The 72,089-nt window shown below is 43.2% G+C and overlaps 1 protein-coding gene across 1 annotated transcript; it reads right to left on the bottom strand.

Moving 5' to 3' along the window:
* Window positions 1-25,357: 25,357 nt before the first annotated feature.
* LETM2 (leucine zipper and EF-hand containing transmembrane protein 2) lies at window positions 25,358-68,894 on the bottom strand. Its single transcript, XM_077469944.1, is given in 13 exon segments — window positions 25,358-28,329; window positions 31,464-31,517; window positions 34,519-34,605; window positions 36,705-36,821; window positions 42,869-42,936; window positions 42,939-42,987; window positions 45,444-45,647; window positions 45,733-45,873; window positions 47,963-48,106; window positions 49,960-49,998; window positions 50,000-50,345; window positions 53,759-53,825; window positions 68,737-68,894. Coding segments are annotated over 12 exon segments (1,320 nt in total). The 5' UTR covers window positions 53,803-53,825; window positions 68,737-68,894; the 3' UTR covers window positions 25,358-28,302.
* Between the last annotated feature and the right edge of the window lie 3,195 nt (window positions 68,895-72,089).

Here is a 72,089-nt window from a genome sequence, read left to right as displayed (position 1 = left end):
AAAACCGAGCTCCCCTGACCCTGTCCTGGTGCCGTAGTCGCACAGGTACTCATCGATGGCCCTCTGCTGCGTGTGCAGCTGCTGCAGCATGGCCAACGTTGAGTTCCACCTGGTGGGTATGTCACATATAAGGCGGTTCTTGGGCAGGTTCAACTCCTTTTGGAGCTCAGCCAGCCAAGCACAGGCATTAAATGATCAGCGGAAATGAACACAGACTTTCCTGGCCTGCTTCAGGACATCCTGTAAGCCCGGGTACCTGCCCAAGAACCGCTGCACCACCAGGTTAAGGACGTGAGCTACACAGGGCACATGGGTCAGTTGTCCCTGTCGGAGGGCGGAGAGGAGGTTGGTGCTGGGGTGGCGTCAACCACCTGTCGGCCTGCCCCTGCAGAGCTGACAAAACATCCGCCCCAGTGTGGCTCCTGTCCCCCAAACAAACCAGCGCAAGCGCGGCATGGCATCATTTTGCCTGCGTACTTGCGTAGCCCCTGGAACGCCTACGGAGCACCGCTGGTTCTGAGGACAGAGCACTGGAAGAGGCCATGGAGGAAGAAGAAGAGGAGGAGGTGGAGGAGAGAGGTGTGTCACAACCAATAGTAGCATTTTGGAGGCGTGGTGGCGGAACAACCTCCAACACTACTGCACCTTGTCCTGCATCCTTCCCAGCTGTCAGAAGAGTGACCCAATGGGCCGTGAAAGACAGGTAAACTCCCTGTCCATGCCTGCTGGACCATGAGTCAGCGGTAATATGCACCTTACCGCTGACCGCCCTGTCCAGCGAGGCAAGGACATTGCCTTCCACATGCCGGTAGAGAGCCGGAATCGCCTTCCGTGAGGCGTTTGGGGACCTGCCACTGAGGAACCGCACATTGTACAAACTCACGGAAGGGGGCCGAGTCTACCAACTGAAAAGGCAGCAGTTGAAGTGCTAGCAATTTAGCCAAGCTAGCATTCAACCGCTGGGCATGTGGATGGCTGGGAGTGAACTTCTTTCGCCCGTCCAGCAGCTGGGGCAGGGACATTTGCCGATATAATCGGACGTGGGTGTACTGCTAGCAGAGTGCCCGGAAGCACTTGGCTGTGACACACCTAATTCTACACCTTCATTCCTCTCAGAGCAGGTTTCAGAGAGGACTGAAGGTCTAGTGGGGTTGGAGATGCCAGCTGATGAGGAGCAAGGAGAGGTCCGCTTTGTTCTTTGGTGTGGGTCTTTGAGGTACGCTTGCCAACGAGCTGCATGGCAGGTCAACATATGTCTGGTCAAGCATGTGGTGCCCAAGCGGCTGATGTTTTGGCCATGCGAGATACGCTTGAGACATATGTTGCAAATAGCAGCGGTGCGATCTGATGCACTCGTCTCAAAAAAAGGCCCACACCAAAGAACTTTTAGAATAACGCACAGAGGTAGCGCTCTGCACAGGCGGAGCTCTGCGGTGTGATTCAGTTGGTATGCTGCCCCTAAGCTGGCCCCCGGAGGGCATCCTGTCTCGTTGGACATGTGCCTCCTCCTCCTCCCTCCTACCAGGCACCCACGTGGAGTCAGTGCCCTCATCATCCCCTCCCTCTTTATCGCTGTAGCAAACCTGGCAATATGTTGCAGCTTGTGGAACATGACTGCCAGATTGCTGTCCTTCTTGGGCATCCCCTCTCTCTGCATTCACGCTACTGCCTTCCTCTAGCTGAGTGTCATCAGAGGCTACAAAACACTGGGCATCCTCCTGGAGCATGTACCCAACACTGTGCTCAAAGAGTTCAGGAGACTCCTCAGGAGGACGTGGTGGGTCTAGGGAAGGAGTCACTGATGATGACATTGAGAGGAGGGAAGACGATGCGTTGGCAGCTGCTTTGCTAGTACCCTGAGACTGGGTGAGAGAGGATGAGGAGGATGAAGAGGGCTTGGTCATCCACTCTACCAAGTCATTGGCATGTTGCGATTCAACATGTCCAGCTGCCGAAAAGAAGGACAAGCGTGTCCCATGGCCACGTGCTGATGACAATGCACCGCAGCGTGTACTACACAGCCTGAGCTATGATTGGCCACAGGCATCCTGCCTGTGGCCAATCATGGCTCTCCTCGCTGCTGGTGCTGTGATTGGCCAAGCATGCGGGGTCACAGTGCATGCTTGGCCAATCATGAGCCAGCAATGCACTGCGATTACGCAGTGCATTGTGGGCCGTGAGCGCCACACAAATTTGGCGCGAACGGCCCATAACGTTCGGAATTCGCCGAACAGGCGAACAGCCGATGTTCGAGTCGAACGTATGTTCGACTCGAACACGAAGCTCATCCCTTCTGCTGAACATAGAGAGTATGTCTGCTAAAGAATAATCCGATATGACCAATGGTTTTGACTCCAGGTCACATCTTCCTTCCCATTATACTCTATGGGCATTCCACGCTATTATTTATCTGTCATTCCATAGAAAACAGCTGTAATTCCAAATAATCTCCATCTTAAATCTGATACTCTACTTGAGGAACAGCTGTGGTAAAGTATAAATGGCCATGTCTCTCAGATTTGCCTGCAAACGAGTTTATATTTTACTTCATATTATACTCTAGGGGCATTCCACTCTGTCATATGTTTTTCATTCCATAGAAAACAATAATAATCCCACTTAATATCTAATTTGGACATCACCAATGAACATAGAGAGTATGTTTGCTAAAGATTGATCTGATATGACCAATGGTTCTGACTCCAGGTCACATCTTGCTTCCCATTATACCCTATGGGCATTCCTTTCTATTATTTATCTCTTATTCCATAGAAAACAGCTGTAATCCCACATAATCCCAATCTTACAATCTGCTACTCTACTTGAGGAAAAGCTGTGGGAAAGGGGAAATTGCTATGTCTGTCAATTTGCCTGCAAATGAGTTTATATTTTACTTCCCATTATACTCTATGGGCATTCCACTCTGTGATATGTATGTCATTCCATAGAAACCAATAATAATCCCACTTAAATGTGAATTTTGGACATCACCACTGGACGTAGAGAGTATGTCTGCTAAAGAATGATCTGATATGACCAATGGTTTTGACGCTAGGTCACATCTTCCTTCCTATTATACTCTATGGGCATTCCATTCTGTCATATGTTTGTCATTCCATAGAAAACAATAATAATCCCGTTTAATGTCAAATTTGGACATCACTGCTGAACATAGAGAGTATGTCTGCTAAAGAATGATCTGATCTGACCAATGGTTCTGACTCCAGGTGGCATCTTGCTTCCCATTATACTCTGTGATATGTATGTCATTCCACAGAAAACAATAATAATCCCATCTAATCTCAATATTAAACATGGCCACTGATATTTAAAAGTAGGTTAGCAAAAAATACATTTGATATGTCTCAAGACTCTCTCACTAATTGATATTTTTTTTCTCTTATTCTCTATGGGCATTCCACTTTGTTCCATTTTTCTCTATGGGCATTCCATCTCCCTGTTAAAGTCTATGGGCATTCCATTCTGTCATTCCTTTTAGTATGTCCCCAAACATATACTGGCCTCCACTGTGCAGATCATTTTGCACACTGTGGTCACGAATATCCTCTTCTGGGGACCCCCCTGGTGGCTCTCACGGCTTCTCCACGCATCAGATAACCCCCTAGGCCAGTGATGGAGAACCTTGGCACTCCACATGTTTTGGAACTACATTTCCCATGATGCTCATGCACTCTGCAGTGTAGGTGAGCATCATGGGAAATGTAGTTCCAAAACATCTGGGGTACCAAGGGTCGCCATCACTGCTCTAGGAGAAGTGCTCTCCCAGGGGTGGGGGGGGTTAACTTGCAGGCGCACTCCCGAGTCCAGCATTTGCGTCCATAGACACGAATGCTGGACTCAGATTTGATTGACAGCAGGGGGAGCCAATGGCTGTGCTGCTATCAATCTATCCAATCAAGAGCCGGGACCCTGTGCAGAGAGGGACAGCGCATCCCTGTCGAACAGGTGAAGGGGCTTAGGGAAGTAAAACTGGGGGGCCGGTGACTGCTAGGTGTTTTTTCACCTTAATGCATAGGATGCATTAAAGGTGAAAAAACATGAGGGTTTACAACCCCTTTAAGTTGGTAGGAGGAGGGGGGTCTCCTGTTGAGTGAGGGGTCCATTGTTGCTGAGCCATCTACTGTACTGTTACTGGTAGGGTTTATTGTTGCTGGGAGACCTATAGTTGCTGGTGGGGCTCCTATGTTGCTAGGTGGCCAATTATTGCTGTGAGGAATCTACTGTTGAGGGAGAGGTCTGTTGATGCTGGGAGGGATCTACTGTATTGTTATATTGGGGATCTATTGTTTCTGGGGGGAATGTATTCTTGGGGTTTTTGCTATAGGAGATCTATTGCTGCCGGTGGGGATCTTATGTTGATGGGAGAGATCTACCTTTGAGGGAAGGTTCCGTTGATGCTGGCTGATGGGAGGGATCTACTGAATTGGTATACTGAGGGTTAATTGTTGCTGGGGGAATGTCTTTTTTTTTTGCTACAGGAGATCTATTGTTGCTGGTGGGGGGGGGGGTTGTTGGTGGGGGGGGGGGAATTGTTGCTGGGAGGGATCTACTATTGAGGGAAGGGTCTATTGATGCTGGCTGCTGGGAGATGTATTGTATTGTTATATTGGGGATCTATTGTTGGGGATAGTTTTGTTATATGGTATCTATTGTTCTGAGGGGGGGTGATTTGCTACAAGGGATCCATTGTTGTGGGGGGTGTGGTTTGCTACAAGGGATCGATTGTTACTGGCTGCACAGGAACATGCTCAGAGGTGGGTAGGGGGTGGAGACAAGGGGTGACTCGGAGTGGGGGGGGGGGTACATGCACCTATTATCAAAAAAAAAAAAAAAAAACTCAGTATAAAATGTATAGTGTGATCGAGCCCTTTAGATGTACAATGAGGGCCCATCCACACTATGTGCAGTTACTTGCGTTTTTCCGCATGGATAAAATGCAGGTACCTGCAATGACACATAGAAAACAATAGTTATGTTTGCTGTGACTCGCAAAGCCAAGCTATTTTGTGCAACGTGTTTGCATAATATTGCATAGAAATGCATGAAAACACACCTCCCATCCACAATAATAGGCCAGGGGAAACGAGCCTTTAAAAAAAAAGAAAAAAAAAAAAAAAGAAAAAAGGAGAACATATGAAGGAAAATGCACAAACGCTAAAACGCTATGGATGGCAGACGTGTTGTAGTGTGAATGGGCCCTAAATCCACCATACCTCCCATAGACGGGGAGGAGGTGATGCAACACCTCCTCACTACTGTTGTGACCCCATTTTTGCCGCCAAATGCACTTCTTTCGTGTGCACAGCAAGCGGTTGCGAGGCAGTTACTGCACTTTCCCCATTTGCTTGAATGGGTCATGTTCAGCAGCAACCAGTTGGGGGAGCTTCATGCCCCCAGCATTTAAAACACCCATTTTAAATAGTACTGCAACTGACCATCAATGTATGAAGAAGGTTAAGGGACTACCAATGAAAGGGGTTTATATTAATACTGATGCTGGGGGTTATTATTGTAGAAACTGCCACCAATGCTGGAGGTTATTTTTGCAGAAACCTGGCATCAATGTTGAGGGTTATTATTGTGGAAAATGAAAAGTTCTGGGGGATATTATTGCTTAAAAAGAAGTATGGCCAAAGATTTTTTAGCCATAATTCTTCTATGGATCACAGGAGTGCAGTGCATTCTGGACTCCTGTAACCCAGACATCATTCAGTCCAAGGTAGGGAAAGATCCTGATTTTACAGTTGGGATTCGCCTAGAAGCCGACAGCTGGCTCAGCCTCTCAGCTGTGCCGCTGAGAGGCTGAGCCAGTCGCTCCCTCCTCTCCAGCCCAGCACTCTAGTCAGCACTGGAGGGAGAGAACAGAGAGACGCTGACAGTCATGGCTCTCTGCTTAGAGCAGAGAGGAGAACTGTGTGATCGGTGATTGCTCAGTTCTCGGTGCATTGGCAACAGGTGCAGCATTGGATTGATGTTGCTTCCACCTAGGTGAGTATAAGGGTTTTTTTTTTTTTTTAATATCACATTAGGAGCTGCAACTAACGATTAATTTGTCTGTCGACTAATCTATCGATTATTTTTTCGATTAGTCAACGACTATCCGATTATTTTTTTTATTTTTATTTTTTAATGAATCTAGTGTTTTTTTTTTTGATTAGCTAATTAATCCTTTGGATAACCTTGAGAGTATTGTATTGCAGTGTATTGGCGGGCAGTGTATTGGCGGGCAGTGTATTGTACTGCATTGGCTGGCAGAGTATTGTATGGCAGAGTATAGTATTGCAGAGTATTGCATTGGCTGGCAGAGTCTAGTATTGCAGAGTATTGCATTGGCTGGCAGAGTCTAGTATTGCAGAGTATTGGCGGGCAGAGTATTGCATTGGCTGGCAGAGTATTGGCAGGGTATGGAGGGATGGCTGCTTCCATCCGACCACTGCACAGATCAGTACAGAGAGGGGAGAGAGAAACCAACGTCATGTCATGATGCCAGTTTGTTTACAAGTGATCGCTCCATCGGAGCGATCACTTGTTAAACGCCTGGGTGTAGAAAGATGGCCGCTAGGACCGAGCCTCTTTTTCAGATTCAGCGTTTACATGTTTAAAACATTTTTTGCTAGAAAATGACTTTGAACCCCCAAACATTATATATTGTTTTTTTCTAACACCCTAAAGAATAAAATGGCGGTCATTGCAATACTTTTTTTCACACCGTATTTGCGCATAGGTCTTCCAAGAGCACTTTTATATTTATTTATTTTTAGAAAAAATTCACTCTTTTGAATAAAAAAATAAAAAAACACAGCAGTAAAATTAGTCCAATTTTTTTTTATATTGAGAAAGATAATGTTACGCCGAGTAAATTGATACCCAACATGTCATGCTTCAAAATTGCGCCCGTTCGTGGAATGGCGTCAAACTTTTCCCCTCAAAAATCTCCATAAGCGACATTTAAAAAATTCTACAGGTTGCATGTTTTGCGTTACGGAGGAGGTCTAGGGCTAGAATTCTTGTTCTCGCTCTACCGATTGTGGCGATACCTCACATACGTCGTTTGACTACCGTTTTCATATGCGGGCGCTACTCACATATGCGTTCACTTCTGCGCGCGACATTGTCGGGACGGGGTGTTTTTATAAAATAAATTATTATTTTTTTCTTATTTTATTTATATTTACACTGTTTAACCACCTCAATGCAGTGCACTTACACCCCCTTCCTGACCAGACCAATTTTCAGCTTTCAGCGCTCTTACAGTCAGTCATGCAACACTGTACCCATATGAAACTTGCGTCCTTTTTTACACACAATAGAGCTTTCTTTTAGTGGTATTTAATCACTAGTGGGTTTATTTTTTGTACTATAAATTAAAAAAAAAACTTAAATTTTGTGAAAAAAAAATGCCTTTTTCTTTGTTTCCGTCGTAAAATTTTGCCAATTAGTAATTTTTCTTCAGAAATTTTGGCCAAAATTTATACTGCTACATATCTTTGGTAAAAATAACCCACATTAGTGTATATTAATATTTGGTCTTTGTGAAAGTTAAGCTGGCCATACACCTATAGATTATCTAATATAGATTATTTTGTATGGTTAGATGGAAAAAGTGAAAGATTTCTCCATGTTCGCTAAACTGAGGATGGAGGAATCTCCCACTTTTTCCATCTAATCATAGAAAATCTGCAGATAATCTATAGGTGTATGGCCAGCTTTAGAGTCTACAAATGGTGCCAATCACTGAAAATTTATCACATATGATCAGGCCTTCAGTACATCAGGTGTATCTCATTTCTTGAGACACTAACAAGTCAGGAAAGTACAAACCCCTTTTAGAAAGTAGACATTCCAAGGTATTAAGTAGCATGGTGAGTTTTTTTTTCTGCTACTCTTCCCGAGTATGGCGATACCACATGTGAGACTTTTACACAGCCTGGCCACATACAGAGCACCAACATTGAAGTAGTACCTTCAGTCGTTCTACGAGCAAAAATGACATCTCATTTCACAGCCACCTATTACACTTTTGAAGGCCCTGGAGTACCAGGACAATGGAATTGCCCACAAAATGACCCCATTTTGGAAAGCAAACACCCCAACGTATAATCCTGTGTATAATCCTATAAGGCATAATGAATCTTTTGAACTGTTCATTTTTTCCAGAAGTTTTTGGAAAATGTGAAAAAAATATGAAATTATTATTATTTTTTTTGTTTTACACAAAGCTGTCAATTTATAAGATATTTCTAACACATAGCATGTATATAGCAAAAATTACACCCCAAAACACATTCTGCTACTCCTCCCGAGTATGGCGATACCACATGTGTAGGACTTTTACACAGCCTGGTCACATAGAGAGGTCGAACATTGAAGTAGTACCTTCAGGCGTTCTAGGAGCATAAATTACACCTCTCATTTCATTCCTACCTATGACACTTTTGAAGGTCCTGGAGCACCAGGACAATGGAATTACCCACAAAATGACGCCATTTTGGAAAGCAAACACCCCAACGTATATTCTATGAGGCATGGACTGCAAATAGGTACTCGAGTACTCTGATGGGCTGCAGATAGGTACTCCGATGGCCTGGTGACAGGTACTATGATGGGTGGTGACAGGTCCTCTTTATTGGGGGGGGGGGGGGGGCAATCAGTGCGATTGGTGTGTACACTGTAAGCGGTAACGCTACGTTACCGCAATCTCCTCCTCAAACACGATCGGGTGTTACCGCAGTTTGTTTACATTTAGTGATCGGCTGTGAAACGATGGGTAAACAGCGGGCCAATGGCTGCTTACCAGCGTCGGTGCAGTTTTCGGTGCAGTGTTCCTGGGAACACGCCGCCACTGACGTGCACGCGCAGCGCGATCGCATGTGCCATGCACAGTGGGGGTGTAACCATCTGTGATCGGCCGTGACTTCATCACGGCTGATCACATGGTAAATAGCCATACCTAATGGCTGTTCACCCCCCCCCCCCCCTCGGCGGTGAGCGGTGTCCCCGTGACACGCCGCCACCGAAGGAATAGGGATGCACGTGCACATTCCCTGTTTAAACGGGAGGACGTCATGACGCCCTCCTGCCGCAAGAAATGCGCCGCCTGGCCGTCATTTGACGGCTGGCAGTCAGGAACTAGTTAAAAAAAAAATGCAATTACTTTTATTCCTATTACAAGGAATGTAAACATCGTAATAGAAAAAGGCATGACCGGTCCTCTTAAATATGAGATCTGGGGTCAAAAATTCCTCAGATCTCATATTTGGACTTAAATGCAATAAAAAAAAAAAAAAAGTAATTTGAACAAATGACATTGAAAAAAAAATGTGCCTTTAAGAGGTATGGGCGGAAGGGACCTTTTGATGTCGCTTCCACCCTGCTAAGGTATAGAGACAGATGGGGGCCATCTTAGCCTCACTCGTCTCCATACCCAGGACATGACAGGTCCCGATCGCCTCCGCTGCTACAGACGGCTCCAGTAAGCGCCGGAGAGTGGTGGGAGGGGGGGGGCACCTCTCCCGCCGCCGATAACTGATCTTGCGGTGAACCCACCGCAGAGACCACCATTATCGTACACACGACCGGTGCCTGAAGAGATAGATACCTCAGTTGTGGCAGCAGCTGCCGTTACCGAGATATCCCTCTTCAAAAAATGGACATACATCGTCATGCACCGGTCGTAAAGTGGTTAAGTTGGCATCAATGCTGGGGGTTATTATTGTGCAAACTGGTACCAGTCATGGGAGCTATTGTAATCACTGCCACCATTTCTGGGGGCTATTGTGTAAACTGGGTTAAATGCTGGGGATTAGCATTGTGTAAACATGAACCATTGCTGGGAGTTATTATTGCAGGAAACTGGAACAATGCTGAGGTTTATTATTGTGGAAACTGACACCAGTTCTGGGGGTTAAAATTGCATAAGGTGGCACCAACACTGGGGGTTATTATTGTGTAAACTTGAAGTATTGCTGGGGTTATTGTCGAAACTGAAACCAATGCTAGGTAGTTGTTGTTGCACGAAACTGGCATCAATGCTGGAGAGGTTATTGCGTAAGCTGGCACCAATGCTGCATATTATTGTTGTGGAAACTGACACCAGTCCTGAGGGTTATTATTGTATAATGTGGCACTAATGCTGGGGGTTATTATTGCATAAAGGTGGCACCAATGCTTGGGGTTATATTTGTGGAAACTACCACCAATGCTGAGGGTTGTTACAGAAACTGGTACCAGTGCTGGGAGCGATTATTGAGTAAACATGGCCATATGCTGGGGGGTATTATTTTGTAAAACTTGAACCATTGCCAGGGTTATTATTGTCGAAACTGAAACCAATTCTGGGGGTTATTATTGCAGGAAACTGTCATCAATGCTGGGGGTTATTATTGCATAAAGGTGGCACCAATGCTTGGGGTTATATTTGTGGAAACTACCACCAATGCTGAGGGTTGTTACAGAAACTGGTACCAGTGCTGGGAGCGATTATTGAGTAAACATGGCCATATGCTGGGGGGTATTATTTTGTAAAACTTGAACCATTGCCAGGGTTATTATTGTCGAAACTGAAACCAATTCTGGGGGTTATTATTGCAGGAAACTGTCATCAATGCTGGGGGTTATTATTGCATAAGCTGGTACCAATGCCGCACGGTCCTTTGTGAATGGCCCTGTTTCCTGGGACACACATGTCCCAGAAGACATCGGGGCCGCTCGCCGGGGAGGAGAAATTTAAGAAACAGCACCGCGGAATAGGAAGAGGCAGATTAGGAAGACTGCCTAGGAACAGGGGTTTCTGGTGAGTACATTTTTTTTTTTTTTGTAAGAATATTCTATTTTTTTTTTTTTTTTAGGGTGGCTCTTCACTTTAAGCGTATAGACTAGTACAATTTTTCTGCATTGCCAATATTGTAATATACTCGCTTATACTCACGTGAACGAGTAAACGCCCAAGTAAATTACTGCATTCAAATGAAAAAATGTTCTAATTTTTATTTTACGCTCCGTACTCAAACACTGTATTACTGATCTTTACTAAGCTGTGTGCAAAGTCATATAAACAATGCCTCACATTTCAGATCCAAACTCTGCATTTTTTTTTACTCCCATGTGTAAGAGGCCTAAGAGTATTATGCACTCACACATATACCACAAATTTTCCTTTTAAACCTGTGTTAGCACTGGAAATATTAAGCTAGCGGCTAAAGGAGGTTGCTTGCAGTATAAAAGTTGTCAGGGTGTCATCTTTCAGATAGAATGGTATTTTTATTCATTTTTTTTTTTTTTCTCTTGCACACATTTATTCTGCCTCTCCCGAACAGAGGTCCAGAGGAGGTCACTGACTGCAGCATCACAGAAACAAGCAAGTTTTGTAACTGTATCATACTGTAGATTGCTTGTTTTTGTTTTTTTAGGACTTGTTCACACCAGAAAACCAAGCTTATCACAAAGCTGTTGGTGTACCCTGAAGTTAAACAAGGCTGATGCACCAATCCTGCCGTATCACATAGTTTACTGTTTTGTTTTGTATGTTGTTACAACTTTGGTCACAAGTGATATTTCCTTAAATTCTATTGATGCAGCAACATTGCAATGCGATAGTTTGCGTCACAACCCACTGCACAAAAAATAAAAAAAATAGCACGCACAGCTAAAATGCTTGAAAACCAGTATCGGTAGTAGGAATCACCTAGATTGATACAAAGCAAGGCTGTGTGCAAGAATGGCAGCTCCAGATCCTCTGGCCGGCATCACATTTTTTGCCCTGGGCAGTGGATAACCTTGTCCCATCATTGGATAGCCTACTCACAACCCAACAGCCCTACACTTGTAGCAGATCATGGAGCTAGTTAATACTCAGGAATGGGGATTTCTCCCTAAGACAACAAACTATTGCATTACTGCAATGACATGTGAGTGAGTAGCCCATAAACCTCTGACAAAGCGCGTAGGGGCGGGGCTTGTTGGATGACATCACAACACTCGAGCTAGTGTGGAAAAGTGGTGAAATACACAGAGAATCACTAAAAGTAAATAAGGGGATTATATTTCTCTATGTTATACTGGGTAGACAGTGGATGTAAAAAGTCTACACACCCCTGTTAAAAGAAGTCCAGCCTGAACTTATTTTCGCTAGGCTTCTCCTAAGGGTCACAGGAATGCAATTCGTTTTGCACTCCTGTGACTGATTTTCAGCAAATAGCTGTCTGAAGTCTGCTCTCTGCTGACGTCACAGGAATCACTCCAGGCACCGAGTCATCACGACAATGAAGTCTGGACCCGTCAAGGCTGGGCTCAGCCCTTCCTTTTCTGAGCTGGCCGCTCAGCTGGTGGCTGACTGCCAGATCACAACTCTCTCTACAGTTACTCAGCTGTTGATGATCCTGCTTGTCAGTCCTACCTACTTAAAGAGGGATTCCACCAAAAAAAAAATATTAAAAGCCAGCAGCTATAAATACTACAGCTGCTGACTTTTAATAAATGGACACTCACCTGTCCCGGGTTCCAGCGATGCCGGCAGCCGAGGCCGATCGATCACTCGGCTCTCGGCTGCTGTTGCCACCATTCTAGGTGAGGGAATCAGGAAGTGAAGCGAATCGGCTTCACTTCCCGGTTCCCTACTGCGCATGCGCGAGCCGCGCCGCGCAATAGGAAATCTCCGCGCTGTCACTGGGACCCGTGTGTGTCCCAGCAGACAGCGCGGCAGGGCAGGAATGGCGTAGACTCCCACGGGAGTCTATGCCCGGAAGTGGGTGAAAATACCTGTCTTTGACAGGTATCGCCACCCCCCTCCCCCCTGAAAGGTGCCAATTGTGACACCGGAGGGGGGGAGGGATCCGATCAGCGGAGGTTCCACTTTAGGGTGGAATCCCGCTTTAAGCTGTCCAGTCCAGAGTAGCTCTGCCTTCGCGTTGGTCAACATCACAAGAAACCATCTCATGTGTTCCTGTTTTAAAGGCTGGCTTTGCTGACATCCCTTATGGTTCCAGATCCTGCTTGCTGTTCCTCCTACATTGATCCCTGACTTCTGGCTTGACTGACTATCCATTCCGGTTACTGAACTTTGGCTATGTTTAGACTACGTTTGTTCTTTTTACTTTCATTATTAAACAAGTGTGATTTATCTGTACTTCTGTCTCGGTCTGATTTCATGGTTTCTGACAGGACTACCAGGTGTCTGGACTTATGCCTGTGTCAGCTTCTCAGCGAGCTGCTGAGAGACTGACATCCAATCCTGCTCCAGTGAGTGTGGACGAGCAGAGTTGAGAGCTGCTAATTGACAGTCAGCAGCTCTCTGCTCAGGGAGCTGTGAGAACCAAGCCATGGCCAATGTTTGATGGCTCGGTTCTCGGTGTAGAGGCGCTGGGGGACAGATGCAGCATCGGTCCCATGCTGCATCCACCTGTAAATGTGGTTACATAAGTGTGCACACTCTCATAACTGGGGATGTAGCGGTGTTCAGAATTAGGCAATCCCATTCCAACTAATGTTGAATAGGAGCCAGTACACACCCGCCATCATTTAGCGTGCCTCTGATTAACCCCAAATAAAGTTCAGCTGTTCTAGTATGTCTTTTCTGACATTTGCCTAGTCACATCCTACAGCAAAAGCCATGGTCTGCAGAGAGCTTCCAAGGGGATCTCATTGTTAGAAGGTATCAGTCAGGAGAAGGGTACAAAAGAATTTCCAAGGCATTAGATATACCATGGAACACAGTCATCAGGTGGAGAAAATATGGCACAACAGTGACATTGTCCAGAAAGAGTGCAACACCACTCAGACTGTGGATAAAGATTTCCTTGTGGGTGCTGGCCCTGCCTCACCACCGTCAATAGGAATTGTATTCTGTAGAATAGTTACTTTATTGTCAAGGTGCCAAAGCATGAGTTACCTGTGTTTCCTGTGTGAAACCGGTCTACCAATGTTCCTGTAACGTCCTGTCTACGTCCTTTGGCACCTTGACAATAAAGTAACTATTCTACAGGAGTTCTTGCTTACATGGTGTGCAATAGTGTCGTCTTTTTCTTCAACAGTGACATTACCAAGAACTGGTCGTCCCTCCAAAATTGATTCAAAGACGAGAAGAAAATTGACCAGGAATGCTGCCAGTAGGCCTACAGCAACATTAATGGAGCTGCAGGAATATCTGGCAAATACTGGCTGTGTGGTACATGCGAGAATCTCCTGTATTCTTCAAATGTCTGGGCTATATGGTAGAGTGGCAAGATGGAAGTCTTTTCTTATGAAGAAAAATACCCAAGCCTGGCTAAATTTTGCAAAAACACATCTGAAATCTCCCAAAAACGTGTTGTGGTCTGAAGAAACCAAAGTTTAACTTTTTGTCAAGAATTCCAAAAGATATGTATGGCACAAAAACACCGCACAATACACACAGTGAAGCATGGTGGTGGCAGCATCATGCTTTGGGGCTTTTTTTTTTTCCAGTTGGAACAGGGGCCTTAGTCAAGGTAGAGGGGATTATGAACAGTTCCAAATACCAGTCAAAATTGGCACAAAACCTTAAGGCTTCTGCTAGAAAGCTGAACATGAAGAAGAACTTCATCTTTCAGCACGACAAGGACCCAAAGCATACATCCAAATCAACAAAGGAATGGCTTCACCTGCGGTATCACAGCGATCTGAGTTGCTGTGTGTCAGTCTGACACCACATCTCCTATCCTGGTATGTGATCAGGGCCGCTGATAGGCCAGTACAACTGGCCCTGTTGTACCGGGCCCGGCCAGCAGGGGGGCCCGGGCAACCTGAACAGAGACCTAATTAATGTAAAAAACCAACTGAACACTAACTACCCCCCCCCCCCCCGGCATTCTTTTTACTTTTTTTTTTTTAATGCTGATAGCTCAATAGGCAGGGGGAGGGACTGTTTTTTTTATTTTGGACGCGGAAGAATGTCCTCTCCGCGCCCGCTCCTCATGCTGGCTCAAGTTCCGGCCAGCGCGTTATCTATATTGCCTTCCTTGGCGCGGAGTGATTCCTCCCCCTCTGCTCTGTTCTTCACTCAGCCAGAGAAAAAGTAGAGAGACGAGCGGCGGTGGCGGAAGAAAAAAAAGAAGCAGCTTGATCTGGCATCTGACTGAAATAGTTTGTGGACACTCGAACTCCAGTCCAGACAGCAACCAGATCAAGGAGGAAGTGACTCCTGGGGCCCGGCTAACACAGAACACAGGTGTGTGCTTGCTTGGGGGGGGGGGGGGGTGGATTCAAGATCTACTACTACTGCAGCAGCATCTGTACATTATGCCATTGGTGGCATTGTCTGCAGGTAGCACATGCGTTATGGGCAATAACGCATGTGGCATAGGTGGCACTGTCTACAGCACAATATGGCATTGGCGTCATGGGTGGCGCAGTCTCTGCAGGCAGCACAGTGCCACCCATGCCCCCCAATGCCATAATGTGCTGCAGACAGTGCTACCCATGACGCTAATGCCATAACACATGTGCTGCCTGCAGAGACAGTGCCACCCATGCCATTATGCCATTGGCAGAATGGGTGGCACTGTCTACAGCACAATATGGCATTGGCGACATGAGTGGCACTGTCTGCTGCACATTATGGTATTGGCGGCATGGGTGGCACTGTCTGCAGGTAGCATGTGCTGCCTGCAGAGTCCGTGCCACCCATGCCGCCAATGCCGTAATGTGCTGCAGACAGTGCCACCCATGCCGCCAATGCCATATTGTGCTGTAGACAGTGCCACCCATGCCGCAAATGCCGTAATATGCTGCAGACAGTGCCACCCATGCCGCCAATGCCATATTGTGCTGCAGACAGTGCCCCCCATGCTGCCAATGGCACCATGCCATTGGCAGCATTGGTGGCACTGTCTGCAGCACAATATGGCATCTGGGGAAGGGCCAAGGGTGGGGCTAAAGGAGGGGCCAAGGGTGGAGCAAAAGGGGGGCCCCGTCAGGTAGGCTGTACGGGTCCCCATGATTTCTATCAGCGGCCTTGTATGTGATCCATCACGACTGATCATCGCATGAACCAGGAAGTGGTGGTAAATGTCTTTTTTTTGGTTCAAGCTGACAGGGAGAGCTGATCAAGGGCTCTCCCTTTCAGAAAGGGGGGGGGGTGTGGCTGCGCTGATAATTAAGGCATTTATTATCAGTACAGCCCCCATATCAGAGGTGGCCATCAGCTGCCAGCCTGTCCCCCATGAGGAATTCCAGTGCCCTATCAGTAATGCCCGTTGTTGCCCTTCAGATGCCACTCAGTAATGCCTGTCAGTAGCTCCTCATCAGTGCTGCCTATCCAGTGCCACCTATTGGTGTCCATCAGTTTTTTTTTCCTCAAAAATGTTGGTCTTTTTACTTTGTTTAGCAAAAAATAAAAACTCTAGTGGTGATCAAATACCACCAAAATAAATCTATTTGTGGGAAGAAAATGATAAAAAATGTAGTTTGGGTACAGTGTAGCATGACCGCGCAATTGTCATTCAAAGTGCGACAGCGCTGAAAGATGAAAATTGTCCTGGGTAGGAAGGGGTGAAAGTGCCCAGTATTGAAGTGGTTAAGTGGAGAGTGTTTATCAGTATTACTGTATCCAGACGTATTGTGTGCATCAAAATTTGGTGTATTTATATTATAAAGGAAGCAGTTAAGTCTTCAATTAACATGGTTTCAGTCATGTGAATCCACGTATCTACAGCAGGTGGGCTGGTTTGTTTCCATTTCCATATTGCTGATATCGCAATGTTTAAGCAATGTTTCAACAAACAGTTCTTGTGGTTCCTTTTTTGTGAAGCTATTGAGATATAAAAAGATATGTGGCAGGCTGTAAGATCTATACATTTCAGCAGGACATTTTGTTCTACATTTTTCATTTTTAGAGTATTCCTTCAGTTTTTTTTTCTTTTTTAATGGTGTTTAAATTAGCATTTTCCAAAAATACAGTTTAGAACAATTCCTTGCATCTCATGGAACAGTTGTATGTAATTTTTTTTTCCCTTGGGGTAGGGGGCAGCAACAGGCACCTAGAAAAAAAAAAGATTTAGGCACTGATAGCCTAACAGGGAGATAGGCTTAAAGCTTGAGTCTATGCATGGTGTACTCGGGAACAAATGGCACAGCCTTTCTATAAAGTGTGTGTGTGTGTGTGTATCCCCACCTTGTAAAACAACCCAATCAGAAATTGAAATGAAGGCAAAAAATGTGTGTTTTTTTTTTTTTTTTTAAATCTAACAAAAAAAAATCTAACACCTTAGATTTACCGGTAATGGTATTTCTAGGAGTCTTTCAGGACAGCACCTCCACTCACTTCCCAGGAAACACTGCAGTCATTCTTTTAAAGCCTGGACACTTCCACCATGGCCTCAGCTGTTACCGAGTACCTCCAGCCATGCTGAAATTATAGAAGCAGAACATAGCAACTACAACACATTAACATGTATAAACAAGGGAGGGTCATCTGCACTGTCTTAAAACACTCCTAGAAATACTGTTGCTGGTAAGTCTAAGGTTTTCTCACCTCGTCTTTCAGAACAGCGCCTGGATAAACTAGTACTTTTAGGGTGGGACCACCACCTGCAGGACCTTCCTGCCAAACAATTGCTCTGCTGCAGAGAGCAGGTCCATCCCATTAGTGACGAGTGGTGAAGCCCCAGCTCGTTCTGCCCAGGACGTTGCTACAGCCCGAGTTGAATGGGCCCCTTCCCCTGCAAGAGGTTATTCTGCAGCCCTATAAGCTTTGTGGATAGCCATCTGAACTCCCCTACTAATTGTTTTTTTAGAAGCTCAGTAACCCTTACGAGACCGAGAAAATAGAACAAATCGAGAATTGGACTTTCTAAACTCCTTTGTTAACTCCAGATAGCGTAAAACGCATCTCTTTACGTCCAGACTATGACAATCTCTCTTTAAGGAATGTTAGAAATGGTCAGAACGTTGGGAGAATTATCTTTTGAGATCTGTGAAAAACTAAAGCAACCTTCGGCAAAAACCCCGGATCTGTCCTCAGAACTACCCAATCTGGGAAAACTGTCAAGAAAGGCTCAATGAGGGATAATGCCTGAAGTTCACTGACCCTTCTAGCCGAAGTGACTGCTATCAGCAGTGTTAATGACCAAAATTTAATTGTGGCTTCTTGTGGTTCGAAAGGTCTTCTAGTCAGACCCTGCAAAACAACTGATAAATCCCATTTAATGGAACCGGCCTAGCCCTAGCTAGTGCCTTGAAAAACCTGATGGTCCAAGGGTCTAGCGATAACCTCTCCAGAAAAACTGATAGTGCAGCTACCTAAACTTTTAAAAAGGTGCTGGCTGCCAAACTCGTCTCTATTCCGTCATGGAGACATTCCAGAAAGGAAAAAGGTTCTGCTGTGGAGAGTAATTTTTTAAACCCACCAGGAATTGAAGCATTTCCCATTTTTAAAATAAATGCAGGGTACAAATTTATCTATTGGACAAATCCTTATTCCTCCGGATTTTCTCCACAGTAACCAAACTGCCAGATTGAGATGACCTACGTTGGGATGCAGAAGGGGATCCCGAGTCAGCAGGTCCCTTTGGACCCGAAAGCAGCCAATGGGACTCTACTGCTAACTTTGGGGACTGAAAACAAAAGGTCTCTTGGGCCAATACAGGGTTACTAGAATTAGGGTCAGCTTTTCTCCTTGTAGCTTCGTGCGTACTAAAGGGATCATTTGCGCAGGCGGAAAAGCGTAACAAGAGGAAGGTCTAGTGCATCCAGACCCGCTGATTGGTCTGCCTGTTCAGAGAAAAGTAGACTGGTACTTTTGCATTTGTTTGTGATGCAAAAAGGTCTACCTGAGGAGCTCCCCATCTGTCTTCTGCTTAAAAAGTCCACTATCTGGTTTCGGTTGCCCTTCAGATGCACTGCTGTTAAGGATGTAAAGTTGTCCTCTGCAAAAGTCAGAGTCTGTAGGGCCAAGTTGAGAAGACATCTGCTTCTTGTGCCCCCATCTTGAGATGTAGGCCACTGCTGTGGCATTGTCCAACAACACCTGTATATGTTGGCCCCCGATTATCTGTCTGAAGGTCCACTGCCCCAGGAAAATGGCCCTTAGTTCCCTCCAGTTGGAGGACCTCTGGGTTCCTCTACTGACCAGGTCCCTTGGGCCACCTGGCTTTCGAGATGCGCACCCCACCCCCAGGAGCTCGCATGTGTTAAGATTTTTGCTGCGGGAAAGGTCCAGAACAAACCCTTGCTCAAATTAGTTTGCCTCCTCCACCACCATAACCTTTTTACTGGAGATGGGATCCTGATCTGCTTCTTCAAAGACTCTCTGTAGGCCCAATTCTGTAGAATCTCCCGTTGGAGGTCTCTTGCATGGAGGCGGGCCCACTGAGCAGCTGGGATGGAGGCTGCGAGAAGCCCCACCGTGGACATGGTTGCCTGAACTGTAACAGATAGATCTGTCTGTACTTTTACTGCGGCCTGCACCTTTATCTTTTCCTGTACCGAGTCGATGAAAATGATAACCTGAGAAGGAATTGGGTTTGATTGTTCAGAATCCAGCCCAAATTTTCTAAATGGCTCTGCACCCTTTTCAAATCCCTGCATAATAGGTCTTTTGAGCTGGCAAACAAAAGGAGGTCATCCAGATATGTTACTACTGAGACTCCCTCCAACCTGAGCAGTGCCAATGCTTCTGCCATGAACTTTGTGAAAATCCTTGGGAAAGAGGAGAGACCGAACGAGAGAGCCCTGAACTGAAAGTGTGACACCACTCCCTCTGCTCTAATTGCCAGACACAGATATCTGTGACATTTGTGTTATGGGAACATGCAAGTACATGTCCCTGAGATCTATGGAGGCTAGAAAGCCTATACGTTTTCTCACCGAATTGTGTCCATACGAAAAATGAAATTATTTGTATTGAATGGACCGGTTTTAGATCTTTAACTTCAGTATTAACCTGAACTTTCCCGACGGCTTCTTTACTAGAAAAACATGTGAATAACACCTAGTCCTTCCTCTTCCGGGGGCACTGGGATGATTACATTCTGTTGAAGGAATTCCTGCAAGAGTGATGTCATAGCCAAAAGACTTTTCTTGATCTCTGGGGAGCTCTGTCACATAAAATTGAGACTGCAGACTTTCTGAGAACTCCAGTGTGTAGCCCTCTGAGATTACATTGAGAACAAACTCACTGGATGTCACCCCCTCCCACTGCGGGGGAAAAAGGACTGGAGTCTTCCTCACACAGTTGGGAGAATGTCACTGGGTCTTTGCGGGTTGGCTGAGGGGGGACGAAACACCCAAGACCCCTCTGGGACCGCCGAGGTCTCTTCTGTCCCGTTTCCTTTGAGTCCAGTGTCTGGTAAAAAGGACGAAGATTCTTTTTAGGTTGTGGTGCAACTTTCTTTTTGGCCGGAAATGCTTTTTTCTTATCTGCTGTTCTGTCCAGAACAGTGTAAAGATCGGGGCCAAATACCAAACCCCCCCCCCGAAGGGTAGGCTAAACAGCTTTGTTTTAAAAGGCTAAATTGCCTGACCAGGTCTTTATCCACAAAGCTCTTCTAGCTGAATTAATGCCAAAGATCTTGCGGACATCTTCACTGACCTCAGCCGAGGCATCCGCCATGTAACCTACTGCCTTTTGTAGGACTGGTAGAGTATCCAGCAAATCTTTGTGAGAGGTTCCTGCCTCCAATATGGCCCTTTAGTTGTTCCAAATTCCTGGCTATCACTGTAGATGCCCTATGCCGGTTTGAGATTGGCTAGTGTAGAATTCCCAGCCTTTAACAAAGAATCAGCTCTCTTGTCAATCGTGTCCTTCCTGTCCTGAAAGACGGGGTGAGAAAATTATATATAAAAGTGATCACATCTCTGTTGTCAGCTGCATAAGAGGCTTAGATGCAGTACACAGATTTTTCCAGTGAATGGCTGTGCAGGGGGCCATGCCAGCACAACTCTAATCATTAGAGAACAGACAGGCTGTTCTCCCAGCAGACAGAAACTGACCACACTGGGATTGATGTGCTCTCATACCTAGTGTGGTCAGTTTGAAATAGAAAAGCAGGGGCGCTGGCAGGATTACCAGGTATTTCAAAGGAAAAATACAAAGAAAATAATACAGAGAACAGGATACGTTTTAAAACACAAGTACATGGCACAATAGACATATCAGGAATATGAAATGTTGGAGTAAATTTCTTTAAAATGTTTTTTGGCTACAGTAAGGTTATAACCCCTGTCAGTTGTTTGTTGCCATATGTCCCATTGCAGAGATTTCTCTTCACTTCCTTTCCCATAGGCAAACGGGACGCAAGAGGAAATCGCTGCATAGTGAGCGAATCCAGGGTGTCACCAGAACTGGTGACCCCATTGGTAGAGTAAAAAGGCTTATTTTTTTTGCCCACTTTCAATGGCAATTGTAAACTGGACAAACGGGGAGGGTGAAAACTCCCAAAAGGGGGCACAAAAAGCAATAAATACTGACAGGTGTTCAAAGCTCTCTCCACTCTATCCCAAAATAAAATTAAAAAAATAAAAATAAACATTTTGCCTTTAGTGACACTTCAATTACTGTGCCACAAGCAAGAATCTAACGGGTCAGGAATGTATAATGCACAGGTCAATAGGCAGAATACAAAAACAACTTACCTCCCTTCCAAAGCAAGGAGTTGGGAGACACCCACCACTGTAGATAGCTTGAAAGGTTTCCTCCCTGGAACGCAAGAGTCCCAATCCTGAAACTTTATTGCCTAGTTTTGTGCTGCATTGAGGCTCAGATAAGAGCAGAAAGTAGAAAGCTACAGACTGGTACTTGGCTGACTTCTGTTATAATACACTACTGTCAACAGCCTGGCAGATTGGATTTACAGTATTTTATATACTTTTATAATCACTTAAATCAAATAAAATCATTCATGACTCATGACTCCTTCCTTTGCCCCAGCATCTCTAAGAAGTTCAGAGCATCGAGTAGTGGGAAGGACAGACGGTCATGTGACCACAGTCACAGGGGTCACATGATCGAAAGTTGGCCCGCTATCTACTGATCTATAGCCCGGATCTAGAGCTGTAGCTCATTTTCTCAGCATATAAACGGCCACCCAGTGATGCATTTGGGGGTTAAAGACCACCGTTTTGGTGCTGCGCACGTGTTAGGCAGTTGTAAAAACGGTTAAAGTGGTTGTAAACCCTTACAAACCACTTTGACCTACAGGTAAGCCTAGATTAAGGCTTACCTGTAGGTCCAAGAAATATCTCCCAAACCTATACGGTTTAGGAGATATTTGCCCGAAGACGGGCACCGCTATCTACGGCGCATGCGCCGTAGAAAGCGGCGCGCAGGCGCACTGAGCGGGGCATCATCGATGACGGCAATGCCGCGAGTCTCGGCTCCCGTGCGCATGCGCGGGAGTGATGTCATCGCTGGTCCGGCGAATCACAGCGCCGGAGCAGCGAGACCCACGGAGACCCACCAAGAAGATGGACGCTCAGAACTACAGGGGACAGCGGTGACTTCGCTGGCTCCTGTGTCAGGTAAGTGACACATAATGGACTACTATGCGATGCATAGTAGTCCATTATGCTTTGCCTTTACAGGGAATGAAAGAGGAAGTAAACTCATCAGGGTTTACTTCCTCTTTAATGTTATGTCAAAAAACATTTTCTATATTGTAACCATTTTAAGACAAGGCTTTTTTCTGACACTGTAATTTTTGCTAGAAAGTTACATTTTATAATAAATAAATTATATATATATATATATATATATATATATATATATATATATATATATATATATATATATATATATATATATATATATATATATATATATAATTTATATATTATATCAGAGACCCTAAAGCATAAAATGGCAATTGTTGCAATATTTTATGTTACACTGTATCGGCACACCGGTCTTTCGAACGCATTATTTTTTTTGGGAAAAAAAAAAGTTAGCCCAATTTTTTTTTGTATAGTGTGAAAGATGATGTAATGCGAGTAAATAGATGCCCAACATGTCATGCTTTAAATTTGCACACGCTCGTGAAATATCGACAATCTACGGTACTTAAAAATCTCCATAGGTGACCATTTAAAAAGTTACAGAGGAGATCTAGTACTAGAATTAATCGCTCTCGTTTTTGCAGCGATACCTCACAGGTGTGGTTAGAACACCATTTACATATGCAGGCATAACCTAGCTATGCGTTCGCTTCTGCGTGTGAGCTCAGAGGGATGGGGCTGGTTAAATAAAAAAGCTTTACTTTTTACACTGTCCCTTTCATTTTTGTTTCTTTTTTGATCACTTTTATTCCTATTACATGGAGTGTAAACGTCCCTTGTAATAAAAATAGGCATGACAGGTCCTCTTAAAAAAAAAAAAAAAAAAAAACCTGTCTGTCTGAGGACTAGAAATGATATCGGAAGTTGCTCCGGTCTTCCAAAGGTATAGAGCCGAGTGGGGGTTATATTACCATCAAAACAAAAATAGGTTGGATAGTGGGACTTTAGAGGTGCCAAATCCTCCTCATGGAATACTGACAAAGTGATCTAAAATGTAATGAAATTTATAAAAGTCTATCTAAAAAATCTACAACACAAATAGACATATCAGCAAAGATATCCCCAAATAGCAATAATATGTGTAAGTATTCAGTGCATCTCCTGTCAAGATGGGCCAAGATCTCTATATAGTGCCACAGATGCAGCCATGGACATCCACGACATGTACCAATGCCAATAAAGGAAAAAGCTCTGCACCCATAACGCCGCTGGCATTGACGGGATGCGCCAATTACGTACACATATTATTGCTGTTTGGGGATTTTTTTGCCGCTATGTCTATTTGTGTTGTAGACTTTTTTAAATAAATTTCATTAAATTTTACATAAGTTTGTCAGTATTATTCCATGAGAAGGATTTGGCACCTCTAAAGTCCCACTATCCAACCTAATTTTGTTCTATCCATTTTGGGATGTGGTGCCAATCAGATATAATTTATTTATATATTCTTATAGCCACACCGGATCGGTTCCAGTCTTACCGACAGCTCCAGTAAGCTCGGAAACCAATGGTAAGCGGCAGAATGGGACACCTCTCCTGCCGCCAATAAAAGTGATCCCGTGGTGAATCTGCTGGGATCACTTTTAATCTTAAGCCAACCACCTAATGAAAAAAAAAAAAAAATAAATACTGGGATTATGGCAGCTAGCTGTTGCCATAACCCTGGTATTTACCATCAAAGTAATGACATACATTTACAGTTAGGCGGTCAGCAATAATGCCGTGTTCAAAGTAATGCCAGGTAATCCTGCCATGAAGGTCCTTGTTCAGAAACTTCCTTTGATAAGTTGAGAATGCTCTAGCCAATTGTGCTTGCTTGTTGTCGACCTATCACACAGGCTTTCGGTGGAGACTATACTATAAGAAGTATGACAAAGCTATATGTCACCAATTGCACTAATATATGAGGTGTAAAACATAAAATATTACAGGACAAAATGTACAAAGACCAATGGTAATTGCTGCTTAAAAACCAGATAGAGACTGGTAAAATATAAAAATCAAAACAAAAAATGTGTTAAAAGAAAAAAAAAAAAACCTTTGTGAAATCATGAAAGTGGAACTAAAACCCATCAGTTTAACGGTTTCAAAAAAAACAATTATATTCCGAGCATGCCAGAAATGCTAACTGTCAAATTGGTTGTGCTCTTAACCAAACTGTCAAACGACCTGTGTCATAAATAATCACAGGTGCAGCACCATGGCAGTTGAACAACAAAGAGGCCAAGATGTCAACTTCTGTGGCTGAAAAGGACAGGAGGGTTTAGTTCCACTTTAACATCACAGTGAGCAAATAGTGAAATTAATATAAGATGTAAAAAGATGGATATGTAACAATTCAAACTTCCATAGGAAGATGGCATATGTATTTACCAAAGTGACCCTGCGTATAAATATGCCATCCTCTTATGGATGTTTGAAGGGTCAAATCAGAGTATCCATTTTTTACATCTAATTTAAAGCCAACTCCAGGAAAATTGAAAGACCAGGGCAATGCCCCCAAACTTTACCTACCTTAAACCTTTGCTGCAGCGCTCTTGTCCTCCACCCAAAGCTCCAGTCTGTGAGCACAGCCTCTGCGTCATTATGTGCAATACAGGAATATTAATCCTGTATTGTTCGTGGAGGAGGCTGAAGTGCAATTGGAGGTGACCGCCATTTACTGAAAGGGTCTACAGGCAAAAAAAAATAAAAAAATTTCCCCCTCTGCTTTCTAAATTTTATAAAATGCATACACACACACACACACACAAAAAAACAAAAAAAAAAAACAAACAAACAAACAAACACACACACACACACACACACACACACACACACACACACACCACAGTCAAGAAAGGCTATGAGATTTATTGCTGAAATAGTGGTAACAACCAGCGTTTTACCGTAATAGCTTCAAAAGGTAAAAACGTATTGTGTTCTTACAAAATGTGCACATCCATTTCTATGCGCACGCAGTATTTAAAAATAAAATAATGACACTTAAATATGGTTTTATATATAGAGATTTTTTCGGTTTGACATTACAGACTGCAAGAATATATTGATTGTATGTACAAGAATATATAGCAAGTCAGAGCATTAAATGTACAGTGTTTAGTATTCATATATACATATTTACATACCGTATAAGTTAAAGAAAAAAATGGAGTTTACTTACATATAAAGTTTTGATTTGTGTTTTTTGCCTTTTTGCTTTGTAAACCTATAGGGAACTTTATTTTAGGCAAAAATAAATGGACTACAAACCAGGAAGGGACCTATTTTAGGCATCAAATGAGTATTCAAGATAAAGCCCAGTTCATCCAAACCTGAAAAAAATTGACGCCCTCCTCAAGAATAAAAACAAAAATGTGAAATATAGTAAATTGAGCTTGAATTTTTTTTTTTTTTTTTTTTAAGCAGAGCTTGAGAAAAGGAAAATGCTCCTTTGTAGTGGGGCTGCCCCCGGCACTGGAAGTGTTAAGGACTTTAGGTCTAGGGGGCCTCAAAAAGCGGGTATACTTGTCTTAGCCTCCATTCCTACAGGCTCCCTCAAAGCTTTAAGACCTGTACCTACAGCCTCTTCTCCCACCCAGTCTTCTGACGTCATCAAGTCCAATGCAGAGCTCATAGCCCTACAGGAACAGTCCACCGCCGGAGCACAGGGGAATATAGAAGAATGCCAGCTGCTGGGGGGAGGGGAGAATTGGGCAAGTAAAGCTTCTTTTTGGATTTCCCTCAACTTAAAACAAGAATTTAACCCTTGCAGTTTGGGGACAGCCCCACTGCAAGGGAGTATTTTTTCCTTTTCCCAGAGAGGAGCGTTAAGACACAGTATAGGCAGCCCAGATCCTACATTCTCAATGTAGACCCATGGGTATTTAAAACTAAACCCCATGCCAAAATGAAAATACACAGATGGATTATATTATATATATGCAATTTGAATAGATATCTGTGCATGAAGCTGCATAGATGTCTTCCAAGTCGCACTGACATATGGCTTTGAAATTTGTGCAATTTCAGATGAAGTCACATGATTTCAAAGCTACAGTCAAAATGAACAAGGGCTAAAAGAGCTGCGTTAGCTGCCAGGGAATTGGCATTTCTGCCAATTTAAATCTCAAGTTTAACCAACATTCCTACCAGTACAGCCAGGAGAATGAAGAGAGTATAGTGGTGTCATCCTGCCTACCCTCTGCCTGCTGACTAAACAGTAAGGGAGCAGCAGGAGACTAACAAGGTCATCACTCTGCTCAGTCCTTCTCCTATGATCAGGTTTCTTGATAGCACATCTGCCTGCAGAACACCTAAGGCTACATTAGCACCGGCTGTTTGCCCCGATGTAAATGACAGCGACAGGAATCTGCTGATTCCGGTTGCTGTTTTACCAACCTTAAAGCAGCTAACTGCGGCCACTGAGCCCCGCACACTTTAACGATAGATTGCCGCAGCTATCCGTGGCTGCCCACACAACTAGTGATTACCTGCAGCGATCGCTGATGAATGCATACAAAGTGTAGGAGTGATCACCACAGGCAATAGCTGGCTGTGTGAACAGCCACAGTAAGCTGCAGCTGCGAGCGACCTGTCATAGAAGTGTACAGGGCTCAGCAGGCACAGCCAGCTGCTCAAAACAGCATCAGGAGTCAGCAGATTCCTGCCCCTGTCATTCGCTCCGGGGCTAAACGCTGGTGCATATGTAGCCAAATTAGGTACCAGTTTTGCCCCCAATCCCCACTGCTGTGCAGTGGGTTGTAAAAGGCTGACAGATTCATGTACCTACAACAGTTGCATTTAAAAAAACATTTGATTAAAGAGGAACTTCAACCTCCCAAAACGATCCCATTAGCACCACCTTTCCCACCCCAAGCTGTGTTGCCACGTCTGTTTGCATGCGGTTTTATTATTAGAGGATAGTAATGCCTCCAAGGATACCAACATCATATATCCCTGGAGATGAATTTTTCTACATTCATACAACACTATGCAAACATTGATCAGCCCAAAGTTCGGCTTTAAATAACCGGAATGTGTTCCTAAGGCCCCTTTCACACAAGCGGACAGTATGTCCGTATTTCATCCATCCGTTTGCGGATGAAATACGGACATACATGCATTCCTATGGGATAGCGGGTGTCTGCGGATGAACGCACCTGCTATTGTCCGCCTCCGCAATTGTCCGATTCTGCAGACGGAGGAAAATCCTATTTTTCTATCCGTCTGCAGAGCGGATCGGATGAACACGGACAGACAGTCCGTGTACATCCAATCCCCCATAGAGGAGAGCAGAGAGCTGACAGGGCGATCCCCGCGGAGCAAGCGGATCATCACGGGGCGGATCATTACTGATCCGTCCCGTGTGAAAGGGGCCTAAAGCTGCAACCTCATTGATAAACGATTTGTTCATTTGGCTCACAAAATAGCCCCCTGTGCAGTGTAATAGCAGCTGCTGCTTTTTTTTTTTTTGTTACATACATTATAAAAAAAATAAACTGGGCTGCAAGATTAGGGATTACACTGTGCTTTTGATACACGGCAGTCTCGTTTCCTCTGTATCCCTAAAAATAGAGGTAATTATCAGAGACTTAAAATGTTCACATATATTACTCAGCACTCCAATGCAGAAAAGACGTTCTGAACATATTGCACTCTTTAAATATTCTCTGACTGGAAGCCGATTGGTCAGAAGGACATTTTCTGAAGACCTGCAGTAAACTGTCCATGTTCTGACTTGATTGCTGGATCTGTAAGGTGAAACACTTGCATAGAGCAGCGAGCTTTCTGGCCAGATTACACTCCATTGGCACTGGCTTTTGCCTAAAACGTGAAGAAATGTGAAAACAGGATTAAATTAAAACAGGAATGGGGGAAAATAAATAAAAAATTTTAGGCTTAGATGTACTTCCCAAAAATTTTTGCCTTCAGAAGGTTAGAGGTTAGGTTCCCTTTAAAGATTTATATAGCTTGTCTGCAATACTAAAGTTGTGCTGTTTTTACCCACTTAAGGACCAGGCCTATTTTTGTGATGTTTACAAGCTAAAATCATTTTTTTTGCTGGAAATTACTTTTGTTTTTTTCAAACACCATAGAGAATAAAATGGTGGTCGTTGCAATACTTTCTCACAACGTATTTACACAGGGGTCTTGCAAAACGCAATTCTTTTGGGGGGGGGGGGGGGGGACACACTTTTTTGAATTAAATAAGAACGCAGTAAAGTTGGCCCAATTTTTTTCTATATTGTGAAAGATGAGGTTATGTAAATTGATACCAAACATGTCATGCTTCAAAATTGCACCCGTTTGTGGAATGGCGACAAACTTTGGCACTTAAAAGTCTCCATAGGCAACGTTTAAAAATGTCTACAGGTTACCACCAGTTTTGAGTTAGAGGACATCTAGTGCTAGAATTATTGCTCTCTAACGACCACAGAAACACCTCACGTGTGGTTTGAACACCGCTTTCATATGCGGATGTGACTTATGTATGCGTGCTCGGAGGGACAGGACGCTTTACATTTTTATTTATTTTACTTCTTATTTTTGCACTGTGCTTCAAAAAAAAAAAAAAATTGCCCCTTTAAGGCTGTTGGGCAGAAGGGACGTTTGATGTCGCTGTCGTCATGAAATGGCTTGGAGTTCAGTGGGGGCCATCATTCCCTCACTTGACTTCCTGCCCATCAGGGGATAGGAACGTATAGTCTACGCTGCTACCGACGGATCCGGTAAGTGGCAGAGAAGACCAGGACGCAGCATGGAGGAGGGTGGGCACCTCTTCCACCACCGATAAATGTGATCTCGTAGAGAATCCATCACAGAGACCACTTTTTATTCTAAAAACGGACCGCTTGCCGTTCAAAAAAAAAATACAGAGGTTATGGCAGCTAACATCAAAGCATCAACGTATATCAACGGCGGTTGGTTTGGAGGGGTTAAAGTGTCCAAACTGAGCTTTGGATATAGTGATAAGGGGTTAAAGGCACCCCCCCCCCCCCAGGCTTTCATTGCTAAATTAAAGAAGTAGCAAACACTGGTTAATTTAGCAATTTATTAAAAGCAGAGATGTTAGCAGCATATACAGTTAGGTCCATATATATTTGGACACAGGCACAATTTGCATACTTTTGGCTCTGTATGCCACCAGAATAACGTTAAAACGAAAAAACAATCCAAATGAATTTGAAGTGGTGCAGCTTTAATTCAAGGGGTTGAATATAAATATCACGTACAAGTTTTATGAACCACAACCAGTCGCCGTCCCCCATTTTCAGGGGCCCAATTAACTAGACAAGTTAATATATTAATAAAATGTTAATTTTTAAATATCTTGTTGAGAATCCTTTACTGGCAATGACTGCCCAAAGTCTGGAACCCATGAACATTACCAAAGACTGAATTTCCTCCTTTCTGATGATTTGCCAGGCTCTAACAACTGCAATCTTCAGTTCTTCTTCGTTTGTGGGTTTTTCAGCCTTTAGTTTTGCCTTCAGCCAGTGAAATGCATGTTCAATTAGGTTGAGATCAGGTGACTGACTCGGCCATTGCAGAATATTCCACTTCTTTTCCTTCCTTCCTGGGTTGCTTTTGTAGTGAGTTTTGGATCATTGTCCATCTGTACTGTGAAGCGCTGTCCAATCAACTTTGCTGTATTGGGCTGAATCTGGGCTGACAGTATCTCTCTAAACATTGCAGATTTCAACTGGCTGCTTCTGTCTTATCAATAAACACCAATGACCAAGTGCCACTGGAAGCCATGCATGCCCATGCCATCACACTGCCTCCACCACGTTTTACAGATGATGGTGTGTGCTCTGGATCATGAGCGGTTCCAAGCCTTCTCCACACTTTTCTTCCCATCATTCTGGTACAGATAATTCTTAGGTTCATCTGTCCAAAGAATGCTTTACCAGAACTGGTCTGGCTTTTTTAGATGTTTTTTGGCAAAGTTTAATCTGGCTTTTCTATTCTTCAGGCTAATGAATGGTTTTCAACTTGTGGTGAAGCCTCTGTATTTGCTCTTCTGAAGTCTTCTCTTGATTGTAAACTTTGACAATGATACTCCCACCTCCTGAAGAGTGTCCTTCACTTTTCACATTTTCTTCACCATATAGGAGCAGAGATATGCAATTAGCGGACCTCCAGCTGTTGCAAAACTACAAGTCCCATCACGCCTGTGTGCGTCATGCTTGTGGCTGTCAGGGTCTTGCTATGCCTCATGGGACTTGTAGTTCTGCAACAGCTGGAGGTCCTTTAATTGCATAACCCTGATATAGGAGGATCCTGCGATCATCCGCCACTGTTGTCTTCCGTGGAAGTCCAGGCCTTTTTATGTTGCGAAGCTCAGCAGTGCGTTCTTCTTTCCTCAGAATGTACCAAACTGTTTATTTGGCGACTCCTTATGTTGATGCTCTCTCCCAGATGGATTTGTTCCAGACCTTTTACCTGCTTAATTGATGAAGAAATAACAAAAAGGAGTAGCCCACACCTGGCCATAAAACAGCTTTTGATTAAACTGTCCAATTACTTTTGGTCCCTTGAAAAAAGGGGGGGGGGGGGTGGATATTCTTAAGAGCTGTAATTCCTAAACCCTTCCTTTGATTTAGATGTACATACCTTTTAAATTAAACCTGAGAATGTGCCCTTTCATCCCATATCCATTATAGAACTATAGTGTGAATATGTTTTGGTAAATACCGGAATAAACTAAAATCATGCCTGTGACCAAATACATATGGATCTAACTGTATATGCAAACCTATAGCGGAAGCCACACTGCCTTGCCCTCAGAGAATTTGTGTCGTATTTTTGCTTTGGCAAACAATCAGCGTGGCAGCCACTCAACTAGCATTTTCAGAAGGATGGGCGAGAACTACAAGTCTGCATTTTCCTCTCATCAGAAGAGTACTTTAGCAAATCAAGCTATAATAAGCACGGATTACATTTTAAATACTTACACTTTCCTTTGTTGGTACTGCAGGATCATGCTCAACAGAGGCAATATCTTCCTTCTGCGTCAACATTACAAATCAAAAAGAAAAACATAATATAGGATCAATGTTGTGTAATCACCCACACACTTCAGATAGGTTTGGTTGCATCATAGTCAAAAAGGGGCCTAATGGATCCGTAACCCTTATTTTTCTGAGAAGATAGACATCCTAATATTCCATTCCCCGATCCATACCAACAACCTGACTGGAGGAATCTTTACTGCTGGCTGTTGTATTCAGGCAGCTATGGCATCCAAGGCTGCCCAAATATAGTGGCATTATCAAACAATGACCGAATATGATATAATGGGGTCACTATTCAGAAAACAGTTTTCCAAACAACTCATTCCATTTTTTAATTTACTTTTGTCAAGCGGGGTGGTGTTTGCAGGGACACCCACAGCATGAATTTTGGAAAGTTCAGCAGGAGTCAGTCAAAATGCAAGCTGGAGGGACCTTACAACTAAAAAAAATATAAAAATAAATGAACATGTGCTCCTTCCGTTATAGAGTCAGTCAAGTACAAACAAAAAATTAAAAAATGTGGCTGATCCCTGCAATAGAAAATATATTCTACTTCGCTCTCCAGTAGCCTGTGTGACCTATTTCCCCTCCAGTGCTGCAGCCTCCTTCAGACTCTTCAGCATTCATGACCATTTCAGGATTGTGCCAAATGTTTGTGTCCCCTGCTGCCCACTGTGTTTCATTATCCAATCACTACAGGACACCGCAGTCATGCAGGGTTCGGAGGATGGAACCACGGTGCATGATGGGGAACACAGGAATCCAACACTTATATGCTGAAGAGGCTGCAGTACTGGAATGATGCGGGTAGCTGAAGGGGGGAGTAGAATACATTGTCTATTGTTGGAATTTCCATTACATTTTTATTGGGTTGCTTTAACATTCCATTACTATTTTATGGCTGTCATCCATTTTTTTGTTGCAGATAAAATGGGGAGGGATTAGGACCACTGCTCCAGTCTCTGCTGAGGAGATTTTCCATTACTTCTTTTCTCAATGACAATTGTCTCCAAGGTCTGAGACGGACTGTGAGGATAAAACTTTTTACCGAAAGTAAATCTTCCAATAGGGGCGGCTGGTAAAAACTGCCAAAGTCGGGATGTCCCCAGACCTTTAAGAGATTTCCTATTAAAAAAGCTTTGGCTGGTGTTCCAGTGTCTAATCAATAAAGGACCTCCACTGAGCAAACCTAAGTCTTCACTTACATGTCAAGATCACCCAAGGCTTTTCAGTTAGGCCTCATGGACACTGCTGCTGGTAAACAGACGTTTAGGAGCAGTTGGGCATTTTTTTCAACTGCTCCTGAACTCTCTTCTATGTTATCTTATCAGTACATGTACACAGGGTTGTTTACAGTTATTTCTAGGCAGTTGAGTTTAAAGGCTTTTTTTGGAACGCAAAAAAATGGGTTCAGAATCTAAGATTAGGGGCATTTCAAGCGCCAAAAAGTGGTAACTCGCATTTAGCTGTGTTTCGTTTACAGGAGTTTTTCATTTTTGGCTATTTTGGGGGAAAAAAAAAAAAAAAAACGCTTCTAAATGCAAACGTGGCAAAACGCTGCATGTAAACACGGCAAAATGGACATTTTAAAGCGGTAGTAAACCCGCAATTTTTTATTTTTTTTAAACCTGCAAAGCAAAAGGCATAATGAGCTAGTATGCACCGCATACTAGCTCATTATGAAATACTTACCTTAGAACGAGGCCCCGACATCTCGCCCGATCCATGATCGCCGAATGCTCCCCCGACATCTCGCCCGATCCATGATCGCCGACATGCTCCCTCGGCGTCTCTTCCGGGTATCGCGGCTCCGGCCACTCACAGCGCCGGAGCCGCGATATCGTCACTCCCGCGCATGCGCGCGGGAGATTTAAATCCGGCCGGACGAGCGCTGCCGGATTTTCACGGAGAGAACCCCCTTGTGTGCATGCGCCGCTGCAGTCAGCGGCGCATACCGAGGGGAATATCTCCTAAACCGTACAGGTTTAGGAGATATTTTTTTTACCTACAGGTAAGCCTTATTATAGGCTTTCCTGTAGGTAAAAGTTAAAAAAGTGGGTATACAACCACTTTAAAACATGGCTTACTATCTGTCAAAGTTAAAATCATTCAGGAGAGGTTGTATAAACATCCCTTGTACATGAAGCTTTACATCCATCACACTGGCCAAACCTGATCTATATGGCAGACCAGCAGGATGACATTTCAAAAAGTTGTGCAGACTCAACGGATGCATAGGCTGCCGCTTTTCATTACAACACAGACTGATCAAATGCTGCTAATGAAAACAGGACCTTCAACTTAGTCAGTTTGATAAAAGTGCTAGAATGATCTTCATCAATCTCCAGAACTGAAAAGGGAAGGAATCCTCAAAAGAAAGTTTACTGAAATCCTTGCAAAGTATAGTTAACATTCATGACTTCTTGGGTTATGCTGCTGCCTCCAGGTTAATGGACACTAGCAAAAAAAAAAAAAAAAAATGCAAAAATACCCACCCTGAGATCTTTGTGTCCTAAACAGGAGGGGTAGAAAGAGCCTTATAAAACCACTGGGGCAACCTCTGCATACCTGCTCCATTTTGGTTAAGACAGACAATGTAAAGCATACAATTTCTTACTGACCTTTGGGTGATATAGAGGCCTAGGAATTGATGTTTTGACCAATTATCTACAGACACGACAGAGGACTTAATATGGTCATATGGTTTTGTTGATGAGAAAAAAATAGTGCCCCCAAAACAGATTACAAGCTTTAAACACGTGTGGTGGAGAGGATTTCCATTAGTTGGTGGATGACACTTTCTCTGCGGTGATATTTATCACATATTTTGACTTTTTTGATTTGGACTTTATTTACACTGATTTTTTATTATTTTTGAGTATTGCGGATGTTTTTTTGCACATTATATTTTAAGCTTGTAATGATGAGATGGGATGAGAATTCCCTTAAAAATTTCACATGGTAAACCCAGTATGTCAGAAAAAGAGTTTATTACCTGAATGCCTTGTAATGCTGGAGCTGGGTCAGTTAGCATTTCTGTAGCGTCTGTAGGCTGTGTTTGGGTTAATGTTGTCTTTGGTACCTATAAAGTATATTAAAGTGTATTAATGGTCATATATTCATTCCCACACTTAACTTCAGTTATTTCAGCCTACTCCAATTAATCTGATCAACTTTGAAGAATACCACACATTCACTACCTTGAATTGTGACACATATTAAAGTATAGCCTGTAAATAAAATGCCTTGAAAAAGTATTCCCACCCCTTGAAATTTTCCACATTATGTCATATTTTATTGGGATTTTATGTGATAGACCAACACAAAGATAATTGTGAAGTGGAAGGAAAATGATAAATGGTTTTCAATTTTTATTTTTACAAATAAATATCTGAAAAGTATGGCCTGCATTTGTTTTCAGACCCCTTTACTTTGAAATCCCTAATATCTAGTGGAACCAAATTAGTAAATGGAGTCCACCTGTGTGTAATTTAATCTCAGTATAAAATACAGCTGTCCTGTGAAGCCCTCAGAAATTAATTTGTTAGAGAACTTTAGTGAACAGCATCATGAAGGCCAAGGAACACACCAGACAGGTCAGGGATAAAGTTGTGAAGAAGTTTAAAGCCAGGGTTAGAGTCTAAAAAAAAAAAAAAATAATCCCAAGTGTTACACAACTCACAGAGCACTGTTCATGCCATCATCCGAAAAAAGGAAATAGTATGGCACAACTGCAAACCTACCAAGATGTGGCCGTCCACCTAAACCGACAGACCGGGCAAGGAGAGCATTACATACATTTACATTTTTGGTTATAACATGACAAAAATGTGGAAAATTTCAAGGGGTAGGAAAGGAATACTTTTTCAAGGCACTGTATGTACTACTCATATCATGCATTTCACAGATCCTGCCTTCTGAACTACAGAAAGCAGTCAGTACAGGAAACACTCCACATGATGTCTTCTTGTGTGCAACAAGCTTTGATGAGGATTAAAGTCCTTAAAAATCAAAAGAAAACCAAAGTTATGAACAGAGGAAATACTGCAATACATGCAGGGAATCCAGGAGGTGGTCGAAAGAGTTGGCCAGCAGACAGGCAGAACTCACAAATGAAAGGAAATGTTTTACAGAAATTAAAATTGGATTGTCAAAAATAACTATATGTTTGTAAAGCTATTACAATGCTGATGTTAAAAAAAAAAAAAAAAGTGCTGACATCAGAAATTACGATATACATAGTCTAAAGTTTAGACTATGTATATCGTAATTTCTGATGTCAGCACTTTAGACTCTAAAGGATAAACAGGTTTGGGCTTCTGGGATGCATAAATACAGTAATTTTATTTTTCACTATACTCCCCCCTCTGTGAGCTCCCTTGTTGGCATCTTTGCCCAGCCTTCTTCTGGGTATAGCATCTTTGGCCAGTCGAGGATGGCATAGCTCCCATGCATGCACACTGGAATTTATTCTTTCTGGCACCAAGTTATAGAGAGAATCTTCACTGCTATGCTTGCACTGTGTGGTTGATTTACTAAAACTGGAGAGTGCAAAGTCTTGTGCAGCTCTGCATGGTAACCAATCAGCTTCTAACGTCAACTTGTTCAATTAAGCTTTGACAATAAAACCTGGAAGCTGATCAGTTTCTATGCAGAGCTGCACTAAATTTTGCATTCTCCAGGTTTAGTAAATCAATCCGTGTCGGAGTGTATGCAGACAACTTGGTAAAAGTATGTCTTTGGTTCCCCATATCAGAGCCATCAGTAAGCAGTACAGTAGTGACATCACCAAATCTCAGTCCCAGAGACTCGCAGTCAGAGGCAGCAGTGGGCAATCACCCACCGGCACACTAACAAGTAAAAGTGATCTGGCAGATATACAGATGGGCGCTTCATAAGAAACATGTACAGACCCCCATAAGCATGGCCAACAGAGGGAGCACACATGGCAGGCTAACAAAACTGAAGGCTGTGAGGCAGTGGTGTAGCATTGTCAGCCTGCAAACACTGCTGTTACTGTCAGAAGCTTTAGGTAAGAATCTTTGTAACAAATGAAACAAAAAATGATTTCCTTATAAAAACTGGATACCGTGAGACATGATCCCAAACATACTGAAAAAAATATTTGGTCTTCACACACACCTCAAAATGTTTTTTGTACAAATCGGCAGCCACTCTCACCTCTATAGTCGGCGTGACAGGCACGACGGGTTTGGGTTTTACATCTGTCAGAAAAAGGGCTCGGGACAGGAGCATGAGCGATGGAGGAACGTTCTCCTTCAGATGCAGATCCAACCACTAAGGAAAGAAACAGAAGGAATAAGTGACAAGATGTATGAAAGTGTATAAAAAGATCTGGGTGCCACTGCCTAATACATCAGATGCCTCCACCCAAATTGTGAATGGGAACTCTCTTCACTGTCAGAAGTACCACGGCCAATATTGCATTGATTTAAAACGCTAATATAATCCTTTCCTCACCCCCTACCAGTACTTCAGAGCACTCTGCCAAATATTGGTATTATGGCACCCATGCCAGTTTGCTCATAGTCCCCTTCCCTCACCCTTTTTTCTTCTCTTCTCCCCCATCTCCAATCCCTCTTTACACTCTCCATAGTGATACCTCTATATTGTCAACCCCCACCCAACACTCTCCCTACCACCTGTTTGGAGAAATAATGTGACATTTTGTATGCTGGAAAGAAATGGGTGGCCAGTGCTCAATGGGTTAAGTGTAACAATGAATACAAAGGCAATAGGACCATGGAGTGGTAAAAGTAGAAACAATATTTATGGTCTTCAATGCGCAACATTAAAAACTTGTGATAAAAATGCATTAAGGAAATGTAGATAAAAAAACCTACACCACTGAAGGACACCTGGACAATGAGGAGTTAACGTCATCCTGAGATGAAAGCTGCAATGCACGGGAGGTGCCAGTAACCATGCTTTGCAGAGTAAAAGTCGGAGGAAGAGTGGCTCTCTGGGCAGGGATGGTGGTGCAGGCTGGCTTGAAGGTTAATGTAGTACCAGGTGTGTGAACACCAGGGACCTGAAGGTGCTGCCTGGTGACCGCTGCTTGTTGGCAGAGTAGGTCAGCCGAACAAACAACTGGAGCCCGAGCCAGAAGCCAGAGGAGCCAAGACATTGATGGAATGGGCTTGTCAGGATGACGAGCAGTGGCAGCCGGAAGTGCGGGGGGAAGGAAGGACCTAGGGACCAGCAAGGAACGCAGGCTTGTCTGTTGCTGTGACAATGCGTTTCACGTGCATTCGCTGTCATAGTCACGGTTAACGGCAAGCAGGATACATATACATATATATATATATATATATATATACACACATACACGCGATATGGGGGCGGGGAGTGGGCAGCTACACAACAAACTTGTTAACTCCTCATTACCCTAATGATGAAACAATACAACGATTAAATTGTGCTGTTGCATACATTATACGGGAACACTATTAACAACTTAAAAATAGGAATAAAGAACACAAAGAAATAAAAAAAAAAAAAAAGAAGAAGAAGAAAGGATACAAATAAATATAGAAATAAAATAAAAAGTTAAAGAAACAAAAAAAAACAAAAACCATGAACGAATATGAAAAAGACAAATCGTAAAACCCCAAAAATTTTTGGCAACATACACAATACTCAAAAGGAAATATTCCACAGAATATGTGATCAAGCAAAAGTAAATTGAAAAAGCCTGATCAACCTGTGGAATGATACAAAGCAGAAGGATGAGGATCTGTGTATTAAAACTTGTATTATGGGAGTAAGTATAATCAGATACTCTTCATTCAAGCCATTAGTTGTAAGGGATTCAAACATATATATCCAGAAATTTTCACTCCCACATAGGAGGGAATTGATGGATTGGTTATTTTACAGCAATCAAACGTTGATGCCATGATCTACGGCTTTAGCAATTGAGGTTTATTTGATTTTCTATGCTGGGTCATCTAGAACTCTCTTCTTCGTTAGTTGTTGATGGGAGTCTAACCTGTGCTTACAGCATACACAGCAGTCCTCTGGTCCTTCCACCATTTCATGAACAATGTCCTTTGACCCACCTGGAAGGAGGTAACTTACTGAAACAGTGAAAAAGCCATGACCCCAAAATACCAAATCTTTGCACTCCTGGATGCCCCTGCCCTCTCCACTGAGCCTGTCTCAAAGATTCTGTGGAAAAACTATGCTTAACCCCTTTCTGATCAGCCACCGCAGTTGTACATCGGTTCGCCTTTTGACCACTAGTGGGCGCACGGCACAACGCCAGAGCCGATGCACGTGCCTTGTGGTCGCGATGACCACCGGGCACCCGCAATCGCGCCACACAGAGATCTGTCAATGAAAACAAACAGATCTCAGTGCTGTCAGGGGCGAGAAGAGCGATCTGTTGTTCATACTAAGTATTACAGTTGTGCATACTAAGTATTTATTTAGTAAATAAACCTCATTGTGCACTTAAAAGTGGGGTATGCCTGTATATCACATTTACTTGTTTTTAAAAACTTTTTTTTTTTTTTTTTTTTTTTTACATTTCCTGGCTTCTTGGCAAATGAGGTCATATCCCAGGAGTCTTTAGGAGGGGGAAGAGGTTTTTTTTTCCACCTAATGCCGCGTACACACGATCAAATTGTACAATCCGGCGGATAGTCCGGCGGACTTCTACCGAACGGACTTGGACACACACGGACACACAGAAAGTCCGGCGTTTGCTAGCGTGATGACGTACAGCACGTACGACGGGACTAGAAAAAGGAAGTTCAATAGCCAGTAGCCAATAGCTTCCTTTTCGTACTTGCTTCTGAGCACGCGTCATTCTTAGTCCGCCGGACTAGCATACTGACAAACGTATTGTCCGCTGAAACCCAAGTCCGCCTGACTTTACGCTGAGAAAGTCCGCGGAAGCCAACACCCGATCGAATTGTCCGGTGAAATGCGTTTCGGCGGACTAAGTACGTCGGACAATTTGATCGTGTGTACGCGGCATTAGTACACCCTCCTACTTGCATGCCTGAGCTAAGGGCAAATAAATTCTAGGCAGTAAATGCTACATAATTCATCTGCCCTTACTCGAGATGGCCATGGCCAGAAATGCCAGGTGGCATTTTTCAAAATGATTTCTCAACAGAATAAAGCATGGAGACATGGATGGATGGGGGAGATTACTTTGAATATTAAAAATGAACTAAATATCGTTCTTGGGTTACGGTGCTCAGATACAGTGGCGTTCCTCATTAAGAAAGGTACACATGGGCCAAAAATCGTCCAGTTCAGCTAAAATAGGCCACATTTTGGCCTGTGTACACAGCTCTCCGTCTGGCAGAAGCCTGTCTCACAACATGCTTCTATGGAATGGGCATGCTAAAAAACCAGCATCCAATCAGCGCTTGCAGCCCTCAGAATACAAATAGTTGAGCAGGAGAGATCCCAGAATCAACATTGCTTGTGTTGATGCAGGCAGGAATCTTTTTTTTTTTTTTTTTTTTCCCCTTCAACCCGCTGGTTGAATGAAAGAAAGATAAAAAACAAAACAAAAACAAAACACACACTTTATGGTCGGTTCACACAGGGGCGACCCGTCAGGCGACTTAGTCGCCTGACAAGTCGCGTCCCGCTTTATGCAATGGAACCGTTCTAATCGGAGCGACTCAAGTCGCTCCGACTTAGAAAAAGGTTCCTGTACGACTTTTGGGGCGACTTGCATTGACTTCTATACAGAATTCATTTCACAAGCCGCCGCTAAAGTCGGATCCCGGTCGCCTGAGGCAGTCGCGCTGCAAGTCGTGCTGCCTCAGTGTGAACGGGCTCTTAGTATAAGTTTGTTTTTACCTCTTCCTCTTTCTTCCTAGAATTTCTGGGTGAGTGAAGTTTCCCTATATCCCCTTTATTCTAAGTGTTATCTTTATAGGTTTTATAATACTGTAACTGTGTAATTATATTAATTGTTAATTGTTCACTATTTATTTACCATATAGACCTCCTCCTGAAGAAGCTGACAATCCGCGAAACTAGTAGAGGAACCTTTCACCTACACCACCAGAATGGAACTCTATTATGAGTAATTGTACATGTGAATCTGGGTGTATTAGATTTTTAATTGTCATATTTTGTATCTTTGCTATCTTTGTTATTCATTAAACTTATATTAAATTTTATTCCTTAATTTTTCTATTATTCTTATATATATTGTACCGGTATAGTCCAACATCAACCTTTTGGTTCGGGTTTGGTATAACGGGCTAGCATGTACAGCGGCCCTATTATCCCCATAACCCAAAAAACCCTACTTTCGAATTATTCTATGGATGATGGTACATTTCCTAAAATTTCATTTACTTGAGGCTATACTCTCAAATCTCCTTTGGTTGTATATTCTCACATATACATTATATATATATATATATATATATATATATATATATATATATATATATATATATATATATATATATACACACACACACACACACAACACACACACACATACATACATACATACATACATACATACATACATATATATATATACACACATACACACACACACACATATATATGCTGTGTTGCACATAAGAGTTATTAATAAAGGGATTCTAAAGTTTATCATTTTATTTTTTAATAACAAACATTTCATACTTACCTGCTCTGTGTAATGGTTTTGCACAGAGCAGCCCAGATCCTCCTCTTCTTGGGTCCCTCGCTGGCACTCCTGCTGAGTGCCCCCACAGCAAGCAGCTTGCTATGGGGGGCACCCAAGCCGAGTCGCTGCTCTGTGTGTCTATTTAGACACCAAGCTGTGGCTCAGCCCCACTCTCTCTCTCCCCTCATTGGCTCAATGACTGATTGACAGCAGTGGAAGCCAATGGTGCCTGCTGCGTGTCTCAGCCAAATCTGTAAGGAGAGTCCCGGACAGTCAAGACTCTCGTGCAACATCGCTGGATCGAGATGGGACTCGGGTACCTACTAGGGGGGGGTTTCTGCACACAGAATGTTTTTTTATATTAATGCATTCAAATAGAAACTATTCAGCCTTTAGAACCACTTTAAATTAAGAGACTAGACCAGGGTTTCTGAACCAGAGCACTATTTGGGTTCCCCAGGGTGCTGCAAGCATGGAACCCAGTTTGCCCTGGATTAGCATTACAAGTTACCACACCATGGCAATTCATAATGCTAATCCTGGGTAACCGGAATGCAAGGTCACCCCCCCCCCCCTTCCAGGCCTGCTCCACATTCGGCCTTCTACCACACTGCTGGAGCCACAAGGCCAGAAGGTTGGCCTTAGATGTGAAGAGGGGAATTCTGATATGAATTTCATTTTATCAAGCTGGTTACCGTATATACTCGAGTATAAGCCGAGATTTTCAGCCTCTTTTTTGAGGCTGAAAGTGCCCCCTTCGGCTTATACTCGAGTCATCGCTGTCTGCCTGCTCGATCAGCGTATCGAGCAGACAGACAGCGGCCATTCTAACATTCAAACGCCGCGCCTCCGCCTTCGCCTGTGATAGGCGGAACACTGAATTTCCCAGCAGCCTGTGTTCCGCCTATCACGGACATCGTCTCATCCTCGTACTACGGACGAGGATGAGACGATGTCCGTGATAGGCGGAACACAGGCTGCTGGGAAATTGAGTGTTCCGCCTATCACGGACATCCGATAGGCGGAACACTCAATTTCCCAGCAGTCAGTGGGAAATTGAGTGTTCCGCCTATCACCGACGGAGGCGCGGCTTTTGAATCCTAGAATGGCCGCCGACGAAGAGCTGAAGGACGGAGGCTCGGCTCGGGACGGGCCGGGCCGGGACGGGCCGGGACGCAGGCTGGACGGGACGCAGGCTGGACGGGACGCAGGCTGGACGGGACGCAGGCTGGACGGACACAGGCAGGCTGGACACAGGTAGGCTGCACGGACACACACACACACACACACACACACACACACACACACGGATGGATGGACACACACACAGGGATGGATGGACCCACAGGGATGGACGGACACACAGGGATGGACAGGCATGTCTCACCCTCGGCTTATACACGAGTCAATAATTTTTTCCAGTTTTTTGGGGGTAAATTGGGGGCCTCGGCTTATATTCGGGTCGGCCTATACTCGAGTATATACGGTATGTGCATTGTGCCATGCTCAGATTTCCCATTGAAAAGTGTGTTAATTTTTTTTATTTATTTTTTTTTTTTACATTTTATAGAAAGGGGTGCTTTGAAATTTTTGCATACTTCTAAAAGGGTGCAGTGACTGATAAAAAGGACCATCATAGTAGTTACAATGGGTAACGCAGCTTGTCCTTCTTTCAGTACCATTATACCTGCTTCATCTGTTCTTTGAGCTGTTCCTCTGTCAGACCAAGTGAGCGCATCCCTCGAGTCCTGCTGGCCCCTGAAGCTCAGCCACAGTCAGATTGTCCACTCCTTCTTTTGATATCATCTGCACACCGAAAGGAGAAAAAAAAAATAAAAAAATATCATCATCAAACTTCGCTGATCTGAAGAGTGTTAATTAACTATTATAGAAATATGATTTATCTAAGACAATATTTGTAAATACATAACAGACATCTAACTCTATGATCTCAATGTGAACTTATGAAGCTCTAGCTACAGACGCCATGGCATAGATATGGTCATTTAAAAGAGGACCTATCAAGAAATTACATTTGTGAGGAGTATGAATCACCATTCAAGTTGTTATAAAAGTGCAGACCATCTCTCAGACAGGTGTGTGTGTGATTATTAAGTATTCTTTTCAAGCATAAAATGTCACACTAGCCATGATGTCATATGTCTCCCGGAGTGAAGTCAGGGCTAACGCACACACTCTCTGAGCTACAGGAGCTAAAACCGAAATAAGAAAGCCTTTAGTTTTATTTCATGGAATCCTAACACCACAGATTATTTTTAGCATTTGGTATCAGTTCTGAGAACAAGCAGGAGATGACGGGCTGCAATAAGAAAATAGAATAAGCAAATAAAAAAAATAAATTCCTAGAAGTTTAGACTGCACAAGTCACATTACTACATATGCCCAAAAAGGTGACAGTTTTTTTTTTCTATTAAAATAACAAACATGTTAAAATGTGTTTGCACAGAGCAGCCCTGATCCTCTTCTTCTGCAACCCCACCCACACAAATGGAGGTGAAGGGAGGAATCATCACTCCCCACGCTGCCAGGACTCTGTATTCTGACAGCAGCACCTGTCATTGGCAAAATACGCTGACCAACAGCTGCAAATGACTAGCTGCAGCCGTTGAGCAATGGAGAATTTTCCAACATGTCACATTCACAGCTGTTGATTAAACAAATCAATTCTGTCAAGCAGGAGTGGCCACACACTGATTCAAATTCAACCGGTTCATGTTGAAATGCCCAAATTTTGATCAGTGTATGGCCAGCTTAACAGTCTGCAAAGCGGTGTACAGAAATGATCGGTTGCCAGCTGCAGCGCTGATCTGTGTATTCTGACAGCGGAGAAGTCCTGCTGCTGTCAGAATACAATAGCGCAACAGGAAGGATTCCTCAGCCATCTCCATTTTGTGAATGGGGTAAATGAATTTAGTTTCTTTCATTCAGCCTAGCCAGCTAAGCTCTAAGCAGTTGCGATGCTGGAAGCAGTGTACAGAGGGACAGCCTGGAGGGGATATCAGTGTACAGAGTGACGGCCTGGAGAGGAGATCAGTGTACAGAGTGATGGCCTGGAGAGGAGATCAGTGTACAGAGTGATGGCCTGGAGGGGTGTGCAACCTTTTTCCACTTAAGGGCCAGATTCAATGTATGTGAATGCGTTGAGTGCCGCATTCACCTGCTAATAAATGAAGATAATAGTAATCCTAATATAGTAATAAATAACAGTACAGGTTTACCTCACTTTAAGGTGCTTCACTAATATGAAGCTAGTTCACCCCGAGGGAGTATGTGGCTGAGGATTTGGATTTTACTACCCCCATCCTGGCACCCAAGGTGCCTTGTGCCAGCTCTGCCAGCCAGCATGGTCTGGAGATGGGGTTCCTCTCCCTAGGGAAAATGGGGGCCCTGACCCCAAGTGAGAAGGGGTCCCTGTCCCCAAGAGAGAAGGTGTCCCTTACACCCACCCCATGGTAGTGTCCTCTGGTCCCCCGCACACCCCCCCCCCCCCCCACTGTAGTGTCCTCTGACTCCTGCACCCCATCCCACAAAACACACTGTGTGTAGGTAGAACTCTACTACCTTACAGAGGTGTACAGCTAGCAGAGCAGCCGAAATTGGCATCACGGGGCTGGATGGGGGTGGGAACTGCTGAAGTTAATTTTTTTTGCATTAAGAGGCTGGTGATTGGTTGCTAGGATCACCAGCCTCTTAATGCAAAAAAATTTACTTCAACCAATCATCTGCTGTTTAATGAAAAAGATAAATCCAGTAGTTCCCGCCCCCATCCAGCCCTGTTATACTGGCTGCTCCCCACTGTCCAATGAAAAGGACTGCGGCAAAAATGTCTGCGGGTGCGAGTGCTCGTGAATAATACTGACAGACGGATGGACCGGACATTCAGCAGCGTGGCTGGCCGGGTGCGCCCCGCCGACCCCTCGTGTACAGAATGATGGCCCGGGAGGTGTTATCAATGTACAGAACGACCGCCTGGAAATGAAGGCATTCTACAGAGCGATGGTCTGGAGGGGAGGGAGAGGGAGAGGGAGAGGGAGAGGGAGAGGGAGAGGGAGAGGGAGAGGGAGAGGGAGAGGGAGAGAGAGAGAGAAATGTACAGAGTTGATGACCGGGTATTGGAGCCAGTGTATAGGGAGAAGGTCTGGAGACAAAAAAGCAGCATGTACAATCTGCGGGAAAAAAAATAAAAATAATTATGTGAGCATATAAAATAAACAGAACAGATGACAGTTCCCTGAGCTCACCTCATCATCTGCTCGTATGGACCGGAGCGTCATAAGCAGCTGAAACCGTAATAAGTTATTGGTGCCAATTGGTGGCAGTTCAAGAAGCCGGCACAGAGCTGCCAGCTGAGACCTTTCCAGGTGCTCAAGAGTCAGTTCATCCTCAAATAGCTTGGAGAATCGCACAATTTCCTGTGTGGAGGGCTGTTCTCCAGTGATCCGTACCTAAAACAAGACATGTTAGTCATGTTTATTTTACCTATACAATATGCAACAACATTTCCGCATCCTATTGAAAGGCAAATCAAACCTGCTGAACATAAGATGAAAATTGCTGTTGTCTATCTCCCCCGGTCTCTGCCTTGTTCCTCCGTGCCATCTCCGAGATTGTCTCTTGAAGGAACTTAGCCATTTCCAGTTTGGCTCCGAGTTTCTTCTTGATCTTTTCCTCCTGAACATTACCCATACCAGAAAAAAGACACACAGTCACAATAAAAGGAAATCTTCCATCACAATATTGAAACCAAAACTGAAGATGGTAAAAAGGTAGCAGAGAATACTAAAGTGAGTACTGATTAGTAAATGAGGAAACCCATATCATTTATTCAACATTCACTCTGCTAAAGTCAGATCATTACAAGATGCATTTTAATTGGATGGATCACTGCAATTCATGCACACCCGAGTGTCGCTTTTTTGTGCATTTTTCCAGTAATTTAGCACAGTGTTTTCACAAGTATTTTGGAGCTTTGGCATTTTTGCATTAGCCAATAGAGGAAACTATCATCTGTTACATCATTTTGTGCACTGACTTTTTTGTGCCCTTCTCCAATTAAGTTTTCACTCCATGACTGGGGCCTATGTTTAAAATGTTGACATCTGCAAACAAAATGGCACCGCGGGAAGGATCGCCGGGCTGTGGTTGCAGGAAAGAAAATTGCTCCATCTACGGCCAGCTTTAGACATGAATTTACTGAACATTAGACCCCAGTTACAAAGTGAAAGAAGATTAGAAAAGGGCACAGAAATTACTTTTCTGGCCAATAAAAGAAATAACAGGAATTTCGCTGTATTTGCATACACTATAACGGCAAACGTATTGTGACGCCTGCCTTTACATGCAAATGAACTTTAATGGCATCCCAGTCTCAGTTCGTAGAGTTCAATATTGAGTTACCTACACTTTGAGCTTCAACTCTTCCTGGGAAGGCTGTCCTCAAGGTTTAGGAGTGTTGAGGTCAGGACTCTGTGCAGACCAGTCAAGTTCCTCCACCCCAAACTCGCTCATCCATGTCTTTATGGACCTTGCTTTATGCACTGGTGTGCAGTTATGTTGAAACAGGCAGGAGCCATCCCAAAACTGTTCCCACAAAGTTGGGAGCATGAAATTGTCCAAAATGGTATGCTGACGTCTTAAGAGTTCCCTTCACTGGAACTAAGGGGGCCAAGCCTAACCCCTGAAAAACCTCCACACCATAATCCCCCCTCCACCAAATGATTTGGACCAGTGCACAAAGCAAGGTCCATAAAGACACGGATGAGCGAGTTTGTGGAGGAACTTGACTGGTCTGCACAGAGTCCTAACCTCAACCCGACAAAACACTTTTGGGATGAATTAGAGCGGAGACTGCAAGCCAGGCCTTCATATCGAACATTGGTGCCTGAACTCACAAATGCACTTCTGGAAGAACAGTCAAACATTCCCATAGACAAATATAAAAAGAGATTTCCAAGCTCAAACTTACCAACCAGCCAGCGACCAACCAAAGTGACCGGTCTAACAAGATGCATTTAGGAACAGGGGTTTAAGTTGCACACATTTGCAAATACATGCGTAAGCTGCAGGCCCTGCTAAGGCACCCTGTTTATTCCCATAGACACACTCCTAAACCTTGTGAACAGCCTTCCCAGAAGAGTTGAAGCTGGTATAGCTACAAAGGGGTGGGCCAACTCAATATTGAACCCGATGGACTAAAACTGGGATGCCATTAAAGTTCATATGCGTGTAAAGGCAGGTGTCCCAATACTTTTGGTAATATAGTGTATATGGTGGATCTGATCAGATGGCACATCTTATACAGCCATATTTTTTTAACGCTCCTTTTTAGATTGAAAGCTCATGGGCAGAGCCCTCCTAGCTCTCTTGTCTTTTTGCAACGGCATCATCTCCCAAAATTTTGTAAAGTGCTGCACAAACTGGGCACTAAATAAAAACCGGTATTATAATATTACGTCTAGTAATTTGTTTTCTAGTACATTTGTGGATATTTTCCTGAACTCATCTGGATAACACCGCATTGGATATTCTGCAGATCTAGGCAATACTCTCATCAGCATTATCTCACAAAGCTGGTCAAGAACGTACACCATTTACCCTGCATGAGGTGGCAGAACATGCCAACTGCAACGTGAATAAAAAAAATAAAAAAAAATAAACACACACACACACACACACACACACACAATTTAAGATAAGCATTTAGAATATGGAGAGGACATGACACCTCTTCTCCAGTGTATTTTGCTCAAGTCTAACTGACCTTTTTGGATTCTGTCTCGAAGGTAGACGGCAACATCTCTGGGAAGAGCTTCAGAAAGACAGGCAGAAGAAACTCCATGAAGGGGACAATGACAAATACCATAAACGGAACCAATCGAAAAAGATCTGCACAAGTTCTCATCAGCTAAAAAAAAAAACACGCAAGCACACACAATCAGGGACTTTATAATTTATGTTTGCTATATGCTAATATAATCTGAGATAAATAGTGACTCATGGCAATCAGATTAGCAAGGTAAAAAAAGTTCCTAAATGTCTGCTACAATCTAATCCACAGTTCTGCCCTTTGCAGAATCTAGATGCTTAGCCAACTGTGAATACCACTTGATTCAAGCTTTCAGGTGGCAACTGTCATTTTCAATAAGGGCTCGTTCATACCATACATGCATGAAAACAAATGGGAACTAATGGGAAAACTGTGCAGATTTCACTTGCAGAGACATCATTTTAACCTAATTTTCATGCACGTCAGTTATGTGCCCTACTCACACCAATGTTGTTGTCATGTCAGTTCCACCCCCCCCCCCCCAAGCAGAAAAATGCATACACGTTGCAGATTCCTGCACAGAAAAAAGAAATATGCATGGTGTGGTGTGAACAGGGCACGGAGAACCATTGTTTTTTTTGAGCGCTTGCAGAATGTGTGCAGAAAAGCTGATGTCTCTGCACCATGGTTTGAACAAGGCCTGAAGGTTTTAAACTGCTGGTTGGAGAATTCAACTGTCAAATTCCAGAGCCTCAGTGAGCAAAGGATCTGGCACTTATTTCGGAAGTAAACTCTGTAAATAATCAGCAGGGCTCCAACGATGCAACGTCTGCAAAGTCCCTCTCCAGCATCTTCCCCTTGACTGCTTCTGGGCTGCCTTGTGTGGCCAGCCAGGAATGATGCAACTCTCGCAGATGTACACGGAGATTAATTCATTCCATGCCCAGAATGTACACCAAGCAGCTTGGGGTAAATTCTATAGACGAGCAGGCAGGTAAGCTGTTCTATTGCAGAAGAGGCTTAGCATACCTCTTCTGGAGAGAAAAAAAAAAGGGGGGGGGGGGGGAGAAGAGTCTGCCTGCTTGTAAAAATAAAATAAAAGTCAGCAGCTACAAATACTGTAGCTGGTGACTTTGAATATAAAAGGACATTTACCTGTCCAGGGATCCAGCGCCATTTTCATCTGAGCTGGTTCTTCGACGGCCTTAAGAGCCTCGGCATCACCATGTTTAGTATGGAAAGCCAGCCGTAACTCCTTTCAAATTCACAGCCGGCCTCCCACTGAGCTTTGTGAATTGTCCCACATCCTCCTGGGATCTGTGACGTGTCCCCAAGTGGTTGAGGGCGGGGGGGGGGACAACTTCCAGTGGAATTGCCTAGGCGATTCCAATGGAAATAGGCACCTGCCAAAACTAGGTACCCGCTTCCCAGCCCCCCCCCCCACCTCCAATATTGTGGGGGAGGGATTCTTAAAAATTGAACTTCCCACTTAAGGTTAAGTTCCACTTTAAGTATGGTTCCACTTTTTTGGATACAGTAGGAATTTTTGAATTTACCATCACTTTGTTTCTTTGACAATGTCATAATAATAGAGAGGAAAAATCACAGAGTGGGGTCACAGACAACAATAAAAATAAAAAAACCCCCACCTGGCAGGGGTGCTAAACGTTCCCCACACTATCCAAAATTATGTGTACACTTTGTGTCGAGACCCTATGGGCTAAAGATTCTAGGAGCTCTGCAAGAATCAATATATAACTAAAGACGCCGTCCAGGTTCATTTAACTATAAATACAAACATAACTTTGCTTTCTACAATATATAAAAAAAAAAAACGCACTACACGCTCTTTCTTCCATAGCAGATTAAAAGTGGGATGGGTGTAATCGGTTGCTCTGTACCAAACAGCTGGCTTGTCCTCCAAATACTTCCATATCATGGAGTCAATTTTATTCAAATACACTTTTGGAGGTACATCATAAACAACCCACCCTTCTCCTTTCTCTCCTGCTCAGCACCTGCCCATTTAAAAAGCTTCAAAACGATTCGAGCGGCCGTTTGTGTGTCAATCCAGAGCAGTCGGAAGCCATGATAAAAGTGTTTAATTTCATCCACCACCTTCTGGCCCAATGACTTTCGTACGATTTGCGGAGCTTTTTCTGGCTCTGCGGTAGGAGTTGCTAATGTAGGAGGATCCGGCGGAGGTAAATTCTGAAGTCGTAACACAGATGTGTGGTAATTCCGGTCACACGTGGAGAGGTAGGGCAAAGGGAAGGACGCCCGGCAGCTTGATATGGGAGGTAACCAGCTATTTTGGTTGAAGGATATGGAAGTGTAGAGAGGACAGCATTTCTTCTGTAGGACCAGACAGGAGACCCTGTGGATTTAAAAAAGGAGACCAATGAGATGGTTTATAGTGTAGGGCTAATCAGTAAGGAATATATGATCTGAAGTAGCAGAATTCAGAACGGTTTCTCAACAAATAGTCAGTCAATCACCATAGCCAGCTCTGTCCCCGCCACTATTTCTATCCATTTATAGAGCCTTCTTGCAATAGCAAAGCAACATATGGAAAAATTGTCATGAAAGATGCAAGCAGTCTTAGATCTCCTGCCAAGGAATCCCCCCTGAAAAATAATTGGATGTCATGTCACTCTCCACCAATAGTAAGTTACTTAGGGTTTTGGACTAGTGGATGAGTGTGGACAAGTGTAAACATACCACTGTGCCAGCATGTAAAGTGGTTGTAAAGGCAGAAGGTTTTTTTTTTTTTAACCTAGTCCATTGACACTTTGCGCAATTCAGTAACTATCTGCCCATATGGGAGGTACGGGCAGACAGCTGTACTGAAAGTCTGCAGAAGCTTCACATTGCACCCACGATCTGCTGACTGCAGGTGCAATGTTCTGGAAGCTCATAATAAAAAAATGCCCCTTTTTTACCTGCCAAAAATGTGTTGTTTTTTTTTGTTTTTTTTTTTAAAGTTCTTAAACTTAGAATTTAAAAATAGATCAAACAGTTAAGCCAAGGATTAAAAAAAAACAGTTGAAACAGTTGAACCAAGAATTTAAAAATACACACAGTTGAGCCCAGGATTTTAAAGTACCGTATTTGCCGGCGTATAAGACGACTGGGCGTATAAGACGACCCCCTATTTTTCAAGTGAAAACATAGGTTTTGGGCAATACTCTGGTATAAGACTACCCCCCTTCTGAGGCAACACCATTTTAAAAAAACATTAGAACGTTTAAAAAATACAAAGCAAGAATGCCAACTACTCATCCGCCATGCTGTGTTATGTCATAAAGTAAATCAAACAATAATAACACAAACAGAGATCTATTGAATGCCACAACTCTGGAAAGTAGAATTTTTCACTAACCAAACCTATACCACTTTTGGGTTACATTCTATGGGAATTGTCCACCAAAATTGCATTTAATAACCCCCCTGTCATATGTCCCAGATTTACCTGTCCCTCTTGGGTGCCTGAGACCTCAAAGGCAAATAGCAGGATGTATAGTAGTAGGAGATCAGTGAATGGATTTACCCAGGGAAGTATGGTGAGCGGTGCATTATTTTAATGAATACAACGCCTGCTTGGATTGGCAGAGGCTGTAGCATCATCAGCCCTTACCTCTCTCTCTCTCTCTCTCTCTCTCTCTCAAAGCCAATCCGAGCAGGCTACTCTAATGTAGCCCTGCTCGGATTGGCAGTGGTTGTTACTCCAATCCAAGCAGGCTCTGTATTCATTAATAGAATACATCGCTCGCCGGGATTGGCTCAACGGCGTATACTGTTTGTTGCTGAAGCCACATACAGTATTAGCAGACATTTGGGGGCTGACATCCATCGGGCAGCATTGTATACCTGTATACCCGGCGTATAAGACGACCCCCAATTTTTGGGCATTTTTTTAAGTGTAAAAGGTAGTCCTTATACGCCAGCAAATACAGTAGATTGAATTAAACAAACAGTTCAGCCCAGGCATTTTCTATAGAGATTGGGAATATTACAAAGGCATATGTAAAAATTATCCTAACAGAAAGACATTAACTTTTTTCTCCTAAAATTACAAAGGTGTTATTTTACATGCCTGTGTTGTATACAACTTGAGCCTAGTAGGGTTCAGCATTCTATGTAATACTTTCAGTATAGCTCAGAAAGAGAAGGCAATTCCCCTGAATTGCCTTCATCTGCTTCTTCCCCTAAAGGAGCCATCTTTGTTCAGACATCAAACCAGGATCAGCATTCACCTCTTGCTCTTTTGATGCTGGTTCAGGGACATCATCATTTTGTAAATGCTAAATTCTAAAACTTTAAACATTTTCAGAAAGCAGAGGCCATAGAGAATAAATATTATGGTTACGGCAATTTTTATGTCACGTGATATTTGCGCAAATTTTCAGGAGAAAAAAAAAAAAAGAAAAGAATACACTTAACACACCACCTTGTGATAGCTTTGGGCAGGGACAGGTACTCTTTATGGAGAGATCAGGTGTCTATTAGATCCCTGATCCCTCCTCTGCCCTCCAAGCCAGCTAATCAAACAGATTGGTTTGATCATCTGATTTTCTGGCTGGACCAGGATCATGATTGCAGCTGTGGCCATGGTCCTGGCACAGCAGCTTGCTGCCCAGGAGAGATATAGATTATATATATATATAGCAAATGGTACATGGATAAAAATAAGTTCATGTCCTGAAAATATCAGTACTAACACAGCGCTAAACAACAATAAACAAATTAAAGTCCCAAATAACAGCATAAAAATCCAAAAGGAGATTGTGCAGAAAGGGTGACAATGATGGTATAATCAACGCTGTGAGGTGATAATAATGTTCATCAAAAAGTGCTGTAACTACTCCATCCACCAGGATTGCACCAATATTTCACCGCGTGAAGTTTGTATCCCCTCAGGGGGTTAAACTCACCAGATATAAGAATAATAAGCGCCTTTAAGGGAATAATCCCATTTTTATATACCGCAATTCAAATGTCCTCCACCAGGGTTCGTCTGCCAAACACGCCCAGAAGCAAGCAAGGAATCCTTTTGGATTTTTATGCTGTTATTTGGGACTTTAATTTGTTTATTGTTTAGCGCTGTGTTAGTACTGATATTTTCAGGACATGAACTGATTTTTATCCATGTACTATTTGCTTTACGACTTTTTCTACTTTAACGGCTGCTGCCCTATAGACCCTCGAGACTAATTCGATAGGTCATTATTATATCTGTTTACTATTTTTCTGAATGTTTGCTCTGCTGAAATAGGCGCTGAGTGGGGTACTGTGGGCCTATCTTATACCCTTTTTGATAGAGAGATTAGATAGATAGATAGATAGATATATTACACACACACACACACACACACACACACACGGTGCATGTGCAGATGTGCCAAAGGGCTCTGCCTGGCTTTTAGGCCCTGGCAGAGCCCTTTGGCACATCTTCGCATGTGCATGGGATTTTTCGCACATGCGCAGACACTGCAAGTTTGGGACATTCGTGACAGCCCCCTCTTTGTGCATGCATGGCAGACCCTGCCAGTGCGCAATTGTGCTGCAGGGCTCTGCAATGACCCAAGGAGGGGAGGAGGCAGGGCAAAATTAAAGTCAATTTAGAATGAAGGTTCCCCTTAAGCTTTTTGGAAAAATTATACTGCTGCGGTTTATTGAACATTTATGCACACTTGTAAAGTTAGTGAAAGATCCACTTTAGGTTTAAAAATACTGAGATATACTATCATATCATAAAATTATATTTATATATATATATATATATCTTACCGTGATCGGAGAGCAGGTAAAACACTGCAAGTGTAAGTTGCCATGTCTTCTGAAAGCACCTTAAAAGCTGCAAAGACAAAAAAAAATAAGGTAATTTTTCTGTTTCACCCTGTAATTACAACTACAAGAATTCACACTTTTGTGACATCGCTTTATATACAATTGTTAGATTGATATTTTAGGTGGAAAGTAGTGGACAGACCTGCTGGGTGTGACCATACAAAGCACTGGGGAAAAAAAAAGAAAAAAAAAAGAAGAAAGAAAGCAAAAAAGCAAGAAAGAAAAGAAAGGAAGAAAGGAAGGTAGGAAAGGAAAGGAAGGAAAGGAGGAAAGGAAAGACAGACTAGGACCACCTTCAATAATAATAATAATTAATTAATGGTCACCTAAAACATTCCTACTTACCCTGACCTGAACACAGGACCTGATTACAGAACATTTCCATTATAATTTATAGACAGAGAATATTATAACTCAGATATGGCCCTGATCAAACTGAACAAATGCCAGAAATCGGGCTGTCAAGCCCAAGTTTGCCGAACTTTATTAATAGATTTTGATGGTAGCCCTCATCCTTGGTGATGTCCCCTATGTCACATGTCTTCCAATTTTATATCAAATTTGTCCCCACTGAATGCAATTAAAACACCACTGACTATTACACACCCTTGAAGCTTTACATCAGGGATGTGCAATTAGCGGACCTCCAGCTGTTGCAGAACTACAAGTCCCATGAGACATAGCAAGACTGACAGCCACAAGCATGACTCCCAGAGGCAGAAGCATGATGGGATTTGTAGTTTTGCAACAGCTGGAGGTCCGCTAATTGCATATCCCTGCTTTACATGATAATTGAACATTATCAATAGTTTTATTACACTCCCTAAACCCTGATCACAACACCATAAAGGCTGCACCATGACCTGACCATTGGATATGATAAAACAATCCTGTTATGTTCTGTAGAGAGACCTAAAATGAAAACCACTGGGATATAATCATAATACAATTATACTGTATACCAACATACAACACATTACATCCAGTATGACCCACCTACTGGACATGATCAGAATACAATTTTATTACACTCTATACCAGCCTTTTCTCAACCTTTTTAACCACTTGCTTACTGGGCACTTAAATACCCCTCCTATCCAGACCAATTTTCAGCTCTGTCGCACTTTGAATAACAATTGCGCGGCCATACAAAACTGTACCCAAATGAAATTTTTATCATTTTTTTCCCCCCAAATAGAGCTTTCTTTTGGTAGTATTTGATCACCTGTGCGATTTTTCGTAAAAAGACCTAATTTATGTTTATTTTTAAATTTTATAACGTGTAATTTTTGTCTATCATTGATGTACGCTGATGAGGCGGCACTAATGAGGCGGCACCGATCAGTTACACTGATAGGCAGCACTTCTAGGTGGCACTGATTGGCACTACTGGTGGGCATCGATAGGTGGCAATGGTGGGCACTGTTAGACTGTATAAATGAGGCATAATTGCCTCTTCCTTTTCGAGACTGATGTCCCTTTAAGATAAGCCGGTGATCTTTTTTTTTTTCCTCCTCCACTAACAGCGGAGGAGGAAAAAAAAAAAAAAAAAAAAAAAAAAAAGCAGGAGGATCACGAGCTTTTGTTTTGATCAGGTGATCAGCTGTCATTGGCTGACAGCTGATCACATGGTAAGGGGCCAGGACAGGCCCCTTACTCGGATCAGTGATGGCCAGAGTCTCATTGACTCGGTGATCACAGCGTAGTGTAGGGGGCATAAGTGTCGCACTTTTTCAGCGCAGCGGTTGCAACACAAACTACTGCACTGCAAGGTCGCCATGGTGAATGAAACTTTAAACAGTGCGACGCGCCAGGCTCAGTGTACTGGTACTGTGACACACAGTACACACCAGCAGAGTGAATGGGCCCGAATAGTTACATGGTTGGTTGTATTTCTTTAACACCATCTTACTTTTCTCTTGCTGTCCATTCTTTTTCAGTTTCTTTCCCCATTAGGCTTTATAATGGAGTTTGCTGTGACACAAATCATTTTTTGAGTTGGCTGTTGGGAGGACAGGTGTGAAAGCATGGGATGACTGCAATAGCAGTGATCTCTAGCAGTTCCATGTATTGTGTCTCCTAAAAAATTACACCGGCAACTTGCAACGGCATCGGCCTGGTCTCCGGCAACTCGCAACGGCATCGGCCTGGTCTCCGGCAACTCGCAACGGCATCGGCCTGGTCTCCGGCAATCCACTGCAGCATGTCTGTAGTCTCGGTCAGTTTTTCTGTAGTATTATATTCACTGAATATTATCTGTAGCCTCTTGGTGATATCAGAAGCTGTACCTGAGGCCCCCTATTTCAAGAAACTTGACCACCACTGCTTTATGCTAACATAAATGCTATATATCCAACATGACCCGGCCATTAGGCATGATCATAATACAATTCTACAATACTATTCATCAGCCATTCTCAACCAGGGTTCCTCCAAAAAAGGTGGCTTGCAATGTGGCTGAGTGATCTCCCATCTAATGGTACTTGCATAATTTGGGGTCTAATGGCACTTGGCAGAGCCAGTGCTGTGACACCAATAATCCTTTTAGCCTTGTATAGAGGTGGTGGCATTCTTACCACCACTTTAGGGGTATTTTTCCACTGACCCCAATGAATTAAATTCTTGCAGGGGTTCTCTGAAACCTGAAAAATTATTTTAAGGGTCCCATTGGGGTAAAAGTTTGAGATAGGCTGATCTATACCAACATGAAAATAGATCATGTCTATAATGACCTGACCAATAGATATGATCATAACACAATTCCATTATACTCTATACAGACGTAAAACACCAATATCCTCTGTGCACTATACATGACCAGAATACCCAAATGGCAGGCAGTCAAATCACCCAGAAATTCCCAGAGTATATTATGTATAAAATGTATGCGTTTTCCAGTAATACGTTTGATGGCCCCCAGTTTACGATGGCCGACTACTAAGCTTGAGGTCATCGTATTCACCTCTGGAACACTACATACTAGAACAAAGTCTAAACAGTGGATCAGAATACAATCCAGCTGGACCATGTACACACACACACACACACACACACACACACACACACACACACACACACACGATGTGATCACTGCACACAATCATGACACAATTTTATATCACTTTCTATACACAATGGAGGTTTATTTAAAGACAAATAGACTGCGCACTTTGCAAATGTAGTTTCTGCAGAGCTTAGTAAATGCATGCAAATAAAAAATAATAATAAATACACCACAGCATTTCTGGTGAGGTGGAGGGGGGACGGAGAGAAGTTGACATCAGGAAATTAATCTGAAATCATCTTGAAATCAGGGAAAGCTTTACCTTGCTTTGTGCACTGGTGTGCAGTCATGTTGAAACAGGAAGGGGTCATCCCCAAACTGTTCCCACAAAGTTGGGAGCATGAAATTGTCCAAAACGTCCTGGTATGCTGATGGCTTAAGAGTTCCCTTCACTGGAACTATGGGGCCAAGCCCAACCCCTGAAAAGCAACCCCACACCATAATCCCCCCTCCACCAAATGATTTGGACCAGTGTACAAAGCAAGGTCCCTAAAGACATGAATGAACGAGTTTGGGGTGGAGGAACTTGACTGTCCTGCCTTCAACCCGATAGAACATCAGTGCCTGACCACACAAATGCGCTTCTGGAAGAATGCTCAAACATTCCCATAGACACACTCCTATACCTTGTGGACAGTCTTCCCAGAAGAGTGGAAGCTGTTATAGCTGCACTGGTCGACTACCAAGCTTCATAGTCATCTGTCATCATATTCACCTCTGGGGCACTACATAACATATAGAAAGAAATTGTGTGGGTCACACAATTTGTGTGGACCCACACAATTTCCTTCTATATACTGTGCTAGAGGTTAGAGGACAATCCCACTCGTTACCCACTACACGTAATCTTAGTAGACCAGTTGTTTTCTTTTTGTGGGCACTACAATCCTGAAGGACTATGTATGTAAACACAATGAGGTTGATTTACTAAAGGCAAATCAACTGTGCACTTTGCAAATTGAGCTGTTCCTGAGCTTAGTAAATGAGGTGAAGCTTCACTTTACAAAGAATACGTAATCACATGGAAGGAAAAAAAAAATAGATTTTGATTGCACACTATTGGGTAATGGAAGTCAGCAGAACTTCCTCTCATTTACTAACCTCTGGAGCAACTGTACTTGCAGAAGTGGAGGGGGGGGGGGGGATTGGGGCTGGAGGAGAAGTTGACATCATGATCTCCACCTCGTCCAGAGAACACTTTGCATTTACTAAGATAAAGCAAAGTGTTCTCTGAATGGTACCTGTGCCAAGTGACTTACCTCCTGTGTGCACAATGCAGGGCAGTCGCTTGGCATGGAGCCAATCAGCTGGTGCAGGTCCCTGGAGTAGTGATGTCCAATACAGACTTCCAGGGGGATACCACAGGTATAGCACATACATACTTACACTAATCCAAGCTGGAATCATAACTATGGACAAATTGCCATTACCTAAAGTGGGAGAGAGGGGGGAAAATTGCAAACAGATGGGATTTTTCATGCAGAAGAGACATACCATGTCTGTTCTGCATTAAAATTCCTTAGCTGCCTCCCCCCTGTACAGTGAGTTGCGCACACACAGTTCAGTATTCAGTTTCAGCAATGAGGAGGCGATCAACTCCCAGGCATGCTCAGTCGTGAGGTCATCTCAGACTGACCAATAAAAATACCCAAAGAGTGGTACCTGGAAGCTGACTGGCTGAAGATGTCAGCAGCCATCGGCGAGTTCTGAGACACCGCAGCTCTAGAGAGAAGGGGAGTACAATTCCCCTTTAATGAACATTTAAACCTTGCCATGTGGTGGGAGGGGATTTTTTTTTCTGGTGCTTTAAACCTGAACCCCAGCTTGTGTTACACTTTACATAGTTGATGTGGGCTAGCCTGGCTCACAAACTATGTCCCTCACTAACCTGTGAGGCCGCTGGATGTGCGCTATGAAATGTATATACAGGTTACATACAGCAAACCGCACTGTGTTCTGGATTGGAGAAGACACTTCCGGTCTCATATCAGGAAACACAATAGAGTCGATCACAGTGGCGCTCAGCCAGTCATAAAAAGCAATGTGTTACATCAATGAATACAAAGCTTCCCCAGACTGGCGTCAGAGAGGTGGGCTAATAATGTCACAACCTCTGACTCAGCCAATCAGAAGAAGCTTTGTATTCATTGATAGAACACATTTATTTTTATGAATGGCCGAGCGCTGCTCAGATAGACTATTCTGTGTTCCGGTTAGGAGACATGAAGTTTCGGTTTGCACGCAGAACACAGTGCTGTATAGAGGTCGACCGATATGGATTTTCCTCTGGCAGATGCTGATATTTAGAAATCGCAGCGGCTGATATATGATGCAGATTTGTTAGGCCGATTTCTTCCCTTCATCTCATAAAATCTAACAGTTAAAGAGGGATTCCGCCCAAAAAAAAAAATATTAAAAGCCAGCAGCTATAAATACTACAGCTGCTGACTTTTAATAAATGGACACTCACCTGTCCCGGGTTCCAGCGATGCCGGCAGCCGAGGCCGATCGACTGCTCGGGCCTCGGCTGCTGCCGCCGCCATTCGAGGTGAGGGAATCAGGAAGTAAAGCGAATCGGCTTCACTTCCCGGTTCCCTACTGCGCATGCGCGAGCTGCGCAATAGGAAATCTCCGCGCTGTCACTGGGACCCGTGTGTGTCCCAGCAGACAGCGCGGCAGGGCAGGAAATGGCGTAGACTCCCGTGGGAGTCTATGCCCGGAAGTGGGTGAAAATACCTGTCTTTGACAGGTATCTCCACCCCCCTCCCCCCTGAAAGGTGTCAATTGTGACACCGGAGGGGGGGGGGGGTTCCGATCAGCGGAGGTTCCACTTTAGGGTGGAATCCCGCTTTAAAGCGGGGTTCCACCCTAAAGTGGAACTTCCACTAATCGGAACCCTCCCCCCCTCCGATGTCACAATTGGCACCTTTCAGGGGGGAGGGGGGGGTGGAGATACCTGTCAAAGACAGGTATTTACACCCACTTCCGGGCATAGACTCCCATGGGAGTCTACGCCATTTCCTGTCCTGCCGCGCTGTCTGCTGGGACACACACGGGTCCCAGTGACAGCGCGGAGATTTCCTATTGCGCAGCTCGCGCATGCGCAGTAGGGAACCGGGAAGTGAAGCCGATTCGCTTTAATTCCCTCACCTCGAATGGCGGCGGCAGCAGCCGAGAGATCGATCGGCCTCGGCATCGCTGGAACCCGGGACAGGTGAGTGTCCATTTATTAAAAGTCAGCAGCTGACTACAGCTGCTGGCTTTTAATATTTTTTTTGTAGGTGGAATCCCTCTTTAAGTTTAAGAAAAATTCTTAAATTAAATTAAACACAAGGCTCCAATCAGTGCACTTGTATGTATAATTTAGATTGGGGGAAATAAATAAATAAATGGGCTAACTTTATCGTTTAGTTTTTTGTTTTTTAAATGAAAGTGTATTTTTTCCAAAAAAATTGCGTTTAAAAGACTGCTGCAAAAATACTGTGTGACATAAAATATTGCAACAGCTGCCATTTTATTCTCAAGGGTCTGTGCTACACATATAGTTATTTGGGGGTTCCAAGCGATTCTCTAGCAGAAAATACTGGATTTTGACTTGTAAGAAGCAACACGTCAGAAAAGATTTAGTCTTTAAATAGTTAAACTGACATCTTCTGCACACCAGAGTTCATTCATTCCTTTGATAATCAGAAACATTGCATCTCTTTGATTCTTTTATCAACGATGTTCTCAGACTTGGCAGGCTGCCCAGATAGGAGAGACTCAAGTCGCTCTGACCGGAGACTTCAGGCGACTTGCACTGACTTTTACGGGGGGTGGGGGGGTGGGGGGCGCACAGACACAGTGAATCCAAGCCTGCATAATGAACACACCATCTCCTCACTGCAATTCTCAATAGCTGCATTCCCCGCATCAGGGTAACCAGTGCTGCACACTACCATGAAGGATATGCTCATGTCACTACTATTCTCCCTCATGTCCAATCTATCCTCCCTGATACATAAGTTTTCTGCTGATATGCAGCATATGGAGGATAAAGTACACTATATGTAAAATAAAAGGAATGCACTGACACAGTGAATGATCTGGTGGATGCTTATGCAGAGCAAAAAGAGTAATCTATGTAGATTAAAGCAAAGCTGGCGGACCTAGAGAACCGCTCTAGGCGCAATAACATTACAATACTATCCCTGAGTCCATTCAGCCCGCAGAGCTGCACAAATATGCTAGCACTAGGTTTTCTGCATTATACCAGAATTAATCTCCAGTAGAGCTCACTATTGACCGTATTTACAGACGACCTAAACCACGCCACCTAGAAGAAGCTATCCCCAGGGATGTGCTCCTGCGGATCCATTTCTATCAGGCCAAGGAACAAATCCTATCAAAGGCCACACTCCCAGCACCATATTCAGATATCCAATTGTTTGCGGATCTTTACACTACAAAATTAGAAGACAACTGAAAATGGTAACAAAAGCTCTTAATAACCACAAGATAACCTACCAGTGGGGCCATCCAGCGACCATGCTGGCTACTTACAATGGTATACCACATGCAATTTCCACAATGGAAGGAGGATTGAAACTTCTACACTAGTGGGGTATCATCCCAGAACTCCCATGCAACCCTCCCGAGTCCAATGGAAGCCCAACCCGTTTTCCTTTGGGAACAGCCATGGAAATTTCAAGCCCAATCACAAATAATTGATCTTACCCTGCCAACATTAATAGCAATATGTCCAGTCAGGCTTCACGCTCAACCAACCAGTTTTTGGACTCCCCCCACCACCCCCCCCCCCCCCCCCAAGTTTGGTCAGTACCTCTCTTGAGTTACATGCTACTAACATGTTTATATGCATTTTGAACTGCATTTCTTTTCTATTGTTTATTCTTTCCTTATTTCTGTCAAATCCATTTTTGCACTTACCTTTCCAAAACCTTAATCCAGAGGCTAAACGTCCACAGCTCATTCCCAACTTGTTTATAACCTTTTTAGACTCCTTGGCAACCTAACAATTTTGCATTTCAAGTCAGAGCTCCCGAGTACAGACTACCTCCAGCAACAACAACCGCATTCCTAAGAAACTGACCACTTCCAATTATAAGTCACCTACAACCTTTCTGCATAACAACACCCACCAACATACTGTTCCTAAATGGAAAGGGTCTAAACCATCCTGCAAAATGAACTTCCAAAACAGCTTTAGCACTTAAAATGTGATATGCTTTGCACCCAAAAGACATTTTGTTCAAGACGCATCTCCCCGTTGCCAACATAGACTATTCCCACATACGTTTCAAGCCTGCTGCTCCAGGAAATAAAGAGGAGTTTTCATTGCCATAAGGAACACTATTGCCTTTCACCTCTTTAAAATCATTGTAGATCCAGAAGGACGTTACATCATCTTAATTTGTACAATCAACAACGTACAATATACATTTTTCTGCATCTATGCCACGAACCAGTGCCAGATGCACTTCCTCAAAAAGACCCTGAAAGCAGCAAGAAAAGTACAACAAGGTCACCTGCCGATTTGTGGAGACTTTAATTTAGTTCCAGATAATGCAACGGACTTGACCGCGGGGGCTAAGAGACATACATCCCCTCTAAACAAATGTATTGCTTATAACGATTTACACAACGCGTGGAGGTGTTGTCATGCAATCGAACGGGACTATACTTACCTGTCGCCATGCCACAACACCTACTCACGAACAGATTTCTTCCTTTCCGACAAGTGGTTACTTCATATAAATATAATCGGCCTCAGTCATCCACACTACCACCTGGTAAGACCATGCCCCTATCAGCATTACCATAGCCGCTAAATCTTTAAATCTTCTCAACCTAACGCCTACCTATGGAGAGTTAACAACTACCTTCTCCAAAACTCTTGCTATTCCACCCCCTCCAACTCCAATTGGAGGAATATTATTCATTTAATTTTGAATCAGTATTTGACCCACTGCTGGTGCAGAATACCCATAAAGCCAACGTAAGAGGAATATTTATCCAAATGGGGGCTAGAGTAAAGAAAAAAAAAAAAGAACGCAGAGGTTAGACATAGCAGCCACTGAATCTGCAAATAAGACTAATCCTTCCCCTCTACTCCAATCCAAAATCTTCTCACTACCCCATGAATTGCACCCTCAAGTCCTTTGAGGAGACATATAGCAAGCTTAAAACAAGCAAAGTCTCGTACTATAAAAAGTGAACTAAACCATAGACCTTGAATCTAAGGGGTGACTACTACTACTACAAGCCTTAAACACTTTCTTATGTCTGGGCGACAAACAATATAACCTATCCAGGCGTAAATTTAACTAACTCAACTAAATCATTGTTTCAACACAACTATTTACCACTCCTTACAAAAACTCCAAGAGGATCTCACCAGGCTGATGCCGTTTGAGTTTTCATGGATGGGGTGACTGGCGGCTTTTAAAAGGCTCCATCCTCCACAAATCCTCTATTCAGAACCCTCCCAATACCAATTCCAGCTAGCTACTTTAAATCACTTCAAAACTATAAAAATAAAAAAATAATTATATATCAAAAAAATATAATTAATTAAATATTGTTTCACTTGTGGGAATATTGGTAATTGAGGTAGATAGTGCGAGTTGAATTATTCACATTTTTATAGCGCTACGTGGCATCAGTTATTTTTTCCATTTAAAAAGAAACTATTTTGGTGCACCTATTTGACAGACTTCAAAACTATACTATCAAAATATATCTGGAAAGGTGTAAAAAAATAAAAATAACCCCCCCCCCCCCCCTTTGCCCATGCAAAACTAATTAAACAACGGCAGGCACGGGAAACTGGTTAAATCGATTTTCAAGACTATTACCTGGCCTCAGTGCTTACACAAATAAGAGAATGGTTTCCATCTCCCCCTCTACATTATGGGGGGGGAAATAGAATGTTCTACCATATCAGGAGACAATTTATCCACATGGTTATTCTTGGTCACAATTGGAGCTAAAATCCCACCGCATCTATCACCAACCATCTTGGCAACACTCAAGGCCTGAGATCGATTTCTAAAAAGTTACTCATCATGCTCCCTTACATCTACTCTCCAAATATCTTTAGAGTCATTGCAAAATTTAATGCAAACAACATCCTATGTGGCATGGAAATCGAAATGAACAATGCACATAAATGATCTGATCAGTAAGGAAAGCATCAAATCATTCCCCAACTTACAAAAAGAATCTCACTTACCAAACTTAGACCTTTTCCTATACCTCCACACCCAACACTGCATCACCATACTCCCAAGACGGACCTGCAAAAACCCCCAATTGGCATGGATATTTCTTATGCCGCATACACACGACCGGATTGTCCGGCAGACTAAGTCCGATGGTCTTTTCGAATGAACGGACTTGGCCACCATCAAGCACACCAAAGTCCGACAGATTTGAATGTGATGACGTACGACTGGACTAGAATAAGGAAGTTCATAGCCAGTAGCTGCCTCAGCATCAGTTTTTGTCCGTGGGACTAGCATACAGATGAGCAGATTTCTCCATAGGAACTGGGTCAGGAGGAAAAACTTGAAACATGTTCAATTTCTAAAGTCCGTCAGATTTTTGGACAGCAAAAGGTCCTATGGAGCCCTCACACGATCGAATTGTCAGACGGATTCGTCGTGTCGGACCTTTGCCGTCAAAAAGTCCGGTCGTGTGTACGCAATATTAGAGCTCTTAAATCTCATCAAAAAGTAATATCATTGTTCTATAATCTTCTTCAACATAAAAATGTCTTTACCAAAACAACCCGACTACTTAGGTGGGAATTGGATCTGGGATGTAATTACACTGTGGATCAATGGGCAAAAGCCTGCAACTCCACATGCAATACAACCTGCTGCTCCACCCTCTGGGAGCTATCCATTAAACTGACAACGTTGGTACCTTACCCCTGACAGACTGTCCAAATTTGACACAAAAAATAGAAGATAAATGCTGGAGGATGTGTGGGCAAAGAGGTGATATGCTCCATATCTTCTGGAAATGCCCCAAACTGACACACTATTGGAAAGCAATATTCCAGTTACTTTATGAAATTACCCAAGCAACAATCCCCATGAGACCTACACTGGCACTATCGTCCCCTGACATTGAAAAATTCTCGACACAGATTAGACACATCATAACTCATATTACTGTCAGCACGACTCAACATCACCAGACAGCTGAAAAAAACAGACCCGCCCACACCAAGTGACGTGGTCAATACGACCCAGGCACACTTCACTTAGGAACAAATACTAGCAGTGAGAAACAAAAATCAATCCTATGGAATGTGGCAACCATGGTCGAACTGGATTAACGCTCGAGGAATGGTCAATGCTCTTGGTTCCCAACCTCACTGTTACGGTCAGGGAACTTTATAGTTCATTGGTTATTATTTGAATTACCTTGATAAATACAGAATCGCAAGATTAAGGTGTAATCTCTAAGAGGAGTGGGGTTTTTGTAACCCTGGACACAGTAGGGGTGTCCAGAATGGTTGCCAATCCTCCTTCCTCCACATAACAGTGGACGCCTAAAGAAAAAATCACATAACAGCAATACTCTTCCATGTTGATGCCATAATATTTGTCTATATACCTGTCTGTTTACATGTATGTTTATTTCTGTTACAAATGGAAAATATTAATAAAAATCTATTAAACCAAAATTGTCCCAAATTTCTTGGTATGATGACATTCACAGGAACTAAGCAGCAAAGTCCAACCCCTGAAAAGCAACCCCACACCATAATCCCCCTCCACCAAATGATTTGGACCAATGCACAAAGCAAGGTCCATAAAGACATGGATGAACGAGTTTGGGGTGGAGAAACTTGACTGGCCTGCAGAGAGTCCTGACCTCAACTTGATAGAACACCTGTGGGATGAATTAGAGTGAAAACTGCAAGCCAGGTCTTCTCATCCAACCACACAAATGTGGTTCTGGAAGAATGGTCAAACATTCTCATAGACACACTCCTAAACCTTGTGGACAGCCTTCCCAGAAGAGTTGAAGCTGGTATAGCTGCAAAGGGTGGGCCAACTCAATATTGTACCCTACGGACCAAGACTGGGATGCCATTAAAGTTCATGTGCATGTAAAGACAGGTATCCCAATACTTTTTGTAATATAGTGTATATGAATGGCCTTCGTTGGAAATTATGCTGTTTTAGATGACATGCAAATCTATGCTTTTCGGATTGAATCTGATCCGCACAGAATTCACATAATGCCAGCCATACATGGTTCGAATTGCGAAAGAATTTTCTTTTAAAAATCGTATCTAAGAATTTTAATACGAATTTTGCACCATTAGTGGGCTGCAACAACAGCTGATTTTCGTGCGGAAATCTAATTTGAGGAATCGCACGTATTGGAAATTTTTTGCAAAATGAATGATTTTCTAATCAATGATGGGAGAATTGTGCGAGAAATGTAATAAGAAAAGAAAATTTAAGGAGAGAAAAGAAGATTCCCGGCCACGAAAATTGTTTTCTGTAGTAACATGAGGTGAAATTGAAGGTTTGGTCGGCCAAATTTTGAAAATCAATGGTGGCATCATCGGATCACAAAAAAAAAAAAAAAAAAAAAAAAAAAAAACCCCTTTCTGATTTTGAAAAGAAATTTTTTTTGAAGTTCGACCATGTATGGCCTGCATAAGTGTGAATCGGGGCTCAATGCTTTTTACTTTCTGAAATATTTTCTGATTGGACAAAGTGGCAACTATGACATCACTTGCTGCCTCTCCACCTCATCCAGAGAATGCTTTGCATTCATTCAGAAAGTGCAAAGCATTCTCTGAATGGTTACCGTGGAGAGCGGCAAACCTCCTGTATTCACAATGAATCCGTCTGGTCACTCAGCACAGGATCTGGAGTAATGATATTATAGGAAATGTAACTGTGCTGATCCTAAAGTATCAATATAGCTTTATATAGTGCAAAACATCAAACACCAGAACATAAGTTTTTGACAATAGTCCCCAAAGTCCTCTTCACAGTTTAATCATTTAAATCCCATGTGCGCAAATTTACATCCGTGCTTTAGGAACCTTTTCACCATGTAGTGAACCACCAGCACCTTTTTTTAACCTCACCTTCTATGCAACTTACGCTGGCCATACACGATACGAAAAATCGGCCACAGTTCGTTCATTTTTCGGACAGTTAATGGGCACAAAAATCGATAATTGTTGGGACATTTTTGAGCTGAAAAAAATGGAGGACAAGTTTGGACATTTTCAGCCGAACAAATAAATTGAAAGGGGTTTCCCATCGGAACTGTTTGCACTAGGTATATGTAAAAATAAAAAAATAAAATATTAATTTATGTCCACTGGATGATTTTTCGGTCATTACATGATGGCAACATCGTTTGCTCTCACGGCCAAATATCCATTTTTCAAAAACGGATTTGGCTGATTTTTCATCTATTTTATGGCCAGCTTAAGTGTAACAATATGTTGTACCTTCATTAAATGTAACCATATTGCTACACTTAGAGGCGCTCTCTTCTCTTTTACACTCCGCTGTGACATGACACTACTTGTATATCAAGACACCGCTTGTAGATCAAGTCAAAATTCATTTAAATTTTTTTTGCTTTTCTTGTAAAACGTTCTCAAACCAAGTTACTCTCAAACCTGTATTTATTTGTACACATTTTGCAGACACCGTTTTTGTGGTAAATTATTTATAGGCACTTCAGGATCAGTGCAGTTACATTTCCTAGAATACTATTTACCCCCTAATATTGGTAGGGGGCTTTTTAACAGCAGCAGATCTCATTTTAAATATTTTGTAATTAAATTACGATTTATTTTTTGCGCCGGTGACACACTTTTTCTTTACTTCCCTGGAGTAATGATGTCTGCTTTAGCGATTTCCAGTGGGATTGCTCGGGTATAGGGATGAGCTCAGGCGTGTTCGTATGGAACACGTGCAGAGCCCGCTAGGAAGTCAGCGCAGCGCTGCGCTAATCACAGGCAGTGAGACATTGCCCCGATGTGCGGCTGCAGAGATCAGGCACTGTCTCACTGCCTGTGATTAGCGCAGCACTGCGCCGACTTCCTGGCAGGCTCAGCACGTGGTCCATGCGAACACACCTGAGCTCATCCCTACTTGGGTATGATATATATAGATACATTGTAAGGATGAGCTCGGGCGTGTTTGCATACGCCACGTGCAGAGCCCGCCAGGAAGTCGGCGCTGCGCTAATCACAAGCAGTGGGACATTGTCTGATCTCTGCAGCTGCACATCGGGGCAATGTCTCACTGCCTGTGATTAGCGCAGCGCTGACTTCCTGGCGGGCTCTGCACGTGGAGTATGCAAACACGCTGGAGCTCATCTTTAATACATTGATCCAAGCTGGTCCAACGTGACTATGGATAGCATGGCGACGTCCCGAATTCTTCTTTAAAAGGCAACCAGAAGGAAGTGGCTGTAAAGAGGATGCTGGGGATCAGCAGCAGAGACACAAAGCGGCATTGTATAAAATAAAACCAGATGGCGATTGTTTATGATGCTGATAAGAAGAAAGCCTGTTGTGATGATGCTGATAAGTAGAAAGCCTGTTGTGATGATGCTACAGACAGTACAGATCATTGGGCTCTATGGTGATCAGAGTCACTCTTCTGGCTGTCCATGGAGGTTTATAGAGGGGTGAGCCCACTATGGGGGTCCCTGCCAGCCTCCAGCTACAACCCCCAGCATGTTGTGGCAGCCAGACATGGTGAGCCTTCTAGTCCCCCCGCAGCCTCTGTGTATTCCTGAATGGTAGAATATCAGATCGGTCGTCATTAAACCCGCTCTCCCCCATACTCACCACGGCCTTCTATCCTCTTCCTGCCTGGGCCACAAGCATCAACAAACTAGCCACCGGCAGACCCAGCTCAGCCAATTACAGCACAAGAAGCTGCTACCCTGCCTCTTCCTACACCAATCGTGAAGCACGTGGGCGGGACATTGCTCTCGTTGGTTCCACACTTAGGAAGCAGTGGGAGATACGACATGGACTCCAATAACCTACAACTGCCCTGGCTTCGGCGCTTCATCTGCGCATGCGCCCTGCCTCCTGACAGCTTCTCTCTGTCTGTGGGTTATAATGACCAGTAATACTAGCTACAGATTGGAAACCCTCAGCGTTTATTTCGTTTATCCTCTTTAGCTGCAGACAGTCCATTTCTAGCACTTTTTTATTTACATGTAACAATCAGTATTTTTTGCTGGAAAATGTCTAAGAACCCCAAAAAAATTATATATTTTTTTAAAGCAGAGGCCCTGGAGAATACATTGGTGGGTTTTGCAATTTTTTTAATGTTACTTGATATTTGCACAGCGTTTTTTTTAAAGAGGAAGTAAACCCTGATGGTAAAGGTAAAGCATAATGGACTACTATGCATCGCATAGTAGTCCATTATGTGTCACTTACCTGACACAGGAGCCAGCAAAGTCACCACTGTCCCCTGTAGTTCAGAGCCTCCATCTTCTTGGTGGGTCTCGCTGCTCCGGCGCTGTGATTCGCCGGAGCAGCGATGACGTCACTCCCGTGCATGCGCACGGGAGCCGACACTCGCGGCATATCGCCGCAATCTGCGGCTTACCCATTGCGCCTGCGCACCGCTGTCTACGACGCTGTCTACGGCTGTCTTCAGGTAAATAGATATTTCTTGGACCTACAGGTAAAGCCTTAATCTAGGCTTACCTGTAGGTCAAAGTGGTTTGTAAGAGTTTACATTCACTTTAATGCAATTCATGGGAAAAATACACTTTCTTGAATGTTAATGCGAAAAACACAATACATACACATTTCTTTTTGTTGTAAAATGTAATAAATGATGCTACGCCAGGTAAATAGGTACCATGTTATGCAAATATTGTATCCAAAAGTAGGAAAAAAGGGGAGCAGGGGATTTTTATACGGTACACTTTATAAAGAAACAGAGATTTCTTATAAAAGAATTCATAGCTTTAATATTTAGAAATATATTAAAAATATTTTGTAAAGACAAAAATAGCAAATACATTCATTATACAAAACAGTACATGACATAAAGCATAGGGGATCCTGAAAATGTTAGTTGCTGAGACTGATCGTATTTCCTCCCGACATGTTTCGCGTTTTTGCTTCTTCAGGGGAGTATGCAACTAACATAAACATAAACACAAGGAAAGGTTTAAGAGTACAGAATGTACATCTATGCCGTACAATTAAATACACATAAAATTCAAGACATTAAATATGAAATTAGTCTCAATGTGCTTAGTCCGAGGAGGTACAATGCTTACCCAGGTGTAGTCATTCCCAACATCGCAACACACAAGCCAATAGATGGTGGAATAAGTGGCAGAAATTATGGGACAGGATCAAGTGCTAAAAACAACCCAGCCCCATGCAGGGCATAGATGGAGGTAGACAAGCGCTACAAAGATCAAAAACAAAATCCAGAGATAAGTGCTGAGTTTACAAAATCCAGTACAGACATTGAAAAGTGTTACTTTGTAACAGAAGGGGTAAACGATATCATTCCCTCAATTATAGGAGGTACCATGTTATGCTTTAAAATTGCGCACATCAAAGCAACAGCGGCGAATGATGTAAATTTGAATATCCATAGGTGGCACTTTAAAAGCCTATACATTGCCACTTTAGATTTAGGGGTGCCTTCACATTTCTGCGCTCCGGATCGTGGGATAGAATGGCCCAATTCTGCCCGCAATTCGCAATAGCGGCAAATCGCGAGATGCCATTCCCGATGCGTCGCACGGCAATTCCAATAGCATCCCAAACGTGGCGTGATGTCGCCTAAAAGAAATGCAGGGGCTCCTTGTGGACGATGGGCGTCCCGCAATTCTATTTGCGTGTTTTTACCATGATTGTCGCCCCCCATACGCAGAGACGTGAACGGAGCTTTAGCTCCCTTTCACACAGGCATTCCACATGTCTGTTTTTCCTCCATCCTTTGGCGGATGAAAAATGGACATACACGTATGTCTATGGGCTAGCGGACATTAGTGGATGATCATCCGCTGACATCTGCCTCCGTTCCATGTTTTTGGATGGAAGAAAATCCTATTTTTCTTCAGTTTAAAAAATAGAACGGGCGAAAAACAGATGTTAGCGGACGCCATCCACTTACATCCGATACGCTGACGTCCGTTTTTCTCCCAAAAACACGGGCTTCAGTTTTTTAGTTCAGTTCAGTCACTTTTTTTTGTAAAAAACTGATAAAAAAATAGATGTCAGCGGACATGAAAACGGATGTAAAAATTGCCATCCATATCCGTTTTTGATTCTTTGTTTTACAAAAATAAAAGTGACTTAACTGAACGCCCATGTGAAAGGACCCTTAAGCCTCGTCCGAAGGGCATTGGCCAAAAACTTGTCTTGCATACAAACGGCACACAATTGTCGGCCAACAAACACGAACATAGTGACGTACTAGACATACTACGAGACGATAAAAACAAGTTCAATTGTCATACGCCACCCTTTGGGCTCCTTCTGCTAATTTTGTGTTAGTAGAAGTTTGGTGAGTGTTGATTCGCACTTTTCATTTTGCACTTTTCATTTTGCTCTGTTTATTTTGCGCTTTTCAGTTAGTTTCTGAGCAGCCATTCGTCAACCAGACATGTTGCAGAATGGGAGTATATAACGTGTTATTTATTATTGGCCTTGGAGTTATTGATTTGACCAACGTCCAGTCCTGGAACAGGAGGAGGAGGATTTCATGAAACCAAAAATTGGTTGCTTTATTAATCGCGACAAATTATGTCATATGCCTTTGCTGCGGGAGCTCCGGGAGAATAATCCGGATGATTTTCAATTTTCGGATGATGGACCTCTGCTTTCACCAACTCTTTGCATTGCTGACCCCCTATATTAAGAAGCAGGGCACATGCATGAGGCTTTTATTTTATTTTTTGGTTGAATAATGATTTGATTTGGTATATTTTATATATTTTTGGATGCATAGGATGCACTTTTTGGTTAAGTTCTATTGGCAGATAGCATGTCTAATTTTATTTATTTTCATTTTTTTATGAAAAATATAAAAAAATGTGTAGAATAATACTTGGCTATGTGTTTTACTTCAAATGACAGTATGTGAGTAGGCAGTTACATTAAAAAAAAATACAATGTAAAATTCACAAGGGAAACCAACATAGTTATATCTT

This window comes from Lithobates pipiens, unplaced genomic scaffold (genome assembly GCF_037356315.1).
Source record: "Lithobates pipiens isolate NorthernLeopardFrog02 unplaced genomic scaffold, aLitPip1_a1.2 Scaffold_8, whole genome shotgun sequence".
Classification (NCBI taxonomy): Eukaryota; Metazoa; Chordata; class Amphibia; order Anura; family Ranidae; genus Lithobates; species Lithobates pipiens.
The sequence above is the reverse complement of the archived record's forward strand: the minus strand, read 5'-3'. Positions and strand labels throughout refer to the sequence as shown.